Genomic DNA, 72,089 nt, shown 5'->3' with positions numbered 1-72,089 from the left:
CTTGTACCTGAGAGGGTGGCAGATGGCCAAGTACCTGTCCACGGACATGACGGAGAAAAGCCATGACTCAATGACCCCAAAGAGGAGGAAGATGTACATCTGGGCCACACATCTAGCAAAAGAGATGGCCCTCTTCTTGCTGAGAATGTGCACCAGCATCTGGGGCACGGTGGTGGTGGTATAGCACACATCCAGCAGGGAGAGGACACTGATGAAAAAGTACATGGGTGTGTGCAGGTGTAAGTCCTGGTAAATGAGGGTGATGAGGAGGCTGTTGCTCATGAGAATCAGCAGGTAAAAGACGAAGAAGAACGTGAAGAGCAGAGGACTGGTCTTGGGATTGGAGGTGAAGCCCATTAGAATGAATTCCGTCACGGTGGACTGGTTGAGCTCCTGCATCGTGATCTGCCTGTTTAAAGAGTTTTTAGGGTATATCTTTGATTGAGTGTCTGTGCCAAGGGTGTGTAAGGAATTTTCACATTCATTGTTTCATTTACATTTCTTAACAGTATCAGGAAGCTTTGGATTGGCAGGTGGAGGTGCCAAGAGCTCTGTTCCAACTGGAGTTTGAGTGATGTTGGGATTTAGTTCAGGATTTGGTGGAGGGTCATACTGATTAAAGGGGTGAGAGCCAGGTCAGGGCAGCATAGAGGCAGAGTTCTATTATGGCCTGTAGGCATCTGTTTTTTCTTTCTTGACACAGCCTAGTTCTCTCTGTACTGTACTCACCCCATATTCTGTTTTTTTGGGACTTTAGAGGTTCCTAAGCCTTGTGTGAATTAAGATTAGAATAAGAGTTGGGGCTACTATATTCATCATTTGCTATCAGTGTTAGCATTAGGGCTAAGGATAATCTTGGGCATTACAGTCAATGCTATGCAGGCAAAAGATTAGAGTTGATATTTAAGATTTAGCTTTTTTGGTGAGTGAACTTAAATGTTGTTTGTTAATTATGCCATTCATTCAAGAATTTTAACTAAAATGATCATTATAACATTATCTCCTCAAATGAGAAGGTTGTTTTTCTAAAATATAGGGGGCAGGATATTTTGTAGTTAAAGAAAGATCTTGGATACATTGAGGATAGTCCTATAAACAATGTTCAGAATTACCAAAATAAAAATAATAATCCCAGTATACCCTACAAGGAGGACAAAATCTTAAATTAAGAATGCATAAATTGTGCAATTAATGTTCACTTGTCATGCATTCTTTTTTTTTTTTTTTTAAATTTATTTATTATTATTATACTTTAAGTTGTAGGGTACTAATTAGAAATACTTCAAAGACTCTCTCCTTCACACTGTTGATGTGGTGCCAATAAACTGGTTTTGCTTTGTTGGAGACAATGAATGTATTGAGAATTTAAAATTTTCCCCATGTCTGGGTTTACCTTTCAATATTCATTGTTTTTCTGGTTTTATGGCTCAGAAAAATTTATGTTTTGCTCCTAATATATTCAAAATTCTAGGCATGATGGGAAACTATGCAAAAGTAAATCCACAAAGTCTAGAGTTCTGTGAAAGGGCAATTGACTGGGAAGAGTTGGCAATGCATGACTAAGCACATGTACTCCACTGGGGTGGAATATCTTAGCTACCTCTTTACGCATTTCTGACATGCACGCTCTTTGGACTCTGGCTTCACAGTTTCCTCTCAACTTGTGAGAACTTGATAATGCAATTCGAAAGCTCATGAGAGAATAATGGGGTGACGATAGCCAAGGAAATGAATTAAAATTTAACTGGGCATCTACATTTTATCTGATAACTCTAAATGCAGACAGCCTTCCAAAGGTTTAAACATATAAATAAAACCACAAAATAAAAATGTAATATGAAGCAAGAACTAGACAGATAGATCAATGGGACAGAATAGAGAACTCAGAAGTAGACCTGACCCTAGGATGAAGATGCTATTGTAAGTCAGAGGGGCAAGGAAGAGTTATTCAACAAATGTTGCTCAGATAATTAATTAATGATTGGGGTTATTATTTCACATATTGTATCAAGACAAATTCTAAATATGTTAAAGATAAAAAAAAAAAACCTATCAAACAACAGAGGAGAAACTGTAGGTGAATGTTTATTTTATGGTGATTCACAGACCTCTCAAGCATAACCTAAGATTTCCAAGCCTTTTAGTCTCATGGTGGTAACTTATGTCTCTTTAATATGCAAATTTGAAGTAATATAGGCCCTCGACTGATCTGCTCTAAGAAGTTCAATGTTTTCCCCGATATTTCTAAGGGTTCCCTCTGGTCACTTTGCTCTAAAAATCCCTGCTGTGAGGAAATGCTCTAATAGATTATTAAGTTTAAAAAGCAGGATAGGAAATCATATATAACCCAATCCTAATACTATAAAGATTTACATGCATAGAAAAAAAATTGGAAAGGAATATATCAAAAATTAACAATGGTCATTTCTGGAGGATTAGGTTTATAGATGATATTTGTTTGTTAAAATTCACAAGACTTTCTAAATTTTTAACAATAAGCATGAGTTACTTGTAATAAAGAATAAAGAACAGCCAGGAGGCGTGCCTGGCTGAGGGGACCCTGTCCTCTAGACTTGCCACTCCCTGAGAACAGACTTGAAAATGCACAATGGAACGGGTGGGCATTGGGGAGCAGGACCTGGAGTCTTAACAATTTCAAAGTCACATATTTTCAACCTTTTTAAAGCCCTTGAACTTTTTTGTCAAAGACAAACTTCTGCGGAGCAGAAAAACCCACCTACTCACCCTCACCCAGAAAAACATGGTTCCCTGGAACTCCTCTTACGAGTTAAAGACTTAATTTGATAACCATTAATACAATCCTTTCTTTTTACCAGAGCCCAGAGAGGGGAAGCAATTGGCTTAAGGTTGCCCAGCCTGAGAGTGTCTGAGCAGGGAGAACATCCAAATGGACTGACCTCCAGCCCAGGGTCTGCAGTGCCAAGTGCTGCTCCCAGATGAGCCAAGAGCCTGGACATGGAGCTAGGGACAGAGGAGTCCGATGCTGCAAATCACATCAGCTCCTGAGTTGTGAGGTCCTTAAGCAAGGATAATGAGAGGCCACCCAGGTCTTACCTCCAGCTTGTGCCACAGATTGAGGGCAGAGGAAGCAGAGAAGATGTGGGTGACAGGTCCCTGGCCCCCAGGACTCCTTGCCCTTTGGTGGGTTTGCACCGTCCTCCAGAGCAAAGCCTAGAAACGGGTTTCTACTCTCACTTTCCTTGCTGTGTGTCATAGGGCCAGTTGCTTGGCCTCTCTGAGCTTCTGGTTCTGACTCTGTCACAGCTAGGTTTGATGATGACATGTTGGCGATGAGAAAACAGAAACAGATTGTGTGTACAAGGTCCTGGTAGTGGGTAAGCCTCTAGCTCCTGGTTGGCCAGGGCTGGCATGGGTTGGGGTTGCCAGCCTTGGTCCATTGCTAGGGTATAATGGAAATCAGAGAAAAATGGCTTTTTGTTTCTTACTTTGGATCCTTATATTTCTCTCCCCCTGTCATATCTCTTCTCCAGCAGCACTGACTAGGAGATAAAAGACTAAAGGCAGCTGGTTTTGAATTCTCATTTTTGCTATTTACTGGCCATGACTCTGAGCAAGTTAGTCATTCCTTATCTGCAAAAAGAGGAGACTGGTTGCAATAATATCTGATTCTGTCAGGTTCTGAAGATATATGTTTTCTCTTCCCTTCCCCGTTTGACAGCCCTTTTCCCCCACCCCCTCCACCCTCCACAACACACACACACACACACCATGCCCCAGTATCAGCACCGACCTGTGAGGTCAAGAGTGGACAGAGAAGAAACAAGTAAAACCAGAAAGAAAAAACAAAAGGCAGAAAATGGCTGATATGATTGATGGAAAAAAGATGGAGAGGTCTCTGCAGGAAGAGACACATGAGTCAGAGAGAGGCACAGAGAACCAGACCCCGAGGGCACAGACAGGAGAGAGAGAAGGAGATGCTGAAAACACAACTGAGGAACAGGAAGAGAAGTACCTGGGAGCCCAGGATGGGCAGACGGTGGGAGAATGTTCATTCTAAGAATCCTAGAAGAGGGGAAAAGACCAAGGAAGCAGGCATAGAGACACTGAGACCCCCTGGGAGGCTGTCGGGGGAACCAAACCAGACAAGGAAGCAAGAGGAGAGGAGGCCAGGAGCCAGGAGGCAGGGAAGCATGTCTGTGATGCTGAGATGCAGGTGTGAGGCCTATGAGAGGGACACAGGAGCAAGGCGGAGCTGCAAAAAGGGCAGGCAGGGCCGGGCATGGTGGTTCACACCTGTAATCCCAGCACTTTGGGAGGCCGAGGTGGGTGGATCACGAAGTCAAGAGATAGAGACTATCCTGGCCAACATGGTGAAACTCCATCTCTACTAAAATACAAAAAATTAGCTGGGCGTGGTGGTGTGTGCCTGTAGTCCCAGCTACTTGGGAGGCTAAGGCAGGAGAATCGCTTGAACCCAGGAGGTGGGGGTTGCAATGATCCAAGATCATGCCACTTCACTGCAGCCTGGTGACAGAATGAGACTCTGTCTCAAAAAAAAAAAAAGGCAGGTGGACCAGCAAAGAGCCCAGTGGAGAGAGGCCGGAGTGATCAGACGTGGGGCAGTGGGGAGAGGCAGGGCCAGTCCAGTCTCCCAAGGAGAGAGAGCTGGAAGAGGAGCCCAAGAGCAGGCAGAGCAGGCAGATGGCAGGCTGGACTGGTGGGAGCTGGGCAGAGAGGGGGAAACCAAGACATGACAGTGGGGGAGGCTCCAGCAGGAGACCCAGAGCAACGCTGCAAGGGGAAAAGCCTTGTGGACAAGAAAGGATAAGGGGAAGAGGAGAGATCAGGGATGGCTAGAGAGAGACAGAGCTGATGGCAAATCCAGAGATTGAGAGACAGCAAAATACAGAGAGGTCGAGGAAGAAAGAAAGGCAAAAGGAATGAGCTGAAGACCTAGCGGAAGAACCTCAGAGCCGGAGACACAGGAAGAGGAGGGAGAGATGGGACAAGACTTTGGAGACAGAGACACACAGAGACAGCTGATAGAAACAGAGGCAGAAAGAGACAGATGGAGAGATGGAAAGCAAAGGAAAGAGAGACAGACAAATAATAATAGGCCCAGAGAAAGATAAAGAAATAGGAGGACACAGAGAAAGGAAGAGAAGTAGACACAGGCAGCCAGGTACACACTCACATGGATGTGGGAAAGAGATGGAGGCAGAGAGGCAGGCGGCTGCTGGTGAGTGGGAACAGCAGACCAGGCTGGGCTGCTTCTCAGAGCTCCCACTGGCAATGTTGGGGGCGTGGGGGCACCAATAGGCTTACTTACTTCCCAGAATGCCAGGGGACACTGCTGTCCTGAGCTTATAACCTTGCAGGGAAGGGGGTGGGTCTGAGTCCCCTCAGACTCAGAGGGCACTCCCAAGTGGCAGTTGGCCCCAGGGCCCTTGCCAGGACTGTTCCTGCAGCAGCCTCGGCTCACTCCCCAGGGACACTCAGGCCATGCCCTCCCCCAGAGCCCAGGTCAGGTTGGGGAGCGTGAGGCTCAGCTGGGGCAGAGGCTCAGAGAGGGCCCCAGGGCAGATCTTTCCTCAGCCGCTCCTCCTTTCCCAGGGGAAAAAAATGAGACTTCCTGGCAGGTCTTGAGTGATGAACCTCAAGAAATTGTCCTCTACCCCCGCCGGGTGGCATCCCTGGGGCTGTTCGATCCATTAGGCACTGAAGACAAAGTGTCCAGAGTCCTTGAGCTTCCATAGTCTACAGACATGTTGGAGACCTGAAAAAGATGATAGGCTCAAAAATAGGACCTCTGCAAAATAAAAATTAGTAAATGTTTAAATGACTATTAACTATAATATTTTATCAGTCAACTACAGCTCAAACTCTCCCGGTTAAGTAGTTTGTGATATGTTAATTATATTCGATGTGGATGAGCTTGAGGCCTGGTTGGGGGGTTGAAGACTGATGCAAGTGACCTACAGGCCTGGGGAAATGCACACCCACGCCCTCCCTGAGCTGACTTGTGCCCCGCTCCCCAGCCTCCCTTCCTACAGTTCTTTGACTCCACGCAGCCAGAACCACTTTTAGATGCTCTGCCTCATGCTGCTTCCTCAGCCCAGGACGCCCTGCACAGCATGCAGCCTGGAAAACATTTATGTATGCCTCAAAACCCTCACCTAATCCTGATCGCAGCACCTCCATGCTCCCTAATCTGTGAAGCCTTCCCTCGATAACCTGGTTATGCCGTCCTCTGCAGTCAGCTGCTCTCATGCCCTGCACAACTCCTCCCTGGCACTCCATGCTGACCTACCAGCTTTTCCTTCATGACAACCCCCTACAATTGCTCGTCCCGTTCCCCTCTGTTTGTGCCATGGTTTCACCAACCGATAGATTGCTCTGTAAACACTCATAGCTGCCAATGGTGTATCAGACATTTCTGGTCACTGGAGACAAAAGTTGAATAAGACTTGGTCCCTGGATCTGCCCATGATGAGCTTGCGGACTGACTAGGGGAATGAAGACGGGTGCAAGTGTCCTACAGGACTGGATAAGGGCACACACAAGATTCTGCAGTGACACAGAGAACAGTCCCACTGATGCTTCTTCGCTGAGAGTTCTGGGAAGAGGGATTATTTGAGCTGGGTTTTGAAAGATGAATAGAAGTTTGATAGATGAAGGCAGAGAAAGGCAATCCTTGTACAGGGAACAGAGTATGCAAAGAAGCAGAGGAAGGAAAGAAGATGGCCCTGAATTTCCCCCTTCATGCTGTATGAGGACAGTGATAGTGTCATTTATGTCATGTTTATAGTGTGCAGCACAGGGAAAGCATCAATCAATATTGAGGGAATAAATGAACAAATGGTGCATTTGAAGGATGTGAGGCAAGTCCAATGCGAACAGAGCTTGAGAGAAGTTATACCTGGGGCATAGCATCCCAGAGAGGATAGGATTCAAGAACAGGTAGGGAATTCTAGGCTTGGCTAGGTCAGGGACTCTCAGCTGAAATCTCCAGTCCCTGAAAGCTCCCTCCAGCTGTGCAGTGGCCCCATGGTAGACTGGCTACTGGCTCATGTCCACAGCCCATTCCCAGCCTTGCAATTTGCTCCCTAAGGATCACACTCTTCCAAATCCCATAAAGGTGGCAAACATAACTCCCTAGCTATAGACCACATAAATGATTTGATGAAGGACTTTTTTCTGATCAGCAAATTCATTCATATGGAGAAACAGCTGCTTCGACTCATTTCTGGAAGAAGGCAGAGCATGAAAGAACAAATAAAAATATGAGTTTACGAAAGCATAAAAATTAAATTCATTCTAATGTACATGTAACAAAATACCTTACTTTTATGTAAAAGAATACAATTACCCAAATCAGTGCTGCCCTAGAAAATCCAGGAAAGGTGGTTTTTTTGTTGTTGTTTGTTTTAATTTTTTTTGCATTAACAATTAACATTATTTAATTAATGGTGAGATTGATATGTAAAATAGAGTTTTAAGGCAATTTCAATATTAAATTGAGCCTTGAAGATAAACATCCACATTTCTCCTTCATGTACCTTTTTTTTTTTTGAGTTGGAGTCTTGCTCTGTTGGCCAGGCTGGAGTGCAATGACGTGATCTTGGCTCACTGCAACGTCCCCCTCCTGGGTACGTGAAATTCTCTTGCCTCAGCCTCCCAAGTAGCTGGGATTACAGCTGTGCGCCAGCACACCCAGCTAATTTTTGTTTTTTGTGGGTTTTTTTTGCTTTTATTATGATTTTTAAAAAATTATATGTTAAGTTCTGGGATACATGTGCAGAACGTGCAGGTTTTTTACATAGGTATACATGCACCATGGAGGTTTGCTGCACCCATCAACCCGTCATCTACATTAGGTGTTTCTCCTAATACTATCCCTCCCTTAGCCCCCACCTCCTGACAGGCCCTGGTGTGTGATGTTCCCCTCCCTGTGTCCATGTGTTCTCATCGTTCAACTTCTACTTATGAGTGAGAACATGCGGTATTTGGTTTTCTGTTCCTGTGTTAGTTTGCTGAGAATTATGGTTTCCAGCTTCATCTATGTCCCTGCAAAGGACATGAACTCATCCTTTTTTATGGCTGCATAGTACTCCATGGTATATATGTGCCACATTTTCAGGCATCTGTTGTTTCCTGACTTTTTAATGATTGCCATTCTAACAAGGGTAGTAAAGGTTACAGTTACTTTCCATCTAAGCTGCCCAGAGAGCAGTGCTTCTGTATCTTACCAGAATAATTTTCTGTGTGGTATGTTGTCTTGCTCATGTCTTTGAACATTAAAAACAAACCAACATGGAACAAAGGTTCACTGTTAAAGAGCTAAGGTAATTTATAATCATGTTGCTTTCTTCTATGCTCATTTTGAAACATTTTATTGACACTTTGATTAGAATAGGTCACCAAGTACTAATTCTCAGGTACCTTTGAGCCTATCATATGCACATGATAAAATGTTGATTTTTACCTTCCCAAGATCAGATCTTAAACTTAGAAAAATGAAATAATCTCAGGGTATCCTTTTACCAAAAACTACCAGAGTGTCCCTGGAAAATCATAAAGATTTATTCTTTCACATTATAAAAATAGGGATGGCAGAAATAATTAGGTCTGATTGATGTGTTCCATATTTCTTATTTAGTTCAACACTATTATAAGAACTATAATGATCGTCCAATCAGAAGAAACTTCCAGCTTTCTCTACAGTAAGTTTGTACAAATAAAGCGTAATTAATGTAAATATTCCAGAAATTGTATGCTGCATGAGAGGCCCCTGGGATTTGTCTGCACCCTCACTGCCCATAATACTGTTTTTAGCCATGAAGGAAACATTGATCAAACCTTTATGAAATAATTATGCACTGTACCTCAAAAGAGAACTTCACTCCCCTCCATTCTGATATAATTGGCTGCTGTAATAAATGAACGACATCCATTCAGTTTTTGTCATTTACAGATACCATCTGTTCTCTCTGATGCTGACCTAGAGGCTTGGGTATAAGCCAGAATTTGTGTCTTCAACAAAGAACGATAGTCTCAGAGCCTCATAGAAAGGACTTACAAGGTACTCTGAACATTGGCTCTTTCAAAAATAGATGCTTGAGTACAGGCTTCCAAGCTGGTATCTCTTAGGCAAATTTCCAGATGTGCCAAGTGGGCTGAGTCAGGATTCCCGTGACTCTTTTTTGGCCTAATATCATGCAGATTCCATGATACTGACTGCTGACCCAGACGTAGCAGAACCAGAGTAAATGATGTGGAGTTGAACAAAACAATGAAGTTATTTGTTTAGATCGTCGTTGCTATTATTTTTAATGTTCTGGTTTTTGTGGATATACGAAAAACCTTCAAGCTAGCTCTAACACTAATTAAGTAGATCCTATTTTTGTAAACTAAAATGAAACATTTTAAACTTATATCTGATTCTTATGAGCCCATCAGCATTCAGAAGCTTGTTAGTCTCCATACTTTTTATAGCAACATAGTTATTAGCACATGTTCAATAGAAACTTTCTTTTTACCCCAGATATATTGGTCAAATGAATTATATGGCCAAGAATTTTTTGAGAATTATTTGAGAATTAACATATTTTAATCAGGGTTAAGTGTACTTGTAGGCCAATCTCTACAAAGCCTTCCCAGGAAAACTGGCCTTTTATTTGGCTTGCAAGAGCCTGACCTTAGAGATGGAAAGAAAACCACTTCCTTCCTTTGAGCTAGAGCTTCAAGGTTAAAAAAAAAAAAAAAAAAGAAAAAGAAAAGAAAAGAAAGAAAGAAAGGAAAAGAAAAGGAAAAAGAGAATCATTTCTCGGCCAGTGAGAACTTTAGTGGATTTGGGGATATAGCAAATAACAGTGGATTTTCAGAGTCCAATTTGAGATTCTTCATGAAAACTTTCAGACCAGAGGTTAATTCTTTGGCTTTAGAAGTTGCTCAGTACTGCATATCTCTAGATTTGCAAAGCAAACTCATAAAAGCCTATATGGTTGACATTCTTGTTACACCTATATAAACAATAAGGCCAAACATAATGAGACCAGTCTTTCTGTGATCAAAAATAATCTTTGAAGATTAAGATCACAAGAGGGAATATTGTCAGAAAAAGAGCATCTAAGACTTGCAAAAGAACAAAAGAGATTAATTACTTAGTGCCCTCTCAGTGTAGGGCTGGGTGTTGTCTAGCAGATTCTCTGAGGATTATCTGATAGGCAGCCAAAGTGCACGCCTTTGATTGACTGCCTAAGGATTAAGGCATTTTACAACTCTGCAGGTATAGCTGTTAAGTTATAGAATAGCTATGGAGCTCTATAATAGCATATGCAATGCAATGGAATATGCCAATAGCAATGCAAATTATTCCTACTGATCACAATGCAAATGAAGTTTGTTCAGCAGAGAATATAAATCTCTATACTTCAGATTCTTGCTTGAAACCAGTCCTAACACCTCGTTGGCTCCTTCCTGAGTTAATGAGCTCAGTAAAATCTTTGGCATTTGTTCACTTAATAATGATAAAGGAAAAGATTCATAAGTTCATCTGGGTTAAATTAAGAATTCTACTCATCAAAAATCATTATTCTATTCTATTCTATTCTATTCTATTCTATTCTATTCTATTCTTGTCTAGTCTATCCTATTATATTCTGTTCACCATAAGTAAGTGTAAAGAATACCCTTCAGCAGTGAAAATAAATAAACATAAATAAATGTTTTAAAATAACATTGTTGGGCGACTATGGCAAGTTACAAAAGAATACATATGTATAATTCAGTTCAAAATTCATGAAAACAAATACATTGTTTAAGAACGTTATGTACATTTCTTCAAAAACATCAATAAAAGCAATTTAAAAACTTAAACCCTAGAACAGACACTGGAGTATGTGGGATTTTTTTTGTTTTTTGAGACAGGGTTTCACTCTGTCCCTGAGGCTGGAATGCAGTGGTGTGATCACAGCTCACTGTAGCCTCAACCTCCCCAGGTTCAGATGATCCTCCCACCTCAGCCCTCCTAGTAATTGGGAGCATGTCACTATATCCAGCTAATTTTTCGTTTTTTGTAGAGATGGGGTTTCATCATGTGGCCCAGGCTGGTTTCAAACTCCTGGGCTCAAGCAACCTGCCAGCTTCAGTCTCCCAAAGTGTTGGGATTACAGGTGTGAGCCACTGCATGTTAGTGGCTCACACCTGTAATCCGCATGTTAACACTGAATGTTAGTAGCTATCACCAGGTCTAAGATAATGGATGATTTTTATTTTCTTCTTTTTGTTCATTTCTGTTTTACAAAATTTTAAAACATAAACGTGTTTTAAAACATGTATTACTTTTGCATAAAGAAAAGCGGTAATAAACTTATAGAAGGTATTTTCAATGAATGTAATAGACAAAAAATTAATGTCCAAAATGTATAACAAACTACAAATTAAGAAAAGACAATATCTCATTCATTGAGCACTTAGTATTTGTTATTCAATACAGAAAGCGCTTTACATGTATTATATCATTTACTCCTTCTAACAACCATCTCATGTATATGCTATTTTCTTTCCATTTACAGATGAGGAAGCTGAGACTCAGAGAAGTTAGGCTACTTGCCCATCGTCACTGAGTTGATAAAGAATATTACTGTAATTGAAACCCTGCAGTCTGACTCCAGAGCCTGCTGCACTATACAATACTAACAACAAATTCATGAAAAGATGTTAAACTCTCTAGCAACCATGGAATTGCAAATGAAACAATAAATAATGGTGCCAAGTTTCATCTATGAGATGGGTAGACACATTAGAATGTTTGAGATAGATAAACAATGTCGAGTATTGGTGAGGATGAGAGTTGTCGTTGGTATAACTACATGGAAACATCATTTGGGAGTATCTAATAAACTGGAAATTTCTTTGATTCTGCAATCTGCAAAGTCTACTTCTATGATTTAAAAAAATATATACATATGGAGAAATGCCCAAAGACATTTGTTGTAGAATTATTTAAATAGTGAAAAATTGGAAATAAACAAATATTCAACAATGGTAAATTGGATAAATGAAATAAGCTCAAATGCTTATTAAAGAGAATGAGCTACCCCTATAATTATCAAACGAGTAGATGTCAGAGCGAGTTAAAATTTTTTTCTGAGGCAGGGCGCGTGGCTTACGCCTATAATCCCAGCACTTTGGGAGGCCGAGATGGGCGGATCACGACGTCAGGAGATCCAGACCAACACAGTGAAACCCCGTCTCTACCAAAAATACAAAAAATTAGCTGGGCATGGTGGCTGGTGCCTGTAGTCCCAGCTACTCGGGAGGCTGAGGAAGGAGAATGGCGTGAACCCAGGAGGCGGAGCTTGCAGTGAGTTGAGATCTCACCACTGCACTCCAGCGTGGGAGACAGAGCAAGCCTCTGTCTCAAAAAAAAAAAAAAAAAAAGGAAAGAAAGAAAAAAAAATTCTGAAATATACTGACATCATGCTATCACTTAAAAAATGTAAACACACACGGGAGCAAGTCTATGCATTGCTCATGGATGCAATTGTGGTTGATTGGGGGAGTTCTAGATGTTCAAAGGGCACTTCAACTTTATCTGTTATTATTTAATTCTTTTTTAAAAATAAAGAAAAAAAGACAGACTAAACATGGCAAAATATTAACAAATATTTCTTTTAGGTAGGGGAAATGAAATCTTTGTCATATAATTTTCTGTAATCTCTATTTCTGTATCTGTTATTTATCTCTGTATCTATCTAGTGATATATGCATATAGAGGTGCATAATGCACACATATATTTTTCTTTTATGAAATGTATATACAGGTTGAGTATCCCTAATTCAAGCATCCAAAGTCTGAAATCCTCCAAAATCTGAAATCTTTGGAGTGCTGACTTGATGCTCTAAGGAATGCTCATTGGAATATTCAGATTTCGGATTTTCGGATTAGGGATGCTGAACCAGTAAGTGTAATACAAATATTCCAAAATCTAAGAAAAGTCCAAATCTGAAATGCTTCTGGTTCCAAGTATATCTGATAAAGGATAATCAACCTGTATCTGTTTTCTCAAATAAAAATGACATTTATTTACTTACTTTTTAGATTTTTTAATTTTTAGTTTTTATGGGTACATAGTAGGGGGATATATTGATGGGGTACATGAGAGATTTTGGTACAGGCAAGCAATCCATAATAATCACATCATGGAAAATGGGGTATCTAGCCTCTCAAGCATTTATCCTTTGTTTTACAAACAATCCAATTCCACTCTTTTAGTTATATTTAAATGTATAATTACATTATTACTAATAATAGTCTCCCTTTTGTGCTATCAAACACTGTCTTATTTATTCTTTCTATTTTTTTGTAACCACTAACCATCCCCACCTCCTCTGCTAGACCTATCCTTCTATTCTCTACTTCCATGAGTTCAATTGTTTAGATATTTTTAGATCCCATAAATAAGTGAGAACATGTAAAGTTTGTCTTTCTGTGCCTGCCTTATTTCCCTTAACATAATAAGCTCCAGTTCCATCCACATTGTTGCAAGTGTCAGAACCTCATTATTTTTTACGGCTGAATATTACTTCATTGTGTGTACGTACCACATTTTCTTTATCCAGTCATCTGCTGGTGGACATTTAGGTTGCTTTCAAATCTTGGCCATTGTGAACAGTGCTGCAACAAACATGGGAGTGCAGATATCTCTTCAATATACTGATTTCCTGTCTTTGGGGTGTAGACCCAGCAGTGGGGTTGCTTGCTGCACCATATGGTAGCTCTATTTTTAATTTTTTGAGAAACCTCCAAACTGTTCTCCATAGTGGTTGTAGTAATTTACATTCCCACCAACAGTGTTTGAGGGTTTCCTTTTCTCCAAATCCTCACCAGCATTTGTTAGTCCCTGACTTTTGGATAAAGCCATTTTAACTGGGGTGAGATGATATCTCACTATAGTTTTGACTTGCATTTCTCTGATGATCAGTGATGTTGAGCACCTTTTCATATGCCTGTTTGTCATCTGTATGCCTCCTTTTGAGAAATGTCTATTCAAAGGTTTTGCCCCCAAAAATGAGATTTAAAGTGCAAATTTTAAACTGATCATGTAAAAGTCAGTACTACAAACTGAGCCCAGAGCAGACTAGACTAGTTATTAGCCATATTGTTATACATATATGTCTAAAACAACTCTAGCTCTTATTTTATAGGCACCTAGTGCAAAAAGCAATGCTAAATATTACTTGTGTTTGTCGGACAGTAATGCAAGACTATGTCCCTGCATAATCTGCCTGCTTTTTATGTCATTTTCACCCCAAATGACTCTTTATGTGGTTTTCACACTGGGAAAGAGCACGTGTGCATGTTAAACATGTGAGTGCCATTATGCTGAACTGACATAAACTTCCAGAGGTAAGGAGAGAACCCAGGAAAAGCAATGGCCATGAACCGCAAGGACATAGTCTCTGTAAAGAAATCCTTTGCCTTCAATACTCAACTGAGTCTTTGGGTGGCAGGAGCTGAAAGTTTTTCAGCCAATGATAGAGGACTTCCCAGTTAGGGTGGCCACACCATCTTCTGGCTGCTTACAGCCGCAGGAAGACTCAGGTTGGTCAGAACTGAGGTACCTGTATGATATCCAATGAGCCCATCCAGTCTGCCCATGACTATGGACAACTCTGAAACATCCTGAGTCATTAAGCTGTCCTTCTGACTCTAAGTATTTTCAGAAAGGCCTCCTTTACATCCTTGTTCCTGAGGCTGTAGATGATGGGATTGAGGAAGGCAGAGACAACATTGTAGAACAGCGCTAGTTTCTTGTCCCGCTTCGGGTCATACCAGGAACTCGGCCTCATGTACATGACGATGGCTGGCCCATAGAACATGATGACCATGGTGACATGGGAAGCACATGTGGAGAAGGACTTGAGCCTCCCCTGTGCTGAGCGGATTCTGAAGATGGAGGTAAAGATGCGGACATAAGAGGCCAGGATGAGGGAGAGTGGGACCAAAAGCAGGATGAAACCCAAGATGAAGTCCAGCCTGTCATTAAAAGATGTGTCTGCACAGGCCAACTTCAGGACAGCAGGGACCTCACAGAAGAAGTGGTTTATCTTGTAGGGGCCACAATAAGGCAGATGCATGGTGAAGACAGTGTAGATCAGCGCCCCAGTGATGCCAATGGACCAACAGACAATGACCATCTTGATACAAATGGAATGGCTCATGAGTAGGGTATAGTGAAGGGGGAAGCAAATGGCAACATACCTGTCATAGGCCATAATGGCATAGAGGACGCACTCAGCAATGCCCAGGACCAAGAAGATGAACATCTGGGCTACACAAGCTCCCCAGGAGATGGTCCTCCTTGGACACACCATATTAACCAAAATCTGGGGCACAGTGGTAGTGACATAGCTCATGTCCACCAAAGAAAGGACACTGAGAAAAAAGTACATGGGCATATGGAGGTGTGAGTCCAGGTAGATCAGCATGACGATGAGTCCGTTGCCCAGAAGGGTGATGAGGTAGAGGAGGAGGAAGAAGGCAAACAGGGCCATTCTGGCCTGTGCCTCACTGGGGAAGCCAAGGAGGATGAACTCAGACACAGAGCTGTGGTTTTTCTTGCCAAGGCTCTGCATGGTGATCTGCCTATTAAGGAGAGACAAGGACTTCCCTGTTCTGTCCCTTCCTTGGGAAAGGAAGGCTGGGATTGACAGAAACTGAGCTACACACAGCACGGTGCACAGTAACTCACACAGATTAAATCAAACCTTTGTTGAGTTGGATGAAAAGGACAAGGAAGCCAGGAGTGAGTAGATGCCTCTGCTGAAAATCTAATTATGACCTGTGGGGGCTTAGGGTACTGTCAACCAGAGGTAATGTGGTGGCAACCCAAGGTCACAGGGCGACTCAGGTGATGGAGGAGAAGAAAATGAAGGTCTTCCAGAGATGATACAAGACATGCTGAGCAGCAGAGGGGAGAGATCTCACCACCCTGAGCACCTGAGACACAGGCCTGCCCTGATTCCTGGCTTGCTATTCCCACTTTCCCTGGGGCCTGTCTGGGCTTCATTTCTTGTACTTGGATCTAAGTGAAATTTTATGTTGAATCCTTACAACTGCCACTTCGTGACCACATTTTTAACTCAACTGTTCCTGGGTGTCCATGGTTGTCACTCACCCAGTTGCTTGACCTTTGGCAAGTCCCTTCACCTCCATTGGCCTCAGTCTCCCCATCTGTTAAATAGAGATGGAACATCTAGGCACAGGATTATGGCAAGGAACCTATGAGATACTGTATGTCAAGACATTTTGCAAAATACAAATCACTTGGCAAATAAAAGGGCTTAGTATAAGTGGGATGAGTCTGGAAATCAGAAGAACTCAGGACTAATCTTGCCTCTGCCTCTGATTTTCTGTGGGATCTTGGGTAACTCCATATCTTTCTCTGAGCTTCAGAGTCCCATTTAAAAAAAAATGAAGCTGTTGGATTCCAGAGGGTCCTTCCAGCTCTGATGTTCTTTGATACCAGGAACACCAGGCTAGAGACCCATGATCGCATCAGTGCCTGAGCACCAAGAGGTGGGCTGAGCTCAACAGGGTTGTGTTGGCAGGAGACTTCCCATGGGAGCTAGAGGTATGTCCAGAGCGTTGGAGAATACCTAGAGCATAGTCTCAGGCATCAGCACTCTGGAGTCTAGTGGTCTCTTCTCCTGTTCCCAAGTCACACAGCCTCTCACTTAAGCCTCTTCACCTACTCCCAAGTCATTTAGCCTCCCAGGTCTTTCATGTGTAAAATAGGAGTAGTATCTCCTTCATAGTGAAGATTCCATGAAATATACCTGGTTTATAGAAATTGCTTAATAAGTGGAAGCAATTTAGATCCTAGGAAGCTTGGGTAGAAGGAGGAGTGGAGAGAGGAAAGAGTAGGTACAGGTGTATGCTCAAGTGTCTGAGCTTCCAAACAACAGGGCTGAAAACATTATCATTAGGGCTGACAGCCATGACTGACAGTGAAGGTGAGGAAGCTGGAAAAATTGACTGAGGCTGAATGAACAAAAGAAGATAGTGTCAGATGCGTGTTCTGTGCTTTAAGGACCACCAATAATTGGATGAAAGATAAAAATGTCCCAGATAAGGAATGTTTGTGAAGGTTAGAGGAGACCTAGGGCAGCTCAGGGTCTTGGACATTGGGAGGGAAAACTTTTCAAGAGATAAGGACTGGTCAGCAGTGAGGATAGCAAACCCTGGCACCAGGATGATGAGGGCTGAGAACTAGGAGGCGCCCACATCGTCCTTTCCCCCAATCCACACCCCAGACCTGGACTCATGCAGAGGCCTTCTGTGGGCCTCCCTTCATCACCTCCACCAGCAGATACTGTCTCAGCTATCATTCCTTGTCTCACATCTCCTTACACTGGAAGTCCAGGCCTTTCCCAATCTGGTTCTAACCACTTTTCAAGTCGGTGCAACTCTCCATTTATCTCTGTAAGACTTCTGAGCCATGATGCTAACACATGACCACCAAAGGGATCCCGGTCTGGGCAGCTGGGATCCCCCATCTCTAATCCACAAATCCTCCATGCTAGCTGGGGAGCTGAGATCCCCCATCTTGAAGCCACAGATCCTCCATGCTAGCTGGCTTCCTCAGTGCTTGCCATGCATGCCACCACCTTCTGCTCTAGCTGTTCTGCTGTTGGGAATGTCTTCTCTAATCCTTTCTGCTGCCTCAGCTCCCACCCTTCCAGGTCCAGCTTGGCCTCTTCCTTACCTGACCAGTCCAGCCTTGTTTATTTTATGTGCATATTGTCTTCCCCGCCTGGCTGAAGGCAGAGGCTGTGTCTCTTTCATACCTCTCCCTAGTATTAGTTTGCAGCAGCTGGCAGATCCAGGGGTCCTATTTGTATCAGAACGGGGTTGAAGAGTAGATTTCTAGCCCCTGAAAAGCCCTGGGGATTCCCTGTCCGTGTGGTAAATGCAGCACAGAACACCTTAGCTGGATGCAATAAACAGCCAGAAAGTTTAATGCTCCCAGGACATTTCAGGCTTGGAGCTGGTGAGCTGGGTATCTTTCTGAAGTTCCCACGGGGGACTGAAATTTTTTCCCACTGAGACTTAGAGGAGGGACAGGTCCTGTGGTTGAGTGGCCACATCCCTGTGTGACACGGTGATAACACTATCATAATAAAACATGCTTTGTTTCCTCCCAAACAGTTTTTTGCGCCTTTTACATCCTCAGGCATCTTACCCAAGTCCACATACCCAATAGAGAGAAAACAAAGGCTTGGATACAGATACAGTAGAGCCCCCTTATCCATGGGGGATCCATTCTGAGACCCCCAGTGGATGCCTGAAACCACAGACAGTAAAAAACTCTATATACACCACGATTTTCCTATACACATATACCTATGATGAAGTTTAATTTCTAAATTAGGCACAGTAAGAGATTAACAGCAACTAATGATAATAAAATAGAATAATTATAACAATATACTGTAGAGAACATGATCTCCCCCTAAATATCTTACTACACTGTACTCATCTTCTTGTGACCTTGTGAGATGACAAAATGCCTACATGATGAGAGGAAATGAGGTGGGTGATGTAGACATTATAGCATAGCTTTAGGCTGCTACTGACCTTGAATATGAGCACAGCAATACCACCACAGTTGATCTGTAGCCAAGATGCCTACTGAGTGACTAACAGCCAGGTAGTGTAGACAGTGCAGACACGTTGGGCAAAGGATGATTTGTGTCCTGGGTGGGATGGAACAGGACAGCATGAGATTTCTTGCTGAAATGAAATCTCAGAATGGCATGCAATTTAAAACTTATGAATTGTTTATTTCTGGAATTTTCCATTTAATATTTTTGGGCCATGGTTGACTGCAGGTTACTAAAACCACAGGTAAGGGGGAGCTATTGTTATAGAAATGCTACTCATGTTTACTAGTGTTCTGTAACTACTGTTTATTGAAGACTATTTTCCTTAGATGTCTACTCAAGTCCACACACCTCACTGTGGTATAAATGCTACCAAATCTATTACTATAACAATGGCTACCGATTATTGAACAGCCTCTCTTATCAGATGACCCACTGAGTACTACATGCGATGTTATTAATTCTCACAACACAATCAATATGTCATTTGATAGAACAGAAGACTCAGAGAGGTTAAGAGAATTAAGTGGTTCATACTTAATTGATGTTGCTCACACCATGCAGCAGATAAATTGTATATCCAAAATTTGAACGTAGATCTGTTAGATTCCATGTCATTCTACTGCAGCATTTCTTTCTTTCTTTCTTTCTTTCTTTCTTTCTTTCTTTCTTTCTTTCTTTCTTTCTTTCTTTCTTTCTTTCTTTCTTTCTTTTTCTTCCTTTCTTTCTTTCTTTCTTTCTTTCTTTCTTTCTTTCTTTTCTTTCTTTCTTTTAGACAGTCCTGCTCTGTCTGGGCTGTCGTGCAGGGTAACGATCTTGGCTCATTGCAACCTCTACCTCCCAGGTTCAAGCGATTCTTTTGCTGCAGCCTCCCGAGTAGCTGGGACTACAGGCATGTGCCACCACGCCCAGCTAATTTTTGTATTTTTAGTAGAGATGGGGTTTCACCATGTTGGCCAGGATTGTCTCGATCTCTTGACCTTGTGATCTGCCCACGTTGGCCTCCCAAAGCACTGAGATTACAGGCGTGAGCCACCCCGCCCAGCCTTTACTGCAGCATTTCTATGACTGAGGTGCAATGCTGGTTCAGAGGGTGCATATAGTCAGGCTGTAGAATTATATGACTGAGTGTAGGAGTCAGATGGTCAAAAGGCCAGGGCAGCTGGGCAGCCTTCCTTGATCCACTTGGAGGACACTCTCCCCAACTGAGTGCTCTCTTGAGTCTTTCTAGAATTCCAGGAGAGAAAGGCAAGAGACTGGCTTGGTCTCATTAACTGCTGCAAGGCAGGGCTTACTGGAAAAGAACCTGCCTCATGGATGGGAGGCATTGATCAACTGCGACAGGCGGCCTCCTGCAGCAAGGTAAAATTCAAATTATTTTTAAAATTTATTTTAAAAAATTAATTAATTTTTAATTCACAAATAAAAATTATTTGTTTTACAGTGTACAACATGATGTTTTGAAGTATGTATACATTGTTGAATGGTTAAATTGAGCTGATTAACATATGTATTAACTCACTTTTTTTGTGGTGAGAACACTAAAAAGTACTGTTAGCAATTTTCAAATATACAATACATTGTCATTAACATATCCTCACCAAGGCATGCAATTGATCTCGTAAACTTATTTTTCCTGTCTAACTAAAACTTTGTATCCTTTGACCAACATCTTCCCCATTCTGCCCTCCTCATCCCTTACCCAACCAGCCCTGGCAATCACCATTCTGCTCTCTACTTCTATGAGTTCAACCTTTTTGGATTTCACATATAAGTGAGATCATGTGGAATTTGTCTTTCTGTGTATGGCTTACTTAACATAACATCCTCCAGGTTCATCTGTGTTGTTGCAAATAACAGGATCTACTTCCTTTTTAAGGCTAACTAGTACTCCATGGTGTGTATATACAAATTCCACACTTTCTTTATCCGTTCATCCAGTGAAGGTCGCTAAGGTTGATTCCATGTCTTAACTAATGTGAATAATGCTGCAATGAAGATAGGAATGCAGATATCTCTTCAACAGACTGATGTTATTTTCTCTGGATGTATTCCCAGTACTGGGATGGCTGGATTATACTGTAGCTCTATTTTTAGTTTCTGAGGAACTTTCATGCAGTTTTCCATAATGGCTGTACTAATTTACATTCTCAGCAACCATGCACCAGGGTTCCCTTCTCCACATCCTTGCCAATACCTCTTATCTTTCTTCTTTTTGATAATAACCATAGGATTTAAATTCTGAAGAATGTGGTGATGAAAGTGAAGTTCAGGGCAAGGTGAAATCCAATTTGGGTACTGGGGCCTTAAAGCCAATGAGAAGTACTTTTATCTGGTCTAGTGGTGAGGAATCTGTGTCTGCAGGAGTGGGACCTGGGCCACTGGAGGGAAACTGAGGGGCAGAATTGGATGGGTCCTGGTAACTGGTACGGGTCCTGGCAAGAGCAAATCATCTTGAAGGACGTCCGCAAGGCAAAGGCCAAGGCAGACCTGTGAATATAATACGAGCACAAAGTTGGACAGGCCCATAGCCTAGCGGGACTGGATGCTATCTCAGCGACGGCTTAGTGCTTAGGTCCCCAGAGATGTAACACTTATATCCAGGCAACACAGATTTTTGTGCCTGGTCCCAGCTGTGGAAAGACAGCAGGTCCTGTGTCTCTAGAATATGAAGTCAAGAATGGGATTTGGGTAGGGTCATCTCTTATTTTAGTTTTTATGATCCAGTCCTGCTATAGGTCAATTAACACCTGTGATTATTTTAAACATTCCCCTTCACTCTCAAAATGTGTCTGAATTTGGACATTATATGGTCTCCTACATGCTCTTTATTATACGGTCTCCATGAGCTGGCAGCTACCTGACATGGATGGGCCTATCCATGGGCACACACAGTAGACATTGCACAATGTAGTTTGTGCTTTAATGTTTTCTCTCTTACCTATTTATCTGCTCCATACATCATGCCCTTCCCTAGACTTAGCTTCTTAAACTCCAGAAGACACAAAGCCATTCTTTATTATGAGACACAGAGAAAAAAAGTCAGACAGATTGGGAGTTGAATGCTGACTTCACCACTTCCCAGTCATATGATGTTGGACAAATCACCTTCTCTCCTCGAGCCTCACTCACCGTATTTGGAACCAAAAACAATGCTGTGAGGGTTAAGAAGACGTGTGTATAGTTCTTAGCACAGGTTCTGGTAAACAAAATGACTCAGTCAATGACAGGTTCTATCCAAACAGTCACATGTGAGCAGGTATTGAAGGTCAGCCTATTTCTTCCCCAGTGGGAAGCTGGGATACCTGGAGTAGGGGCCAGAGTCTGATACCTGGATCCCCAGCAGAGGTTCCCTGTCCAGGACACTCATATCTCAGGCAAGGGGGAGGAGACAGCGGTGCATGTGTGGTGGTAATTGCCTTCCTTTCTAAAAGATGAGCTTCTTGAATCTGGCATGCTTGTGATCTGAAACAGATTTAATGTCCAAACAGAGATTTAATGTTTACTTACGGGGCTGCATATCCATAAATAAGTAAGCAGGTAAAGAGTTTATTTTTTTGTAAGCAGGTAAAGAGTTTAAAAAGATGGTACATGTCTAATATGCCAGGCAGACCTATGCCAGCCATTTAGTAGTTGTTAGCTCTTTGTGTCCTGATCTGGTTCAATTTTCATGAGAGGTCTACTAGTTACTCAGGTGAGTTACTTAATCTTCCTGAGTCTCAGTTTCTTAAACTGTGAAATTAGAACAATAATGTAAACTTTACATGATCTGAGTGTTAAGTGAGATGCATTAAAAACTATGTATTTTAAGCACCGAACACTATGAACATAGTATGTGCTCAAGAAATGAGAGAAATAGTAATCATCATCATCATCATCATCATCATCCTGATTCCCTGAGGTTAGATTTCTAGGGAATGGTCCAGATGAGGCTGACGCCTAGATCTGGTATTCCAGCATACTTCTCTGCCTCTCAACTTAGTTTCTCTTCATCTAACTCTTGGCCAGGGTGTAGTGGGACTCGATTTGTTAAAATTACGTAAAGAATGTGGGCATCTGTGTTCATGAGGGATATGGACCAATAGTTTTCTTTTCTTGTAATATCTTATGGGTTTTTTTGTTTTTTGTTTTTTGTTTTGTATCAGAGTGGTGGTGCTCACAAAATGAGTTAGGAACTATTCCTTCCACTTACATTTTCTAGAAGACTTCATGCAGGCTTTGAGTATGTCTTCCTTAAATGATTGGTAGAATTCACAAGTTAATCCATCTGCACTAGAGTTTCCCTTGTGGAAAGGTTTTTTATATTTTATATTTTATTTTATTTTATTATACATTAAGTTCTGGGGTACATGTGCAGACGTGCAGGTTTGTTCCATAGGTATACATGTACCATGGTGGTTTGCTGAGCCCATCAACACATCGTCTACATTAGGCATTTCTCCTAATGCTATCCCTCCCCTTGCCCCCCAACCCCCGACAGGCCCCAGTGTGTGAGGTTCGCCTCCCTGTGCCTGTATGTTCTCATTGTTCAGCTTCCACTTATGAGTGAGAACATGTGGTGTTTGGTTTTCTGTTCCTATTAGTTTGCTGAGAATGATGGCTTCCAGCTTCATCTATGCCCCTGTGAAGGACATGAACTCATCTTTTTATGGCTGCATAGTATTCCATGGTGCATATATGCCACATTTTCTCTATTCAGTCTGTCACTGATGGGCATTTGGGTTGGTTCCAAGTCTTTGCTATTGTGAATAGTGCGGCAATAAACATATGTGTGCATGTGTCTTTATGTAGAATGATTTATAATACTTTGGATATATACCCGATAAAGGGATTGCAGTGTCAAATGGTATTTCTGGTTCTAGATCCTTGAGGAATCACCACACTGTCTTCTACAATGGTTGAACTAATTTACACTCCCACCAATAGTATAAAAATGTTTCTATTTCTCCGTATCTTTGCCGGCATCTGTTGTTTCCTGACTTTTTAGCGATCGCCATTCTAACGGACGTGAGATGGTATCTCATTGTGGTTTTTATTTGCATTTCTCTAATGACCAGTGATGATGAGCTTTTTTTCATATTTTTGTTGGCCACATAAATGTCTTCTTTTGAAAAGTATCTGTTCATATCCTTTGCTGCTTTTTGATGGAGTTTTTTTTTCTTGTAAATTTGTTTGAGTTCCTTGTAGATTCTGGATATTAGCCCTTTGTCAGATGGATAGACTGCAAAAATTTTCTCCCATTCTATAGGTTACCTGCTCATTCTGATGATAATTTCTTTTGCTGTGCAGAAGATGTTTAGTTTAATTGGATGCCATTTGTCAAGTTTGGCTTTTGTTGCCATTGCTTTTGGTGTTTTAGTCATGAAGTCTTTGCCCATGCCTATGTCCTGAATGGCATTGCCTAGGTTTTCTTCTAGGGCTTTTATGGTGTTAGGTCTTATGTTTAAATCTTTAATTCATCTTGAGTTAATTTTTGTAAAAGGTGTAAGGAAGGGGTCCAGTTTCAGGTTTCCGTATAAGGCTAGCCAATTTTCCAAACACCATTTGTTAAATAGGGAATCATTTCTCCATTGCTTATTTTTGTTAGGTTTGTCAAAGATCTGATGGTTGTAGATGTGTGGTGTTATTTCTGAGGGCTCTATTCTCTTCCATTGGTCTATATATGTGTTTTGGTACGAGCACCATACTGTTTTGTTACTGGACTCTTGTGGTATAGTTTGAAGTCAGGTAGCATGATGCCTCCAGCTTTGTTCTTTTTGCTTAGGATTGTCTTGACTATGTGAGCTCTTTTTTGGTCCCACGTGAAATTTAGAGTAGTTTTTTATAATTCTGTGAAGAAAGTCAATGATAGCTTGCTGGGAATAGTATTGAATCTATAAATAACTTTGGGCAGCATGGCCATTTTCACAATATTGATTCTTCCTATCCGTGCGCATGGAATGTTTTTCCATTTGTTTGTATCCTTTCTTATTTCCTTGAGCAGTGGTTTGTAGTTCTCCCTGAAGAGGTCCTTCATATTGCTTGTAAGTTGTATTCCTAAGTATTTTATTCTGTTTGTAGCAATTTTGAATGGGAGTTCACTCATGATTTGGCTCTCTGTCTATTATTGCTGTATAGGAATGTCCGTGATTTTTGCGTATTGATTTTGTATCCTGAGATTTTGCTGAAGTTGCTTACCAACTTAAGGAGTTTTTGGGCTGAGAAGATGGGGTTTTCTAAATATACAATCATGTCACCTGCAAACAGAGATAATTTGACTTCCTCTCTTCCTATTTGAATACACTTTATTTCTTTCTCTTGCCTGATTGCCCTGGCCAGAACTTCCAATACTGTGTTGAGTAGGAATAGTGACAGAGGGCATCCTTGTCTTGTGCTGGTTTTCAAAGGGAATGCTTCTGGCTTTTTCCTATTCAGTATGATATTGGCTGTGGATTTGTCATAAATATCTATTTTTATTTTGAGATACATTCCATCAATACCTAGTTTATAGAGTGTTTTTTAGCAGGAAGGGATGTTGAATTTTATAAAAGGCCTTTTCTGCATCTGTTCATATAATCTTATTGTTTTTGTCATTGGTTCTGCTTATGTGATAGATTACATTTATTGATTTGCATATGTTGAATCATCCTTGCATCCCAGGGATGAAGCCAACTTGATCGTGATAGATACACTTTTTGATGTGCTGGTGGATTTACTTTGCCAGTATTTGATTGAGGATTTTTGCATCAATGTTCATCAGGGATATTTGTCTGAATTTTTCTTTTTTTGTTGTGTCTCTGCCAGGTTTTGGTATCAGGATGATGCTGGTCTCATAAAATGAGTTAGGGAGGAGTACCTCTTTTTCTATTGTTTGGAATAGATTAACATCTATTGTTAATATCGGAATAGTAACATCTCCTCTTTGTACCTCTGGTAGAATTCGGCTGTGAATACCTCTGGTCCTGGGCATTTTTTTTTTTTTTTTGGTTGATAGGCTATTAATTACTGCCTCCATTTCAGAACTTGTTATTGGTCTATTCAGGGCTTGAATTCTTCCTAGTTTAGTCTTGGGAGAGTCTATATGTTCAATAATTTATCCATTTCTTCTAGATTTTCTAGTTTATTTTCATAGAGGTATGTATCGTATTCTCTGATGTAGTTTGGATTTTTGTGGGATCAGTGGTGATCTCCTCTTTATCATTTTTTATTGTGTCTATTTGATTCTTCTCTCTTTTCTTCTTTATTAGTCTGGCTAGTGGTCTATCTATTTGTTAATCTTTTCAAAAAACCAGCTCCTGCATTCATTGATTTTTTAAGGGATTTTTGTGTGTCTATGTCCTTCAGTTCTGCTCTGATCTTAGTTATTTCTTATCTTCTGCTAGCTTTTGAATTTATTTGCTCTTGCTTCTCTAGTTCTTTTCATTGTGACGTTAGAGTGTCAATTTTAGATATTTCCTACTTTCTTCTGTGGGCATTTTATGCTGTTAATTTCCCACCAAACACTGCTTTAGCTGTGTCCCAGAGATTCTGGTATGTTGTGTCTTTGTTCTCATTGGTTTCAAAGAGCTCATTTATTTCTGCCTTAATTTCATTACATACCCAGTAGTCATTCAGGAGCAGGTTGTTCATTTTCCATGTAGTTGTGTGGTTTTGAGTGAGTTTCTTAATCCTGAGTTCTAATTTGATTGCACTGTGGTCTGAGAGACTGTTACGATTTCTGTTTTTGTTCTGTTTTGTTTTTTGTTTTTGCATTTGCTGAGGAGTGTTTTACTTCCAATTATATGGTCAATTTCAGAAGAAGTGCTATGTAGTGCTGAGATGAATGTATATTCTGTTGATTTGGAGCGGAGAGTTCTGTAGACGTCTGTTAGGTCCACTTGGACCAGAGCTAAGTTCAAGTTCCGAATATCCTTGTTAATTTCCTGTCCCATTGACCTGTCTAATATTGACAGTAGGGTGTTAAAGTCTCCCACTATTATTGTGTGTGAGTCTAAGTCTCTTTGTAGGTCTCTAAGAACTTGCTTTATGAATCTGGGTGCGCTGGTATTGGGTGGATATATATTTAGGATAGTTAGCTCTTCTTGTTGCATTGAGACCATTACCATTATGTATTACCCTTCTTTGTCTTTTTTGATCTTTATTGGTTTAAAGTCTGTTTTATCAGAGACTAAGATAGCAACCCCTGCTTTTTTTTTTTTTTTTTTCTTTCTATTTGCTTGGCAAATATTCCTCCATCCCTTTATTTGGAGCGTATATGTGCCTTTGTGAGTGAGATGTGTCTCCTGAATACAGCACACCAATGGGTCTTGACTCTTTATCAAATATGCCAGTCTGTATCTTTTAATTGGGGCATTGACCCATTTACATTTAAGGTTAATATTGTTATTGTGAATTTGATCCCATCATTATGATGCTAGCTGGATATTTTGCCCATTAGTTGATGCAGTTTCTTCATAGTGTCGATGGTCTTCACATTCTGGTATGTGTTTACAGTGGCTGGTACTGGTTTTTCATTTCCATATTTAGTGCTTCCTTCAGGAGCTCTTGTAAGGCAGCCCTGGTGATGAAAAAAAATCCCTCAGCATTTGTTTGTCTGTAAAGAATTTTATTTCTCCTTCCCTTATGAAGCTTAGTTTATGAAATTCTGGGTTGAAAATTCTTTTCTTTAAGAATATCCACTGGCCCCCACTCTCTTCTAGCTTGTAGGGTTTCTGCAGAGAGATCCACTATTAGTCTGATGGGCTTCCTTTTGTGGGTAACCCGACCTTTCTCTCTGGCTGCCCTTAACATTTTTTCCTACCTTTCAACCTTGCAGACTCTGACGATTATATGTCTTGGGGTTGCTCTTCTCGACGAGTATCTTTGTGATGTTCTCTGTATTTCCTGAATTTGAATGTTGGCCTGTCTTGCTAGGTTGGGGAAGTTCTCCTGGATAATACCCTGAAGTGTGTTTTCCAACTTGGTTCCATTCTCCTGTTACTCTCAGGTACACTAATAAGACGTAGGTTTGGTCTTTTCATACAGTCCCATATTTCTCAGAGGCTTTGTTCTTTCCTTTTTATTCTTTTTTCTCTAATCTTGTCTTCACATTTTACTTCAGTAAGTTGATCTTCAATCTCTGATATCCTTTCTTCTGCTTGATCAATTTGGCTATTGATACTTGTGTATGCTTCATGAAGTTCTCATGCTGTGTTTTTCAGCTCCATCAGTTCATTTATATTCTTCTCTAAACTGGCTATTCTAGCTAGCAATTCCTGTAACCTTTTATCAAGGTTCTTAGCTTCCTTGCATTGGGTTAGAACATGCTTCTTTAGCTTGGAGGAGTTTGTTATTACCCATCTTCTGAAGCCTGCCTCTGTCAACTCGTCAAACTGATTTTCCATCCAGTTTTGTGCCCTTGCCGGCGAGGAGTTGTGATCCTTTGGAGGTGAAGAGGCATTCTGGTTTTTGGAATTTTCAGCCTTTTTCACTGGTTTTTCCTCATCTTCGTGGATTTACCTACTGTTGGTTTTTGATGTTGGTGACCTTCAGATGGGGTTTTTGTGTGGTCATCCTTTTTGTTGATGTTGATACCTTGCTTTCTGTTTGTTAGTTTTCCTTCTAACAGTCAGGCCCCTCTTCTGCAGGTCTGCTGGAGTTTGCTGGAGGTCCATTCCAGACCCTGCTTGCCTGGGTATCACCAGCGGAGGCTGCAGAACAGCAAAGATTGCTGCCTGCTCCTCTTGTGAAAGAGTTTTAACCACACATTTAATCTTTAAAATAGATATGTGTCTGTTCAGGTTATCTATTTCTTTTCAAATGAGCTTTGTTAATTAATGTATTTCAATGAATTTGTCCATTTTATCTGTTTCTAATTTATTGAAATAAAGTTGTTCACAACATTCCCTTATTCTTTTAATATCTATAGAATTTATACTGATATTACCCTTCTTATTGGAAATTCGTGTCTTCTATCTTTTTTCCTGATCAGTTGGGCTATAGCATTGTCAATATTATTTACCATCTAAAAAAATTCCAAAAATATTAGCCTTTGGTTTCTTTGGTTTTCTATATTGGTTTTCTATGTTCCACTTCATTGATTTTGTAATATCTGCTATTTCTTTTTTCTTCTTACTTTGAGTTTAATTGGGCCTTCTTTATCTAGTCTTAAGGTGGAAGCAGAGGTAATTGCTATGAGATCTTTTTTCTTTTTTTTTTTTGGCAGAGTCTCACACTTTTGCCCAGGCTGGAGTACAGTGGTGTGATCTCGGCTCACCACAAGCTCCACCTCCTGGGTTCACGCCATTCTCCTGCCTCAGCCTCCCGAGTAGCTGGTACTACAGGCACCCGCCACCACACCCGGCTAATTTTTTGTATTTTTAGTAGAGACGGGGTTTCACCATATTAGCCAGGATAGTCTTGATCTCCTGACCTCGTGATCCACCTGCCTCAGCCTCCCAAAGTGCTTCTTTTTTTAGTATAAACATTTAGTGCTATGAATTTCTAAGTACTGCTTTAACTATATCTCATGAATTTTGATATATTGTGTTTTCATTTTCATTGGCTCCAAATACTTTCTAATTTTTTGTTTTCCTTTGCCTCACAAGTTTTTAGACATGTGCTTTAGTTTCCAATATTTGGAGATTTGCTAGATATATTTCTGTCATTGTTTTTCAGCTTTCAATGTCTGAAAAATTCTTTCTTTCACCTTGATATTTGAAAGATATTTTTTCTGGGTAAAATCTTCTTGTTTGACAGTTTTGTTTTCTTTCTTTCAGAACCTTAAAGACATTGTTCCAGGGTTATTTTGCTTCCCTCACCATTGACGAGAAGTTGGCTGTTATTCTGATCTTTGATTCTCTATATGTAATATCTTTTTCTGGCTTCTTTTAAGACTAGCACTTAAAAGCAATTTTCTTATGACAGGTCTTGTCAGAATTTTCTTCATGTTTAGTTTTCATTGAGATTTTCTTGGATGTATGGACTTATAGTTTTAACTATATTTGGACAATTTTTAGCCATTATTTTTTCAAATATCTTTCTGGTTTTTTATTTTGATAACATTTATTAAACATTTTAGGCCATTTGAAGTTGTCTCACATCTCACTGATGTTCTATTCACTTTTCAAAAGCCTTTTTTCTGTGTGTTCTGCTTTGGTTGGTTTTGTTATGTTTGTTAATATTTTCCTCAGCAATGTCTAATCTACTGTTAATCTTACCCGGTGCATTTTTCATCTAACACATAGTTTTCATCTCTATATAGTTTTATTTTTATTATATTTCAGTCTTAGACTTATATTTTTCATGTTTCTTGTTATTGTGCTTGATCTTTCCTGTAGCTTCTTAAACATGTGGAATATAGATATAATAACTGTTTAATGTCCTTATCTACTTATTCTTATTGATCTGTGTATTTCTGAGTCAGTTTTAACCAAATTATTTTTCTCCTCATTATAGGTTGTATCATTTTGTTTTATGGCATTCCTGGTCATTTTTGTTGGGTGTCAGACATTTGAATCTTACTTTGTTGATCCAACTGTGTTGGATATTTTATTTTTGATTCCTAATAAATACTCTTGAGCATTTTTCTGGAATGCAATTAAGTTACTTGTAAACATTTTGATCCTTTTGAGTTTTGCTTTTAAGTTTTATTATGTGAGACCAGAGCAGCATTTAGTCTGGCTAGTGGGAACAGGAAGAATCTACGGCCCTATGTGAGCTCTGAGGTTTGTTCCCTCTAATCCTTTCACTTTTCCCCCTGTACTCATTTGCTTCCTTCCTTCCCCATCCTCTGGCCATTTCCTCACACAAATGCACTGATCAATACTTAGCTGAAGACTTGGGTGGGACCCCGTGCAAATCTCTGGAGCTCTTTCTTTGTACAGCTCTCATTTCCCCAGTGCCCTGCTCTTTGAACTCTTCAGAGAGCCACCTTGGTCTCCCTGAACTCTCAACTCTATCTCCTCAACCCATGGAGACCACTGGCCTCCTTCGTGTCCTCAGTACCCATGGCATAGCCTGGTCACTCTTTCTAAGCAGTAACTTGGGGAAATGGTAGTGTTGAACTCACTGGTTTCTCAAGTCTCATAGATCACTGTCTCTTGCTGCTTGATGTCCAGTGTCTCAAATAATATTGTTTCACATAGTTTTAAAGATTTGTAGTTATTACAGATGTGTATGTGGGGGGATGGTTAATTCTGATGCCTGTTACTTCATCCTGGTTGGTAACAAAGTCTGAAACTGCTACTTCTATATTTTATAATTCTAACTCAACTCAATATTTTTTATACCAGGAAAACTTGCTACATTGTAGTGCTATTCAATTAGGTACCATATTTAATAGAAAAAAAAATGGGATCAAAACTACGTGTCCAACAATAGGCTAACAATTCCTTGAAAATAATGGTTATAAAGGATATGTCAGTGGATGGTAAATTGCTTACTATGTAATATTAAGTCTTTAAAAAGGCAGAATAATTAATCCTTTAGAATTGGCCTGCAAAGAAGAACACAAAACCCAACTAATACTGGTTCATATATACAGGAATTTTTTTTTTTTCACGTAACAAGAAGTCTTGAGATAAATGACTAGTTGCATTTGTTCACAGTTGAATAATGTTAGTGGGAGACCACTGTGAGTCTCAGCCTTTTTCTCATGATGTCAAGAGAGTTGCCTAACTCCAGACATTACATCTGTATTCACAGTGGGAGAAAGATGGTCTGAGGAATGGGACTGTATCACAGTCACTCTATCTCTTATGTCAGGAAAACAAATTATATTCACAAAAACTCCTTAGAGGAGCTCTTAGGTCTCACTGGATGGGATCAGGTTCAATATCGCCCTTCAGCTTAGATTTTTTATGGTGGATTGACTGTCCCAAACAAACGTCAGCAAGAATACGGTTCTATTTGCAAAGAAGGGGACCAATCAACTAGAATCTGTCACAGTAAAGTTGAATCTAAAGTGTGATATCAACCAGGCAAGAGAAAAACAAACACTATCATTTTGGCATAGAAAAAAATTAGAGAGAAACATCAAGAAGTCAAAATGAAAATGTTCTTTACCGTATGGAACTAAAGCATGATTTTTTTTCTTCTTTCTACTTTTCAGTGTTTGCTAATTTTCTTGATGAATATGGATTACTTTTGTAACTCAGTAGCAGACAAGAATCTAGTACGGGTGTAAATGAATGTACAGTGGACATCCCCTGGACTGAGAATTGAGATTTTCTCTTTCCTTCTCAGTCTCCATCACCTTGAAGCTCAGGTAGGGACCTCAGGAACAACTCAGGGTTCCTGGAGAGGCTGGGGTTCAACTTTGGGGAGTCATTCTGCAGGTGACCCAGTCATCAGAAGAGCTGAGGGCAGGCCCTGTCTCTAGGCTAGAGACTCAGGTGGTCCCAGTTTGTTATTCTCCCCACCTCGCAAGCAGAGTGCAGTCAAGGTACTTTACAAAATCGGTCAGACCTAGACGAGATCTCAGCAACCTTGAACAGCTGGAGTAACAGCTTTGACTTGGAGTAAGCCATTTCACCTCTCTGATCTTCAATGTCCTCACTTATTAAGTGGAAATAATGTGTTTCTCTCACAGAGCACAGAGTTGTTGGAGAACTGAATAAAATGGTGCTTGTGAAGTGCCTGGCACACTAAAAGTGTTCAATAAATATTGGTCCCATTTATCTTTTCCTTCCAGATTCCCAGGAGGATATGTATTTAGCAAAAGCCCTAGAAGAAACTCCTGCCCTCACAGATTTCTGCTCTTAGGTCTAGAGTTTGTTTAGGCAACCACCTCCTACTCCTGACATTTCCACATGTGACTCTGTCCTTCCCATCCAGGAGCCCTGGTGGCTCCTGTCTCTGGCCTGGCTTGTAGTGGATCATGACACTGGATTAAGTATTGATTAGGGGCACAGCCTGTGTGGTCAGACAAAACTGTGTGCATAATCCCAGCTCCACACAGGCTACTTGATGCTCCCAGTTTCCAGCTCTGTATCTGTAAAATTAAAACAGTGCCACAAGGATGTAGTACATATTCAATGTCTGGTCTGTAATGACAACTTTAAAAACAAAAACAAAAATGAATCGCAGGTATGATTGTGACATAGCGAACATGGGTCCATTTTATAGAGGAAACAGGGGCTCTGGGAAGCTACGTGACTTGTCCAGGTCACAGTGGCCAAGTCTGACTACAAATCCCCTGGTCTTATGCCACACCAATCACTTCCCCAGAGGTTGATTTTCAGAGCCCTTAGCTGCTGAGCAGAGGGTGTGAGGATCCCTGTGGCTGTCAGTGGAAAGTGTCTGCTGGGGCTGCTGCCTGACACTAGAGACATTATGTGGAGGCAAGGATCCAGCTTGGGAATTATGGGTGGGATCAGAACAAGAAGGGCTTATTAAGAGGACAGAGGTGACCCAGGAACCCCACAGCCCTCCTAAGGAAAGGCAGGAGTATGTAGACGTCACTGCATTGTAACACAGACGGGGCATTCTGGGGTAGAAGGAGAGTGTTGTTAGAGGTGAGAGGGTGGAGCAGAGTATGGGGGCGTGGGGTGCCTTAGAGAACTTATCATTGAAGTCAGAAGGGACCAGTACTTACTTTTAGTTCAGTACAATAAAGGATTTTATGAAAGGCAGAGTCACGGCCACCTAAGCGGCCTTGAGCCTTGAGAGAGGGAACCTCCTGTCCCTGGAAGGATGTGAACAGCAGCTGCAGCATGCTTGCCAGGGAGGCTGCAGAGAAGTTAGGGGCTTGAGTATGGGCTGGATTTTTCAAGACTGCCTCCAGCCCCAAGGTTTGCTGAATTCCTGAGGTTATCCAGAGCAGATTTGTGGGTGTTGCTGAGGTATCAGCGAGGGACTTGCAACCCAGAGCAGATGTCAGCAAGATTCAGAACCTGCTGGCTCAGGACCCCTGCCAGGTCTGGTCACCCTGAATGAAGAGACTTCCCAAACACCGAGGCTCTATGGAGGACTGTGGCTGCCCTCCTCATCTGGGAGGGGAAGACCAGGGCTGGGGGTCCATGGGCTGGGACAGCATCTTACTCTGAAGGCAGCGTTCGCTTGTGGCTTGTGATGTTCAGGGAGGCTGCAGGTTTCAGGCAGCTTTGCAAGGTATGCTCCTGCAGGAGGGGCATGAGAATGTGGCAGCTGCTCCAGCCCAGTCGACAGGGGACCCTGGGGCCAACACTTGCTCCCTGGGGCCAGGCTCCAGGCTCCTCTCTGACCTTCTGATTCTCTCTGTTTTCAACTCTTTCCAGTCTACTGAGTCTCTTTCCTGCCTCTGTGTCTCCTGTCTGCCCATAGTGTACGTTGATTCTTTCCAACTCTGCCTCCATGTCTCCATTCTGCCCAGCCTGTGCCTCTGGCTTGTACCCTGGTCCATTCTTGCTGCCCTTGGGTGGGGAGCTGCCACCTTAGCCCTCTCCACATTGCTCTATCTTTGGTCTCCTAGGATAGTGCTGGGCTGCTATAACTCACCCCTATCACCTGGTACAGCAGACCCCAGTCCCTTGGAGAAGGGTACTCCCCATTTACCCTTATGACCCTGAACCAGCCCTCTATCCTCTTCCCAGACAGCTCTGAGGATTCCTGGGGCTGCCTGGACATGGCAGGAGGAGGACATGTGGGAAGGGCTAGCTCTAGCATTGCCCTCCTGGCCTCCGACCTTTCGTCAGGATGCCCATTGCTACCACATGCAGCCCATTATGAAGCAGATCATGGTATGAAGGGCTGGGGGCCAGAGGTGGACACACAGATTCGGATAGAACCAGCATATGGCCATTCCCCTGTGTGCAGAAGCAGCACCAGCAACAAGCCTGATATTGTCTCCTCCCTGCATCTACTTGGCTTGATCGACTGTCTGCCCTGGCTTCACTCATCCTGCTTTTGGGTTATGCTTTCTGTTCCTTCTGGTTCCTTGCATTCAGCTCCTACCTGGGAGGAGGCAGGGAATGAGCAGGCAAGTGAACGAGTAAGTGCTGTGGGGCGATGAGGACCTGTTTTCTAGCACGTCAGCCCAGCCATTCTTACTACAGATGCTCAGGGAGGTGATGCTGCCTGTGATCATGAGTACAGGCCCTGCACAGCTGCAACCCTTGGCAAGGGGTGTCACCTCTTTCCTTATCTGTAAAATGGGTATAGTAATGCTACTCACTGTACAGGGTGGCATGCATGGGTGTCCTGTTCAGCTCACAGGCAGGCTGCTACAGCTTTCCCTGCTTTCTGTAGCTGGTGTCTGCTCTGATTGGATGGTGCATGTATTCATTAGTAAATCTTTCAGCTATCACCCAGTTATGGGGATAAAATAAAATAATGAATGTAAAGCACATGTTACTGTGCCTGGCACATAATAAACTGCTATCACTAGAGTTATTAATGTTAGCTGGGACAGGGACAGAGTAGAAAAATTCACAGCACTCAGCACCAGTTCTCCCAATGCCCCATCCACCATTGACTTGGGCCCTGGTTTCTCCTGAGGGGCTTCTCAGACACAGGTGATTCTTTCCTGACCTCCAGGGAAAGGAGAGAAAAGTGTAGGGAGAGAGAGAAGGTAATAATTTCTTTCTCCTTTGTTCTGGCTTCCCAGGGTCTCCCAGTATGCAGATCACTCAGCAAACATTTATTGGGTCTTATGATGCACCAGGCTTTGTACTAAGTAAGAAGGTTACAGAGGGCAGCAATAAAGCCATGCATAAAGTGGAGCTGTGCTGCTTGGTGAGGATGTGTCTGACCTGCAGACTTTTCTTTCTCCCTTTCTTTTCTTTCTCTTTTCTTTCTTCCTTTATTTCTCTCTCTCTCTTCCTTCCTTCCTTCCTTTCTTCTTTCTTTCTTTCTTTCTTTCTTTCTTTCTTTCTTTCTTTCTTTCTTTCTTTCTTTCTTTCATGCTTTCTTTCTCTCTCTCCTTCCTTCCTACCTTCCTTCCTTCCTTCTTTCTTTCTTCCTTTTCTTTCCCTCTTTCTTTCTTGCTTTCTTTCCTCCCCCTCCCTCCCCCTCCCTCCCTCCCCTCCCCCTCCCCTCTTCCCTCCTCTCCTCTTCTCTTTCTTTCAACTGGGTTTCACTTTGTTGCCCAGGCTGGAGTGCAGTGACACAATGATACCTCATTCTGCAGCCTGACCTCCGGAATCGATGATCCTCTTGCCTTGCCCTCCCAAGTAGCTAGGACTACAGGGCATGCGCCACCTTGCCCGGCTATTATGTTTTTATTTTCTAAGGAGATGAGGTTTTACTATATTGCCCAGGCTGGTCTTGACATCCTGGGCTCAAGTGATCCTCCCACCTTGGCCTCCCAAAGTGTTGGGATTACAGGGGTGAGCCACCATGCCCAGCTATGACCTGCAAAATTTCCCAGTTAGCTTAGGCTTGCCTTGAGCTAAGACTGAGCCTGAGGAGCTGACCTGCTGGGAGTCAGGAGTTCTGGATCCAAGTCTCAACTCTGACACAAATTCCCATCGCGACCTAGAAGACAGCTCCTTCCTACAGTAAATCCATCTCCACACCTCCTATCTGGAGATGACCTCCAGGGCTGCTGGGATGCTTTCTATGTCAGCTCTAGAGCAGCAGATGATCTCTGTAAAGTGTCAAGCCCCTCAACCTTCCTTGGAGTCTGAGGACCAAAACTAAGTCTGGCTTTAAGGAGTGAAGCCGGGGAATTGGCCTAAATTTGTTAGACTTTTCCCTGCAGACAAGGGAGCCAGGAAGAAGTGGCCCAATCGGATTTTTGTTTTAGGAAGAACACTCTGAAGCACAGGACAGAGAATGGGTTGAGAAAGGGTCCAGTGGGAGGACTGAGATGAGACCAGGTGAGAGACAGATGCTGAGTGTCTGAGCTGATCATTGCAGCGGGATTGGAGAGAGACAAGATGGGTGGGAGAGGCATTTTGAAGGTGGCAGCAATGGAACCAGGGGACAGATAGGATGTAGAGACATGAGCTGAAGGATTTGCCAAGTTTCTGACCTGTCTGACTGGACTGATCTGACAAATGACATTGATTACTGTGTGTGCATGTGTGTGTGCATGTGTGGGTGTGCATATGCACACGGTGTGTGCGTGCATGGTTATATACACGTGTGTGTATGTATATATATACACGTGTGTGTGTGTATATATATACACACATATATAAATATAATCAAACCAAAGCCAACACAAGACTCTTTTCCCCTAAGATTTGGCTTTTTTATCCTAAGAATCAAGGACAAAAAAGTTTCAGTAAGTTGATGACTCAGATTAGTTGAGCTCTGGCTAGCTCTGGTTTTGCTGCACATGGGAAACCCTACAGCTGCTGAAGAATGAATGAGATTCAGTTTCTTCAATATATTCCCTCTCTGAGCCTCAGTTTCTCCACCTGTGAGATGATGATAATAATCCCTCCCCTATACTTCTCACAGAGTCATCAGGAGGCTCAAAGTGAGAATGAATGTCAAAGCATTTTGCAAAGCACAGCTCAAAAGCTGAATTCTATATTTTTGGCCCAAATGGAGGCACAGAGGCTGGGCTCATCATGGTGGATGATGTCGCTCCTGGGTCTCCCTCACATGTGCTTTCTGCTTACAGTGTCTGAGAGTCAGGCAGTTTTTTCCCAAATGCTTTGTAGAGACTATTGTACACCCTCAGGAGAGTTAGGGAGAAGTGATGGGAGCTCTGGGGTTCAGGAAACCAAGGTCCTGGTTGTAGAACGGCATCTGCAGGCATACTTCACTGGTTTATAGACAGCTTGTCCCAACTGAACACAGCCTGCCTTCACAGTTTGACCAGGTTAAATACTCTTTAACACCAGAGCCTAAAAAAAAAGTCCCATTCATTGGCTTCATGTAAATAATAAATAGTGACAAATGGCAGCACATTTCCCCACACAACGCCCAAGGTGGAATAGTCCAACCTCTTTGGGCTGCTTCTCCACAAGAAGAATGTGGCTTTCAAAGTAGGTATTTTGAATGCTATTTTATAGCTGAGGAAATAGAGGCCTAGAAAAGTGAACTAAGAGCCCAGGTCACACAGCAAGTCAAGTCAGAGCCAGAATCCAAGCAGAACCAGCTGTCTCTAAACCCCATGCCCATTCCACCCTGTCATGTGGTTTTTCTCCCTTCAGGACCGTCTGGCCCCAGCACCATTATCTTTTGTTCAGAGGAAGAAACTGAAGCCAACCTAGGGAGACAACGTGACCTGCAAAAGCTCTTTGGTGAAAGGTAGATTTTAATAAAAATAGTTGTCTGCCAGCTACGTGACGTCTATCAGATTAACATCAATGAAGGTCCTGGAAAGATGCCTAGCACAGAGGAGAGTCAAACTGTGCAGTCCTTTTGACCAAAATTAATAAACCATCTAATGGGTTGAGTGTAGGCACAGGTTCCTGTGAAGACTCGTTCATGGTGCTCCGAAGGAGAGCAAGCAAACTGGGGAACACGTAGGTTGAGATCAGACAAATCAGTGCCAGGAGAAGGAGAAACACTGAGGACATCAAGATAGCTCCATTTCCTAAGGGCTGATGATGCATATGACATCTCTTCAGAGAGGGTGCCCTTTCCCTGTTCCCATGGAGAAACTGAGGCTCAGAGAGACAGAGCTAGGGGTCAGCAAGAAGACAAAAGTGTTAACAGAATGTTGACTTTTGTGGGGAGAAGGAACGGCCGGTAGACACCTGGGGCAGTGAAAATTTATGCTGGGCATCAAGGATGATGGAGTGACTTTTCAAGACATCTGCTTGCACAGCTTGGACCTGAATACCAGTCTTGTATATACCAGTCTGTAGAGCCATGCAGAAATGCAGTTAAGATTTATTGAACACATATCACGTGTTAGGCCTTCTTGTGTGATAATTTCCATGCCAAAATATTATTCAATCTTCACAGCAAACCTGGAATAGAGAGACAATTATTCTCATTTTGCACTTCTGGAAGCAACCTCAAAGAGGTTGGGGGAAGGGTAAATGGCTTGTTCAAGGTCATTCTCTCAGCAAATTATACCGGCCGGATTTAGAAGTCAGTGTTCTTTCTACTACACTGTGGTCTGAGATCAGGTGGGTGGGTAGTCAGAGAGCTGTCTTGGCTTGTAGACAGACTGAGGGTAAAATTAAAGTGATAAAAAAATAGATATCTTCAAAGGATAATGTGGGTATTCTCATTGTTACAGGCCTCTGAAATTTTCCAACTTGCATAGAGTCAATACACCAATATTTATCTCAAAACGCCTGGTGGCATGAAGAAAATCCAAGTGCCTCACTAAGGAGAGGAGGATGCTAAGGGGAATTAGAGACCAGCTAGTTCAATGCTTTCATTTCACAGCTGGAGAAACTGAGGCTGAGACGGGTAAGTGTTGGTGATTTGGAGGTACAGCCAGTGCTAGATGTGACTCCTCTTCATAAATCTCCTGGGAGTGGTGGCAGTGGACAAGAGCAGGTAAAATTGGTGGTATTGTTGGGGATTATCATGTTTCAGCTGAACTGGGCATTGACCATTACCCAATCCCACCAGTGACCCCAGCTTGAGTGCAAACCTTAGCTAGTTCCCTGTCTGAATTGGTGCCTTTCTTTTTCACTGAGAGGCGGAACATAATGCAGGAGCCCAACCAGTCCTTTGTGACTGAATTCATCCTTCTGGGCTTCTCCCTCAGCCCCAGGACCACTCCTCTGCTCTTCTTGGCCTTTCTGATGATCTACCTGTTGATTATTCTGGGCAATGGCTTGATTGCCATCCTCATTTGCCTGGATTCATGCCTTCATACTCCCATGTACTTCTTTATTGGCATCCTGTCCATGTTGGACCTGGGCTACACTACTACAACTGTGCCCCAGATGTTGGCACATCTGGCCAGTGAGAAGAAGACAATCCCTTTCACGAGCTGTGTGGCCCAAATGTACATTTTCCTGGTGCTAGGCATCACTGAGTCCTGGCTTTTTGCCATCATGTCTATAGACAGGTATGTGGCCATTTGCCACCCACTCAGGTACAAAGTCATCATGAGCCCTTGGCTCTGTGGGCTAATGGTCATTTTTTGTGGACTCTGGGGTGTCACCTCTGCCCTTGTCTACACAGTCTTTGCCATGCACCTGCCATACTGTGGCCCCAACAGAATCAACCATTTCTTCTGTGAAGTCCCTGCAGTCTTAAAGCTAGCTTGTGCAGATACCTCAGTCAATGACCGAGTAGATTTCATTCTTGGTTTCAGTGTCATCCTGATCCCACTTTCCCTCATTCTTGTAATTTATTTCAACATTTTCATTGCCATCTTAAAGATACGTTCAGCACAGGGGCAGCTAAAGGCTTTCTCCACCTGTGCCTCCCATATCACTGTGGTCACCATGTTCTCTGTGCCAGCCATGGTCATGTACATGAAGCCTGGCTCTAAGTCCTCCCCGGAAGAGGACAAGAAGCTGGCTGTGTTCTACAATGTCATCTCTGCCTTCCTCAACCCCATCATCTACAGCCTCCGGAACAAGGACGTGAAGAGGGCTGTCCTCAGGGTGACAGGCTGGGGCACGGCCTTATAATGAGTCCCTGGAGTGATAGCTGGGGGGTCAGAGAAATAAGACTCATGGTGCACAATCACTGCCCGACACACTCATCACATGACCAGCAGCACCAGTGGACACTCCCACTCAGCTCCCAATCTCAACTCCACACAGGTCTGTGGGAGACAGTTCACTGTTTGGCAGACCAGACCCTGCAATGTCTTCCAGGAACACCAGGCACAGTGTTCAGCCACTTCACGTGTACTATTTCAATTAACCATCAGGACAATGCTTTGAAATAAATACTATTATTATCACTGGTTTCTAGAAGAGGATGTAGGCACACAAAGCCTAGATAACGTGCTCTTTGGGTACATAATAGGTGTATATTTAAAAAAAAAAAAAAAAGATAACTTGCCCAATGTCACTCTGCGAATTAGCAGTAGATTTGGGACTGGAGCCCAAGACTGATTCTAGTGACCATGCTCTTAACCCTTATCCTGTCTTTGATGTAAAGTAATGGATCCATGGTTAGTGCTCAATGAAAATGCATTCTATTCCTGCCCCGTTTCCCCACTGTAATGCCATTTCAAGTGACACAGACTAAGACTGGAAGAGAAGCACATGTGAGGAAGATAATTTAAGAAATGTTCATGTGTTCTTTATTTAATTTTTCCTCCTTTCCATTTAACTTTGTGCATTTCAGTTAACATATTGCCAAAGAGAGGATTGTGGTTGTTGTGGAGTGGACAACCTGGGTAGAAGCCCTCAAGGAGTAAGACCTTAAGAGTAGTTCTGAGAGAGAAAGTGATAGAGAAGCCATTGGACTGAAAATTCATCTTTGCAATAAACTCACTTTCATATGATTAGTATAACTTCATAAAGTCATTAATCCAGTATTTATTAACTCCTACCCATGCCCTGTGCTAAGAATTGAAGAAAGGTAGGACATTGTTCTCCTCTTTAAGGAATTCCACAAACGAGAGTATGCACCGTATAGGTATGAGAAGTAATAGAAGCACCTTCAAGGAAGACTTTTATGATTAGAATTTTATCAAGAGGAGAAAACAGGGTAGAGAATTACAACCAGAGGAGTAATTTAATAATAGTAGTAAAAGCAAATGATGTTTGTTGCTCTAGTGCTACATACATCTAAAGTCTCATTTAATCTTCACAAAAAACTTCAAGGTATGTGTTATTCTCCCAGTTTTACAGATGATAAATTGGAGGCTTGTTAAGATAAACACCTAGTTTGTGCTGTTGGTTAGTGGCAGGACTGAACTTGAATTTTCTTTGACCCCAGAGCCTCTGCTGCCTCCTTGATACAGTCTGCCTCATAGACCACACCTTTGTGAAAGTATCTGGAGTATTTGGAGTATTTGAATGAGTTGGTTTGTCTTGAGCTGCAGTCAGCAAACCTTTCCTGTAAGGGGCCAAATAGTAAATATTTTTTGTCTTTGTGGGATACATGTAGAGTCTCTATCACAACTTCTCAACTCTTGTTGGAGGGCAAAAGCAGACAAAGACATAATGAGTAATATTTGCAACCATATCAAAATTCAAAAACCATTCCAAGCTAGAAATCCATATAAAAACATGAGCATTGAGCAGGTCTTGCTAGGAAGGCAGAAAAGTAACCCTTTCTAGGTACCAATTCTAGCCCCCAAGGGAGCTCCATATTTGCAAAAATACAATAAGACAGTAGAAACTTTAAATTTTCATTACAGTTGACCGATACGTTATTTCAGGCTTACTTGGTTCCCATTATTACCATATTACTTTGTTTTGTCTCTAGATTCTGCTATGAGGTTGGGAACCTACTGAGAAGTCACCTCTAAAATTATAAATTCTCTGAATCTTCATGTCATTGAGCTTTAGAAATTCAGGATGTTTGTGGTAAATGGGACTTTTAAAGTCATCCAGCCTAACTTTACATCCAAAATAATGACACTACTTTTGAATAATATGGCCCTGTAGCTTATTATTGGATGCCTCTAAAAATGGAGAGTTCACTATTTCACTCTTTTCCAAACAGCAAAATATTCTATTATTTGACAGTGTGAATCACCAGGGGTATTTCTTTTTTTTTTTTTTTTTTTGTAAGTTGAGCTTAAGGTTTGCCTCCCTGTAACTTTTACAAATAATTTGTAATTTTTCCCTCTGGAAACATACAATATACATGTCTCCCTTTTTTGCATGACAAACTTTGAAATATTTGATGAGATCTCTCAAGTTCTTCATAAGTCTCCATGCTCAAATTTCTCAGTCTCTTTTCTCTTCTTCAAATAACATGGAACCTTTATTGATAAACTCTCTTCTCTGGATAGACAAACTCTCGTTTGTCATTTTTACTTTTAAATTGTAGGTGCAAGAATCAAAAACAGTACGCTGGGCATCATTGGGCTCTTTGCCTAACATTAATTAAATTTCACTTTCATCAGTTGTAAGATGCAGTCAGGAGTGGGTATTGACTTTTTTGACTTTATGGGATGACTATGGAAAATGTATGCAAATGGCATGAGCTAGACCCTGTTTAGAAATCTGGTAAGAGCTGTATAAATCCGAGGAAAAGCCCAAAAATGAGGTCCGCACAATGGGAAGGAAGCTGCATAAGAGATGGGTGCTGACGAGTTGATGGGTGCAGCACACCAACATGGCACAAGTATACATATGTAACAAACCTGCACGTTATGCACATGTACCCTAGAACTTAAAGTATAATAATAATAAATAAATTAAAAAAAAAAAAAAAAAAGAAGTAAGGTTCAGCACCAAGGATAGCTCCACCACAAGAAACGCCCGTGCTTGTGCCTCGGTGCACAGCTCAGTTCCGTTGGCTCGTTTATCCAGCGTGTCTTTTTCCAGTGTGCGCTGTCCTAGCATCTGGCAACACACGATGAATCAAGAAGACAGGATCTTTCTATTTTTGTGAGGGAAACTGATAATTTAGAACCTACATAGTACATTGGAAGATGCTAAATGCTACCTTTACGAAAGATTAAACAGGAGATAGGTATAGGGAGTGTGATATGTTTCCATACGCAGAATGGTCAGGAGAGACTCAAGTATTCTCTAAGAAGATGACATTTGAACAAACACTTGAAGGAGGTGAGAGTATGAACCATAAAGGTATCTTGGGAAAGAGAATTTCCAGCAGTGGGAACAGTAATTGCAAAAGCTCTGAAATAGGAGTGTCTCTTGTGTGAGGAGCAACCAAAGACTGCATGGGGAACAGGCAGTGAGGCAGGAGAACCGGGTCTGGAGGCAGAGAACCTAAAGCCGATTCTTGCTGGCTTCCTAGAACTAAATCAAAAGGAAAAACCCCACCTATTCATGCAGAAGTAACAAAAGGATCAGAGGTACTCCTTTTGCAACCTCCTTCCCCTTTCCACTTCCTGACACAGGAAACATGAAAAGTGCCTCTGATTAGTCCCCTCCCACAATCAATCAGATAGGTCGCAGTCCTAGCCTTCATTTGTATAGGAATGTAACTTTGTAACTTCACTTCAGCCTCTGATTGTTCACCTCCCACAACCAATCAGACTAGTTGGGGGCCACTACTTCATTTACATAGGGTATAACCAAGTAACCAACGAGAAACCTCTAGAGGATATTTAAACCCCAGAAAGTTTTGTAACCAGGACTCTTGAGCTATATCCTCAAGCCCACTCCCACTCTGTGAAGTGTATTAATACTTTCAGTTCAATAAACCTGTGCTTTTGTTGCTTCAATCTTTGTTGCTTTGTTTGTGAGTTTTGCCCAATGCTTTGTTCAAAATGCCAAGAACCTGGACGACTGATAGTCAAGACCCTCCGCCAGTAACAATAGGGTGAGAAGTGAGAGGTAGGAGGTGAGGACAGGGAGGTGACTCATCAGGACTTTGGCTTTTCCTGAGAGATACAGAAATCCACTGGAGGGTTTTGATAAGAGAATTTACATTTTCTGGCCTATATTTAACAGGATCACTCTAGTGACTGTTCTAAGAATAGACTCTGAGGAAAGAGAGTTGACACTATGGGACTATTTGGAAGATATTGCAATATTTCTGATAAGATGGTAATTTGGACTGGTGGCAATGGTGGAGATGGAGAGGTGATTTTTCCTGGGATGTATCTTTGAAAAGGAACCAATAATATTTGCTGATGTATTGCATGGAAATGGTGGGTATGGGAGCAAGAGAAAAGTTCAAAAGACTCTGAGGTGCTTTTTTTTTTCATTTTAGCCACTGAAGGTATAAAATTGCCATTAACTGAACTGAAGAAGACTGTAAGAGGAGCAGGTTTATGGGGGAAGACTGGAAATTTGATTTTAGAAAATGTTGTTTAACTCACCTGTTAGATATTCCAATGGAGATAGATATCAAATAGGCAGTTGAATAGATGAGTTCAAAGAAAAGATCTAGGATGGAGGTATACTTCAGATTTTTCAGCACATAGTTAGCTTTCAGTGCCTAGGTTGTATCCATAATTAGAGTGAGAATTCAAACTCAGATCCTGCTAATTCCAATGCTATGGCATACTGCCTCTAACATGAGAATTAAATATTTTCCTCATCCATCTGAGCTGGGGTCCTGTCCCTAACTTTATGAGGTATTATTTTAATTCAAATTGATAGCTATCAGCCTTTCACTTTCTGTATAATATTTCAGATATTGAAATTCTGATCCAAAGTTTGGGGGTTTTCTATGGAAAAACTTGACACTCTGCAATGTTGTGCAACATGTACTTTCTGTCCCCTAAAATTATGACTACACAAGTCACTTTTCTCAAACAATGTCACCTAAAGGGGCTTATTTCATGTTTTGTCCTGCTAAACCCTACATGACATTTGATGGTGTGAGAGACACACTTGATCTTAATGTGGTGGTGAGAACATGGGACTTGGAGTTTAAGTCTGAGATCTATCACTCACTATAATATCTATCTGACCTTGGATGGCTGATTTTGAAATTTTCATTTATGAAAATGAAAATGGTGGTGCTGACCTCCACAGGTTGTGGTAATAATCTAACAGGATCACATTTACTAAAACATTTTATACAGCACCATTTTATAAATGACAATTTCTTCTTTGGAATCTGGAAAATGTGACATATCCAGATGATAGAACTCTGTTACAACCATTTAAGGACCAGGAGAAGCATAAGGAAAAAAGGACTGGTCAGTAACATGCCCTCTTGTCCGGGCTGCCAACCTAGGATCAAGGACTGAGTCCAGATCAGACTGAAGATACATTCTCATCCACCACTCAGTTCTATCCTGTGAACAACATGGCTGTGGAAGATTCCTTACTAGGTTTTACGAAAAGCTTTCAGACATGCAGTGATATGGTTTGGCTGTGTCCCCACCCAAATCTCATCTTGAATTCCTACATGTTGTGGGAGGGACCCAGTGGGAGGTAACTGAATCATGGGGGCAAGTCTTTCCCATGCTGTTCTTGTGATAGTGAATGACTCTCATGAGATCTGATGGTTTTAAAAAGAGGCGTTCCCCTGCACAAGCTCTCTCTTTGCCTGCTGACATCCATGTAAGACATGACTTGCTCTTCCTTGCTTTCAACCATGATCGTGAGGCTTCCCCAGCCACACGGAACTGTAAGTCCAATTAAACCTCTTTCTTTTGTAAATTGCCCAGTCTTGGGTATGTCTTTAGTAGCAGCGTGAAAACAGACTAATAAACACAGGTATCTCATTTCCAGGAAAATGTGTTTCACCTTTTTGAGCAATACCAAGGGCACAGAAATTTTCTCTGTGTCTAAATTCTTGAGTCTCTGAGGCCAACTTTACATGTCAATTTGTTCTTTACAGTTGTGATCACTGCAGGTATGACTGGGAAGGTGTGGATGAGGGGATAAATGTTCTAGGAAAAAGATCCCTTTCTCTTCCCAAAAACATTTATTTAAAGTTTCCCTTTTTTCTGAAAATTTATAGTGTGTGAGAAAGGTACAGTGTCAGAGAGAAAGAAAACAAAGAGAAGAAACCGGATTTTCTATTTGCTTGTTTTTTTATTTACTGTCATTTGCAGCACCTATAGTCTTGATACTTGAAAGAACGACTTTTAAAACTACAGACAGGTCTAGAACTTTCTGGCTTGCTATAAAACATTTGCTATGAAACTGATTTATGCTGTGTGTGTGTGTGTGTTTGTGTGTGTGTGTGTGTGTGTGTGATCTTCAAAGTAAGACTCCTCTGTACAACTCTCACAACAGAGCCATTGGAATTTTATTGGGGTTAGTCAATTAGACAAACCAGCAAGTATTAATAGAATTCCTACTAAGTGCCTAGAGCTATGGTAGGCCAATTTGGATAGAACATTCTCCAACTGTGGAGGTAGGTATTTTGGCTTCAGTCCCTGCTTCTATGATCTTACACAGTGTTCTCCCATTGCAACTGCAAGGGCATCAAGAATATGTCCTCTTCTTTCCTCAGAAGGAAGGCCACGCATAGTGAAGTCTGGAAAAATCACAGCTCTGTAACTGAATTGATCCTCCTGGGCTTCTCCAGAAATCCCAGGACCAACTGGACTCTTTTTCTTTCTCTTCCTCTACTTATTTACAGTCCTGGGCAATGGGCTCATTGTTACCATGATCAGAGTAGATGCATGCCTCCACACCCCCATCCATGTATTTCTTCTGGATCTCAGCTATGCCGCCACCACAGTGCCACAGATGTTGGTCCATTTTGTAAGCTATAATCAAGCCATCTCCTATGTTGAGTATGTGGTCCAGTTGTACATTTTCCTGACTGTGGGCATCATTGAGACCTAGATTTTTGCAACTGTGGCCTACGACAGGTACATTGCCATATACTATCCACCCAATTTGGGGGTCCAGATGAGCCAGACCCTGTGTGTATTCCAGGCAGTCAGTTTACCTTTCGTGGTCTCTTCTTCTGTGCCCTTGTATACACAGTCTTTGCAGTGAATCTGCCCCAATGAGACCAACCACTTAAAAAACAATTCCCGCTATCTTGAAGTTGGCCTGTGCAGACACATCCCTCAATGACCAAATAGACTTTATCTTGGCTTTCATATTGCTCCTGATCCCATTATCCCTCATCCTGGCCTCACATGTTTGTATCTTCATGCTGTTCTAAGGATTCACTCCACCAAGGTCAGATTATGATCCCCACATATCACTGTGGTCACCATGTTCTGTATTTCGTGCATGCTCATGTACATGAAGCCTGGCTCTGAAGTCTCTCAGAGGATGACAAGAAGCTGACTGACTCCATTCTACAATGTCGTCTCTGCTTTCATCAACCCCATTACCTACAGCCTCTGGAAGAAGAATGCGGAGAGGGCTTTCCTCAAGTTAATTCAAATGAGTGAGGACATTCAATAGATCATGGATAAGACTGTTTGCAGTGCTTCTGATTTCTTGTCTACACCCCTCACACTTTCATCAAAGTCATTAGAGTGAATAAGGACTCTCTGGATCAGCAAGATACTTAAGAAAAAAACACTTTCATATTAATTTGCCAATGAAAACATAAAGGAAGGACTCAGAGAACTTTGTTCAAGGTCATTGATCTTCTGTGGCTTTGGAAAATTTATCTAACTTCTCCGGGATTGAGTTTCCATATCTGTAAAATGTGCCTAAAAATGAAATTCATTGTGCCTAAATAATAATAGCTAACTTTATTGAGCTTTTCTATATGACAGTCACTGTCTAAGCGCTTTATATGTACTTATTTTCATTCTTACAATAACTCTAGGCAGGGTGCAGTGGCTTATGTCTGTAACCCCAGCACTTTGGGCGTTAAAGAAATAACGTGTACAGTGTTCCATTTCCAAGACAAAGTGCCGTGAATTGGCTTAGGCCAGAAAATTACAGAAGAAACAGGATATACTAGGCCCCTACTTGGAAAGTCGATGCCTGCTTGTCAGGGCCCCCTCCTTAGTTGCTATCACTCGAACCAAAGAAGTTTAGTCTAAGATGAAAGTTTACTAGCCTGCAAAATAGCTCACTTTGTCTGTTCTTATCAGCCTGCCCAGCCACTTAGGTCATAAGTCAAATACTTGAAGAGCCCCTGAGCTAGCTAGGATTGCAATGTATTGTGGGCTGCAACAAAAGGCAGCAGGACAACCCTAAAGAAAAATGCCTAAAGCCCCAACAACCAATAGGTGATGTCTGGGAAGATTATGACCCCATTATATGCAGCCTATGAGGAAGCAGGGGAGGGACCTGCACACTAGGGAACAAATTGCTTGCTGAAACCATGCTGGGTGTGCCTGCCCATCAGACACCTGATCTTGCATGATCGGGTCTTATCAAAAGTTTCACTTTTGCTGCTCTCCAGGTCTCTGCATCCATTCTTTGGGTGTGGATGGGTGAGTTTGTTTCTCACAACTTGGTGGCCCACACAGGGATCTCTGTGCCTGCGTGGAGTAAGACACTGGCTGAGAGGGGAGGTGTCCCACCCGATTTAGGTGGCCCGCTCTGCCCAGGTGTCCCAGCACCCCACAGAAGCCATAGACAAACCCAAGAATGTTATTCAGGAGACAACGGAGGTGACAAAGGGAGAAAAGCAGGCACCCCGGCAACCAGGTAGCCTCGTGCATCAGCCAAGGTAGGAAAATTAGACGATAAGTACTGCCTTGGTGGTTGGGCATTTTCAGAGGTCGAGTGTGTGTGGCTGAGACATATCTTAGATACAGAGCTAGTGTGAAGTCCCAATCCATGGTTCTCCTGTGAGGGAAATGGCTGGAGATGGATGAAGCTATTCTCAGGGTGTGCAAGAAATCTCCAGTAGGGGTGGGCTGAGTACACAGGGAAAAGCTCCGACACAGAGACTAACTGAAAATGGGAAATAAGAACTCTAGGCCTCGGGAACAAAGGAAAGAGAGAACTAAAGAGACCGCCTCTGAAGTTCCCCTAGATAGTCCACTGAGGAGAATGCTGCAGGTTTGGAGGGATAATGCTCGAACCAGGGACAAGTAAAAGCAAAAGGTGATTAAGTATTGCTGTTTTATCTGGCCCAAAGTGCCCCTTCATCAGCCTTCAGTCTTTTGGCCTAAGTTTGGCTCAGATGAGGATTGGGTGTGCCAATCTTTAATTCTCATTGTGAATGATAAAATCCCATCCTCACAAGAGGAGATGGGTTACACTCTTTGTTGGATTAGTGAATTACCTCCTATGTTCCCCCTTTAGGAGGAAGAAAAAGAGCATAGTAAAGAGACTTCACCCAGTGAAAAGCCCTGGGATACCCTAACATGCTTACCCCACCATACATCTCATAATGTAGAGGACAGGGAGATAGGGGGGCAACCAGAATCTGGGGGTCATGAAAGAGTTAAACCCAGTGCTCCCTTAAATCCTTATCCAAACTTGAGGAAAGAATTAGAACAATGTAAGAAGGACATTGAGAATTTCCCTATTCCTTCTAAACAGCAGATGTCTAACAGGTACCCGCTTAGAGAAGTCCCTATGGGACAGGGAGAAGTTGGATTTGTGAGTGCACCTCTAACAAGTACTGAGATTAGGAATTTTAAAAAGGAAATGAGGCCATTCTTGGAAGATACCTTCGGTTTAGCAAAGCAGCTAGATGAAAACTGCAGCTAAATCTTTTGTTGTTTCGGCAGAGCTGTCATCTTTGCACATGGAGCGGGGGAGCCAGGGCACAGGACAGCTCAACTCTTGCCAAGAGAGAGAAAGAGGAATAAACTGAATGTGAGGGAGAAAGGAACGGGATGACGGAGAGATAGAAGAAGAAAATGAGTGAGAGAGAGAGAGAGACTGGAAAAACAGAGATAAAAGAGGGATACAGAAGGTGAGACTGGGGAGAGAGAGAACGTAAAAGGAAGAAAGAGTATGTGAGAGAGAGAGAGAGAGAGAGAGAGGCTGTAAAAAATGGGAGACAAAGAGACAAAAGTGTAAGTAAGCAGTAGCTGTCACAGCCCTGCTGGTAGAGGAGAGTTGGAAGCTGACCTTTGGTAGGGCCCTGGTAGTGAGCACCCCACAGCAGGTTAGGAATATATTAAATCAAAGAGCTGGCAGATGGTTGACTGATTCCCCAATTTTAAAATATGAAGCCATATTACTAAAAAAATTTAATAATTTGGTCTTAACAACAGATACTTGCTTGATTCCAGCCAGTTTCTTGTGGAAAAAAAGAAGAGAATAAGAAGCCATCAGAGCATAACTGTTTAGATATCATAGAATATCAAGCTAAAATTAGACCAGACCTTAGAGAAATTCCACTACATGATGTGATAAGGCAGTTCGTGGATGGGTCATCCCGAGTAATAGATGGTAAAAGACACAATGGCCATGCTGTCATTAATGGAAACAAACAATCCTTATGCAGAAAAGGTAAATTACCCAATAACTTGTCAGCCCAAACCTGTGAATTACATGCTCTTAACCTGGCCCTAAAGCTCCTAGAAGGCTAAGAAGGCACTATATATACTCATTCCAAATATGCCTATGGATTAGTACACACCTCTGGAAAGATCTGGACAGAGCTGGGCTCAATAAATAGCAGGGGGAAAGAATTGGTACACAGGGAACTTGTTAAACAAGTTTTAGAAAGCCTCCTGCTTCCAGCAGAGGTAGCTATAGTTCATGTAAGTGGCCATCAGAAAAGAGACACTATAGAAGCTGTAGGGAACAGGTTTGCAAATAAAGCTGCTAAGCAAGCCTCTCCCTGAAGGAAGAAGTTAGATTGTTTAGCCTATCCCCGGATATCCCTAAGGTAGTATTAGGACCCCAATTTTCTAAAGAGGAGGAGGAAGAGCTGGGCAAGATAGGGGCCACTGAAACTGAGGATGGGAGGTGGGTGCTCCCTGGGGGGGAAATGATAAACCCAAAATGAAAGAACTGATGTCCATACTGCATAAGGGACGTCACTGCGGTTCCCAGGCCATGTGTGATGCAATACTCAAAAATTATGGGTGTATAAAACTTTATACCCTTGCTAAACAAGTGTGTGGGGGTTGTGTGACCTGCCAGAGAATAAACAAAAAGGTAGTTAGAAAACAGACTACTGGAGGGAGACCTCCTGGGTTAAGGCCATTTCAAAGCATTCAAGTAGATTTTACAGAAATGCCCCAAATACGGAGACTAAAGTGTCTACTGGTAATGGTAGACCACCTCTCCGGCTGGGCGGAGGTCTTCCACCTCCCAACCGCCACCGCCAGGAATGTGGTCAAAGTAATGTTAGAACAAATTATACCAAAATTTGGCTTGGTAGAAAATATTAATTCAGACAATGGGAGCCACTTTACCTTGAGGGTGGTCATGGGAATTATGGAAGGTTTACACATTAGATGGAATTACCACACCTTGGCATCCCCCTTCCTCTGGGAAGGTAGAAAGAATGAATCAGACTCTCAAAAAGCATATTACTACACTAATCTTAGAAACTAAAATGCCTTGGACCAAACGTCTCCCAATAGCACTCCTTAGGATTAGGACAGCCCCAAGGAAAGACTTGGGATTGTCCCCTTATAAATTATTATGAGTCCAGTATTTAGGTAGGACTACTGACCCTCTTACTGTGGAAACCAAAGCCAATTTTTAGAAATTATATACTGGCCGTAACCTCTACCCTGTCATCCCTTAAGTTGAAAGGACTTCTGACTCAAACCCTGCCTCTTGAATTCACGGTTCACCACTTCCAGCCTGGTGGCTTGGTGCTAATTAAGACTTGGAAAAAAGACAAGCTCCACTCAAGCTGGGAAGGTCCCTGTCAAGTGCTCCTGATCACTGAGACAACCATCCAAACAGCTGAACAGGGATGAACACATTACACTACGGTCAAGAGACTGGTAAAAGAACCCCTGGAAGGAAGGGAAAAGAGTGAATGGGAAGTGTACAGATCACCTAAGCAACCCTTAAAGCTAACTCTAAGGAAAACCTGGAAGGAAGCTATGAGCAGGCTCCATCACTGGGGGTGTATGTGGTTATGATTAATCCCACTACCAGGGGTGAGGGTATACACAATTATTGGATGGAGCCCGGTAGAAGAAGAATATCCAATCAAACTAATAGTCAACAAAATTAGAACCTTCACCCCCAGACCACGAAGTTCGATGCCTGCCAAGTCTTACATTGTGGGAATTTAGGGAACCAAAGGCAGCTGTCACGAGCAGACAAATATCTATGTCCTGAAACAAGTTGCTATTAGGGAAAGCCCTGTGCTAGCTGAAATGAGGTCTGGTGGACCACACAATTTCAAGGGGTGTGAGCCATTCTTCCAAAACAAACCCTTAAAGAATAAAATACATTTATATAAGGGCTCCACACCACATAAATGTAGAAATTTATAATGCAATCCTATAATAATTTCCATAAATAACCCAGCTGCTCTAGACCAGGAACCTTGGAGGTATGGATTAGGAATAGGTATCTCAGGAAGGGATCCCATGGGATGGTTAGCCCTTAGACTAGTCACCAACTCCACCCTGAGCCCATCCAGGATTACTATAACTCTCAGTTCCACTACTTCCTTTAACCCATCAGACAATGACCCTAGGATAGTAAAAATAATTAAGGTAACTGATTTGAAGCCAACTTTAGAAATTAAGACTGAATATGGGAATGCAAATGCCTGGGTTGAATGGGTCAAATTTTCAGTACTAGTCTTAATAAGGGAAACTGTTATGCATGCTCTGCAGGGCAGCCTCAGGCACAAGTGGTTCCATTTACCCTAGGATAGGATACCAATGCTGATGGAATGCGTTGCATGTTGGCTGTATACCAGGACAGGGACGCATGGGGAAATGAGACTTGCAAAAGTTTATCATTGCTCTTTCTCACCTCGCGGAGACCAGACCCTGGAGCAATCCCCTCATTCTCCATAGGAAATATGAACCACTCCTCTTGCCTCTCTAGGCAGGGGGTAGAGTTCAATAAGTCCATAGAACTCTCAACTTGTACCTACTTACTAAACGTTACTGGTGAGTCAAACAAAGGCAACTACTCTGTTATTCATATACCCTGGGCTGATTTCTGGTGGTATTGTCGAAAGAGGAATCTCCATGACCTATTACCATCCAATTAGAGCAGGACTTGTGCCTTAGTTCAATTGGTCATTCCATTCAACCTGGCATTCCATAAGATCCTCAAGAATCCACGTGGCCACCGAAGTCGGAGAGATCTAACAAATTTTTTTGAACCCAACATTTATATTGACTCAATAGGAGTCCCTAAAGGAGTACCTAATAAATATAAGGCCCAAAGCCAAATAACTGCTGGGTTTAAATCAGCACTCTTCTGGTGGTCAACTACTAATAAAAATATGAATTGGATTAATTACCTCTATTAGAATCAACAAAGATTCATCAACTATACTTGAGATGCTCTCAAAGGAGTGGCTAGCCAGTTAGATGTCACCAGCCAAGTGGCCTGGGAGAACAGACTTGCACTAGATATGATCTTAGCAGAAAAAGGGGATGTATGCATCATGCTGGGTGGAAAAGTGTTGCATTTTCATTCCTAACAATACTGCCCCAGATAAAACCATCAAAAAGGCATTACAAGGGTTAACAACTTTAGTCAATGAATTGGCAGAAAATGCCAGAATTAATGACCCATTTACTGATTGGCTAGAAAGTTGGTTCGGGAAATGGAAAGGAATGGTATCCTCCATTCTAACATTCTTTATAATAGTGGCTAGAGTCCTAACAGCTGTAGGGCATCCCCTGTGTTAGAGGGTTAACCCAAAAATTAATCGAAACAGTCATTAACAGACAAATGCCCATATCAACTATTATTAGAAACTAAACCAGATCTACTCTCTTCTAATGAAGAGAGTCAACAGCTCTTGAAATGATTTCAGGACCAAAGGACACAAAAATAAATGTGGAAATGGGACCAAAGGGAGTAAAAAGAAAAAGAGGAGGGAATTGAAGGAAATAATGTATACAGTGGTCCATTGTCAAGACAAAGTGCCTTTTTCACAGGAGGACAAGACAGGTAGATCACCTGAGCCCAGGAGTTCAAGACCAGCCTGAGCAACATAGTGAGACCCTGTCTGTACAAAAAATATTTTCAAAAATTAACTGGGCATGGTGGCACATGCCTGTAGTCCCAGCTACTCAGGAGGCTGAGGTGGGAGGATCTTTTGAGCCTGGGAGGCAGAGGTTGCAGTGAGCCGAGATCATGCCAGTGCACTCCAACCTGGGTGACAGAGTGAGAACTTGTCTCAAAAAAAAACAAAACAAAACAAAACAAAAAGAACCCCAAAAACCTAAACCTCTAGAGGTAGATACTATTATCTCCTTTATACAGATAAAGAAATAGAGGCACAAGAAGATTGAATAAATTTCCAAATGTGCACCAGCTAGAAAGTTACATGGCCGAGAGTTGAACCCAGGTAGCATAGTTCCAAGGTCCAGGCTCTTATCTATTATATTGTGCCACATCCCAAGTAGCCAACTGAGATTTCTGAAACTTAACTGACATAATGGATGGAATTTTGAAAATTGAGGAAAGTTGAAAAGATTTAGGACTATTATTCTAAGTCACAACTACTGGGCCAGAGCCTTGGCATCCAGATGTGTTTCTTGGGAACTTTTTAAGAAAGTTGCTCTGATGGGTGCTTTAGATCACCCTCACCAGCATTCTGTAGCCTAAACAAACAGTACTGTAGAATGGAATATTAACTTCACAATAAATGTTTGTTGAGTGATTTTTTTTCCCTAGCTCTACTCCCATTCTTGGTCTGCAATCTCCCAAACTCTTCTTGCAGATCTATTTCACTTTCATGAGTTCCTCTCCTATTTCCATTATATCTACCCCAACTGTGGTTTCCAGTAACTCAGACTTTTATTTACAAGGAGAGTGTCTTGGTTTCCACAAATGACTTAGCCTTAAACTTCCTCTGCTACCAGAAATCATGAGGACAGTGGAAAGTGCCCTGAACTTTAGCCTTGACTTAATTTGTGAAGATCTTAGAAAAAACACCTTATCTCTTTGGAGCTCAGTTCTCCCATATGTAAAATGGAGATAATGACCATATCTGACTTTGGAGGTGACAGAGCAGAAGCATCGCTATCTTGGACAAATCACTTATTCTAAAGTTCGCCTTAATAATAACCACCTAAATCCAAAGGGCATCAGCCTAATGGCTAAGGTCAGCATGACCATAAACCACAAATAACATCTCCAACCAGGAACATTCCAAACTGCTCCCCGACCAGAGACATGCTAGCCGAGATAACTCCTCTCTGAGCTGGAAAGATATCTGCCCCAAGATAACCTCCCCTCCTCCCAGGGAGATTCCAACCCCACCATAAAGTTCTCCACACACATAAACATTCCAAGTTTCTGATAAGCCCCCTCACCCTAAAACCAATGTATACTCTTAGTCTGTAAGAGAAAGTGCTCTTGACCGAAATCGGCCAGGAGCGCCTCTCAGGTTTTACCTAAAGAAAACCTGTCTTTAACTGACAGCCCTGTTTCGTGTTTCTTTTCCTTTCTTTAATTCTTACAGGAGATATAATAAAATTATTTTTAAGCTCAAAAGGTAACAGGACTTAAAAGTTAAATAATTGTATGTTATCATCAGAGACTCATTACCTTCAAACTATTATCTTAGAAAATGTTCGTTATTGATAGTAGCTTGTATTTGTCAACTTCACATGTTAAGATCAGGCTTATTGTGAGGTCAGTAAGTATGGGGTGGATACTCATGATGACAACTGACTGCATATCCAGAGAGTCATGTCTTCAACACACAACACACACACACACACACACACACACATTAGTGAGACACAATCACATCAGATGCCACATTAACCAGGAACTAAACTATTTCTACTGCTATTAAAGCAAATCAAATTTCTTTAGCTCCAGTTTCAGATAAATATTAAATTGTTTTGCAAAAGGTGACACAGGATGAACCTTTTAAATTAGTTAGTCTTTACGTGTTTTTCTGATAGGATTCTATTTTTTAAACATTCCAGTTGTTTTTAACTGCTTTGAAAGAAGTTTTATCTGAAAACCCAGAATTGTCTGAATTTGAAGAAAACCTAAAAGATGAATAAATCTTAAGAGTATACTTTGTTCATTAACAACTTTCTTCAGAAGATAAATTCAGGAAAATTGCCAGCCTAGAGAATTCTTAGCATTCCCCAAGCATTAGAGGAATACAAGTTATAAGAGTGATGTATAATTTTGAGAAGGGAAGAGTCTCCAGTGCCAGAGTTTCCCACCTGAACACCACAGCCTCTAAGGAGACAAGCCCTAGGGTATAAAGAGTCTTGATTTTCTGAAGACAGAATTGTCAGCAAGGCATGCTAATTGTGTTTCTTGAGGGCTTGTTAAGAAAATTGCCGTAGGGTCATTAGCGGGGGCATATGAGAATCATTTGCTAGAACTAATGGGGCTTCCTTCTTAGAGCTCTCAGAGCCGTAGAAATCCACAGCAGACCCACCTAATTTTCCCACCTCCCAACATGATCGTTCTACTCCAGCCAGTCCTGACTGTTTAGGTCTTTGCATAGGCTATTCCACATGGAATGCTCTCTCCTCCCACTTCCCAGCTGTCTCCTCACTCATTCATAAATGCTTCATATAGGTCTCTTCTTCAAAATGTTTTCTAACTATGTTTAGGTCAGATGAAAGCTTTTGCATCCCCATGAACTCTCGGCACCTAACTCTGGCCTCAGAAACAAACAGAATATCAGACTGGAAGAGATCTTCTATGGTCCAGTCCACATCTTGTCCTTGAGTCCCTTTGAAAAAAAGAGCTGCTAATTTGCCATTCAAATATATTTGCATAAGGCTATTTCAAATGCTTGTGGCTTGGACTGTCCATTCTCTCATTCATGATAAACACATACACAAAAACTCTGTAAACTGGGTATGGAAAGAAACTTCCTCACTCTGATAAAGACCATCTACAAAAATTTCCAGCAAACTCACACATTGTGATGAAAGACTAAATACTCTCCCCCTAAATCAGTACGAAGACAAAGATGTTTGCTCTCATTGACCTTTATTCAAAACAGTACTGAAAATTCTAGCTAGTGTAATAAGGCAAGAAAAGAGATTGAAAAGGAAGAAGTAAAACTGTTTCTGTTTGTTTGCAGCTAACCTAATCGTCAACATAAAAACAAAAACAAACACACAAAAAATCCACATAAACACTCCTGGAGTTAATGTAGCAATGTAACACACCAAAACTTATGGGATACCAGTGCTTAATGGGAAATTTGTATCTCTAAATGCCTATATTAAAACAGAAGAAAGATCTCAAGTTAATAACCTAATCTTTCACTTTTAGAAAGGTAGAAAAGCAAACTAAACTGAAAGCAAGCAGAAAGGAGAAATAAAGATTTAGTGGAAATAAATAAAATAGGAAATAGAAAAAATTGAGAAAATAAACAAAACCAAAAGTTGATTATTTTAAAAGATCAACAAAATTGACAAACCTTTAGCTAGACTGACCAGAAAAGGAAAAGGCTTAACATACTAAAATCCAAAGTGAAAGAGAGGGCATTGATATGGACCTTACAAAATAAAAAGGAATATAAGGAGATACTATAAACAACTGTATGCCAACAAATTAATCTAGAAGACATAGGCACATTTCTAGAAAGATGTAAATGATCAGAACTGACTTTAAAAATAGAAGATTCTCATAGACCTATGCAGGTAAAGAGATTTAATCAGTAATTTATAAATTTCCCAAAATAAAAGCCTGGGAACGGATGGCTTTACTGGTGAATTCTATCAAAAGTTTAAAGAATTAATGCCAATCCTTTCAAACTTTCTGAAAGAAGAAGAAGAAGAAGGAGGAGGAGGAGGAGGGGGAGAAGGAGGGGGAGGAGGAACAGGAGGAGGAGGGGGAGGAGGAACAGGAGGAGGAGGGGGAGGAGGGGGAGGGGGGGGGGAGGAGGAAGAAGAGGGGAGGAGGAGGAGCGTGAGGGGGAGGAGGAGAAGAAGGAGGAGGAGGAAAAAAGAAGATGAAAAGCAAGAAGAAAAAGATGAAGAGGAATAAGAAGGAGGAGGAGAAGGTAGTGCTTCCCAATTCATTCTATAAGGCCAATGTTACTCTCATACCAAAATCACACTAACACATCACGAGAAAACTATAGACTTGTATCTCTTATAAGCATAGACACAAAAATCCTTAACAAATTCTAGAACACTGAATCTAGCAACACGTAAAGTCATATGCCATGACTAACTGTGATTCATCCAAGGAATGGAAGGTTGATTCAACATCTAAAACATTCATCAATATAAATATCATGTTAATGGAATAAAAGGCAAAAAGCTTGATAATCCTGGCAGAGGATACAGAGAAACCATTTCACGTAATACAACACTCTTTCATTAAAAGCATTCAATAATTTAGGACTAAAAATGAACTTATTTAACCTAATAAAGGGCTTGTATAAAAAACTTGCAGCTAACATCATAGTTATTGGTGAAAGATTGAAAGCTTTCCTTCTAAGACCTGTAGTAAGATAAGAATGTCCACTCTCACTACTGCTATTAAACATTGTACTAGAGGTTCTAGTCAGGGCAATTATGTAAGAAAAAAATTTTTTAAAGCACCCAGATTCGAAATGGAAGATTTCTGTTTGCCATATATAGAAATTCTACAGAATTTGTACTCACAACAACTGTTAGAACTAATAAGTTCAGCAAGGTTTCAGAATATAAGATCAATATACAAATATCAGTTGTAGTTCTATATACTAGCAAAGAAAAATTCAAAATGATATTAGGAAAACAAGTCCATCTACTCTAATAGCATCAAAAATAATAAAATATCTAGGAAAAAATAACAAAAGCAGTGCAGGACTTGGACACTGAAAACTACTAAACATCATTGACAGACATTAAAGATAACCTAAAAGAACAGAAAGACAGCTCATGTCCATCAATCAGGAGACTTAATATTGTTAATATGGCAATATTCTCCCCAAAAAGCTACAGATTTAACACATCCCTGTGAAAACTCCAGTTACCTTTTTGAAAGAAATTGACAAGCTGTTTCTAAAATTTACATAATTCAAGAGATCCAGAATAGACAACACGATCTTGAAGAAGAGCAAAGTTAAGAGAGCTCACTCTTCCCAATTTCAAAACTTGCTACAAAGCTAGATGAATCAAGACTATGTGATACTGGTACAAGCATAGACATGTAGATAAACAAAATAGAATTGTGAGCCCAGAAAAAAAACACATATGTCTATGGCGGAGTTGCAAAAATAATTCAGGGAGATCAATAGAATATAATTGAAAGTCTATAAATAAACCCTTAGATACAACACTTAAACCAAAAACAACTAAAGAAAAAGATAAGTTGGACTCCATCAAAATTAGAATACTTTTGTGTTTTTAAGGACACCATTAAAAACGTGAAAAGATGACCCAAAGAATGAGAGAGAATGTTAGAAATCATATATCTGATAAGGGTCTAGTATCTATTAGTAATTGTGGGTTTTGCCATTAAAAGTAATGACAATTGCTTTTGCTTTTGCATCAACTAACAGAATACGTGAACAACTCATTACTCAATAATAAAAAGATAATTCAGTTTAAAAATGGGCAAAGGATTTGAATAGCCACTTCTCTAAGCCAAAGAAACAAATGGTCAGTAAGCATATGAAAAGTGTTCCATATTATTAGCCTGCAGAACAATGCAAATCAAAACTATAATGAGATGCCACATGATAACTACTAGAATGACTATCATCAAAAAGATGGACAACAAGAAGTTCTGGCAAGGGTTGTGAAGATTTAAAATGAAGCAACTCAATTTCTGTTGTTTTAAGCCCCTCTATTTGTGCTACTTTGATGACAGCCCTGGCAACTAATACAGCGAGGTGACCAAGGATCTGTGAAAGCCTGTATGAGGAAGGCACTGGAAAGAGAACCACATCCAAATCTTTGTTACTTTCTCAGGTTTTTCAGAGTTGCTAAACTTCAAAATACCAAAAGGTCTTTTTTAATGGAAGTCAAATTTTATCAAATGAAATGTGTCCTAAGATTTATCAAGTGCCTTTGCAATATCCATAAAATATCAATAAAGTGCCTTTGCAATATCCATAAAATATCAATGCTCTTTTGTTCATTTAAAATAGCAAAAGAGAATCCTCACTTGCCTCTCCTCACCTTCTTTCTATTATTATTATTATTATTTTTTGAGATGAAGTCTTGCTCTGTCACCCAGGCTGGAGTGCAGTGGCACGATCTCGGCTCACTGCAACCTCTGCCTCCTGGGTTCAAATGATTCTCCTGCCTCAGCCCCCTGAGTAGCTGGGACTACAGGCATGTAGTGCAGTGGTCTAAACTGGACCACTAGTAGCTCCATTTCTCTTTCTGCAGCTGAAGGAGAATGGAAGACTTCTGGGATAACCACAGCTTCGTGTCTGAGTTCATCCTTCTGGGTTTCTCCAGGGATTCCCGAATTAATGCAATCCTCTTCAACATCTTTCTCTTCCTCTACCTCTCTACACTTGTGGGCAATGGGCTCATTGTCATCTTGATCCACCTTGACTCCCACCTCCACACACCCATGTACTTCCTCCTTAGTGCCCTTTCCATGCTGGACATGAGCTACGTTACCACTACTGTGCCCCAGATGTTGGTGCATCTGGTCTGCCAGAAGAAAATTATCTCCTATGTTGGATGTGTGTCCCAGATGTACATCTTCTTGGTTTTGGGAATCACTGAAGGCTGGCTGTTCTCTGTCATGGCTTATGATAGATATGTGGCCATCTGCTACCCACTCAGATACAAGGTTATTATGAGTCCATGGCTATGTGGAGCAATGATAGTCTTTTGTGGACTGTGGGGTGTCAGCTGTTCCCTAGTCTATACTGTCTTCACCATGTGCCTGCCCTACTGTGGTCCCAATGAGATCAACCACTTTTTCTGTGAGGTCCCTGCTGTTCTGAAGCTAACCTGTGCAGACACATCCCTCAATGACCAAGTAGATTTCATCCTGGGCTTCATCCTTCTCCTGATACCTCTTTCCTTCATTCTGTCCTCTTATGTCTGCATCTTTGCCACTATCTTGAAAATCCACTCAGCCCAGGGTCGACTCAAGGCCTTCTTCACCTGTGCATCCCACATCACTGTGGTCACCATGTTCTGTGGACCAGCCATGTTTATGTACATGAACCCTGGGGCCAGTGCCTCCCCAGAGAGGGACAAGATACTGGCTCTGTTCTACAATGTCATCTCTGCCTTTCTCAACCCCATAATCTACAGCCTCAGAAACAAAGATGTGAAGAAGGCTTTCCTCAAAGTAACAGGCTGGGGCAGGGTCCCTGAGTGAGACTACTGGAGCATAGAAGGCCACAACCAGATCTGAAATCACAGGATCTGTGGCCATGTTACCCAGGCAGGAACCATTGACCGATGGTTAAGGCTGATGATATGTAAAGGTAAGTAGCTGGTGTAGACTTGCTGATGGCTCCAGCATCTGGGCTAGCCTCAACCATCAAAAGACCCAACTGTAGACAGAGTGCCAAGTAGGGCTCAGCAAAGGGTCCGGCACAAAGCATCATCAACGTTTGCTGATGGGGTGACTGAGTGTACAAGGATGTGACATATTAAATAAACTCAAGATGGCTGTGATAAGATGGCTCCCAGGACTCCAGATCAGTGACCTTATTTTTATCTCAAATAAAACCATAAACAGATCTAAAGAAACATAGGAGAAAGGAAAAGTGACCCCAAGAATAGGGTTCATGGATTGGCCATTGTCCATATAGCATTTTCCACGGGAATGTGAGTCCCAGGCTGCCTAATCCATCTGGTCGTTGGAGAGGTGAGCTCCTGCGGGGGTGAAGAGATATCTTGAGGGGTCTCTGGGTACACACATAAAACATTACCCAAATCATATCATAGTGATTAAGAGTTTATACTTGGTAGCCAAACCGTTTCCTTATCTGTAAAATTGGGTGATATTAGTAACAGCAAATCATCACCTCATAGGATTGTTGTGAGAAGGTAAAGTTCTTAAAACAGTGCTTGAATCCTTTGTATAGACACTGCTTCATATAGATGCTGCTATTCTTCTCATCTTCTACTTCTGTTCCTCAAATCTATAGTTACCAAGAAGATATCTGAGACCATTTCGCCTTAGAGAAAAGGACCATTCTGCTCTTTGAAAAGGGATAACTAGCATTACAAATGAAAACATTGGCATTTGTTTACATTTCAATCTGCTGTGGATTTAGTTAGCTTGGGACTGTCACCAAGAAGCTCATGAATTCAGAATCAGCAAAACTTTAAAAATTCACAGCAGTTCCTCCAAGTGCTGCCGGAAAAGGCCCTAATTTCAACCAGTCAGCACGCCCCCAAAGACATCTTCATTGCCTTTTCATAAACCTTTTCATAAACAGTTCCTTAAATCTGAATTGAGTAATAATGGTGCTAATAGAGTACTTGATCCAAGGAGTTGCTGATGGGATATGATCAGCATATTGGATCGTAGGATCCAATAACTCCAATAACTCCAAGGAGTTGCAGTTGGATATGATAGTCATAGTGGTGCTGGCTTCTATTTCCAGTGCCAAGACCTTTACCCATGGTTTTGGCCCCTGATGGTCCCTGGCACCTTGGAGGAGGCATAGACAAGTGGCTCCACAGAATCCTAGGAAATTGTACTAACCACACATTGTCTACAGTATCAAGAAAGTCAGGGACACCTCCAGCGAAGCCTGATTCAGAGAGGAAAGCTTTCACAAGGAACTTCTTCCACCTTTACAGAATCTCCTCCAAATACTACCCTCACCCTTTCCACCACCAAAGGAAAACGGGGCAGGAATTCCAGCATTTTCTTAATCCTTGTCATTATTCTTCTTTTTTTTTTACTTGAAATTTTCATATTTATTGGAGATCTCTTTTAGTTGTTTTTAAATACAGATTTTTATTTAACCCTCTTGCATGTACATATCAAATAACAAAAAAGTGAAATATTGAATGAATATACATATAAAATAACAAAAAAGTGAAATATTGAGATATCATCAAGAAATTTCTACAGCTTCACATTCAAACTCTGCAACACTTTCAGAGCTATTGATATGCATACATCCACCTAGTACCTTCTGTGCTTTCAGAGTTATTGGTAAGGCTGTATTTCCTGAGTGCTCTTACCACACTTATGTCTGGATTTTTTTTTACCTAACTGCAGACCCACACTCCTGCAAGTTTTGATACCCTTCTGTTTGACAAAACTCAGTTTCACTTTTGCTGCAGTTTAATCACAGGTCCTAAGATAGAAGATCGGACCTGTGATTGATTTCTCACAAATTGATGTCATATTAACATGTTAATATGAAAATTATTGTTTGGTAAACCAGAAGTGACCATCTGAAGCCCTCAAATATGTTATTTGTGTGTTTATTTTTTCTTTTTCAAGATTCTTTTTTTTATTATTATTATACTTTAAGTTCTAGGGTACATGTGCATAACGTTTGTTATGGTTTGTTACATATGTATACTTGTGCCATGTTGGTGTGCTGCACCCATCAACTCGTCAGCACCCATCAACTAGTCCTTTACATCAGGTATAACTCCCAATGCAATCCCTCTCCCCTCCGCCCTCCCCATAATAGGCCCTGGTGTGTGATGTTTCCCTTCTTGTGTCCAAGTGACCTCATTGTTCAGTTCCCACCTATGAGTGAGAACATGCGGTGTTTGGTTTTCTGTTCTTGCAATAGTTTGCTGAGAATGATGGTTTCCAGCTGCATCCATGTCCCTACAAAGGACACAAACTCATCCTTTTTTATGGCTGCATAGTATTCCATGGTGTATATGTGCCACATTTTCTAAATCCAGTCTGTCACTGATGGACATTTGGGTTGATTCCAAGTCTTTGCTATTGTGAATAGTGCTGCAATGAACATACGTGTGCATGTGTCTTTATAGCAGCATGATTTATAATCCTTTGGGTATATATCCAATAATGGGATGGCTGGGTCATATGGTACTTCTAGTTCTAGATCCTTGAGGAATCGCCATACTGTTTTCCATAATGGTTGAACTAGTTTACAATCCCACCAACAGTGTAAAAATGTTCCTATTTCTCCACATCCTCTCCAGCACCTGTTGTTTCCTGACTTTTTAATGATTGCCATTCTAACTAGTGTGACATGGTATCTCATTGTGGTTTTGATTCGGCTAGAGAACAGACATTGTGGAGGTAAGGATGGAGGCGAATGGGGGGAGTTGCTAGAACAGAGTGCAATTTGGGAAATTTAGATTTCAGAGTAGGAAATAGTCCAGTTGATTACTTAAAAGCCTATCCAAGAGTACTGCCCCTAAGAAAAATTCATATTTTGGTAAAGAGGTGAAGGGAATATTCAGTGAAGAAATTCTGGATGCATCTTAATTTTAGAAAGGGAAATTTCACAGAGAAGCTGCAAGAAGAGGAGATGAACCCAGTATAGGAAGAATATATGGGAAGGATGGATGCCGTGGGGTGAACATTTTGGGTGGTAATGGCCAGAGATGAAGCCGACAGAACAAAGTTGAAATCTCAGCTTCCCCATGTACTGGCTAAAGGACTTTGGAAATGACCCTACCCACTCTTCGCATTTATTTTCTGAGCTTCACTTTTTCTCTTCAGTAAAATAGAGATAATGATACTTACTTTGAAAAGTTAGAGAAACTGTAGCTCTCTGGGTCCAATCAGGAGATAGAAACTACCCAATACAAGAGAAGTTAAATATTAATGTGTATTAACTGAGTGGTGCTCTGGGGCTAAAGGATAGTGGCTTTAAAAAGACAAACTTGGAAGGGGTTCAGACCTCATGGAGAAGTTATGGTTCAGGTACAGAACTGCAGAAGAATTTGCTGGTTACCCAAGGCAGAGCTGCTCTGGAGCTGAGAGGCAAATTATAGGCCACATGCCAAAGTGCAGGTAAGAGAGCAAACAATCATCAACCAATGGTGTGGACGTGCAGTTGGCAGCTGAGTGCTGTTGGGAGGGAGCCTTCATGGTGTGTGGGGCTTACAAAAAGAACTACTTCTCTGTGACCCTGCAAGCTACAGGTGCCACATAGCAGCTTGCTGAATGAGTCCACCAGGGGCTACACTCAGGCCACTCCAGGGTTGCCAAGGGAGTCAGGCAAGTGACGAGATGTGTGGGGCTCTGGTTTCCATGTTCAGAGGGTGGCCTGGCCTGAGGTTGTAGTGCATTCTGATTCTGTGCCTGGGCAGGAAATTGCCAGAAATCTCATTCTCCTGCAGTGTCCCTCCAGTGTCCTCTATTGAGAAAACTTAACATCAGTCTCACTTTAAAGGAGAAATGCTCAAAGGAGTTCAGCTGTTTATTACAGAGCATATGTTAAAGGCTGCATTTCAAAGTGGGAAGGAATACATGGCTAACTGATACAGTCCACCCCTTTGACTACTCAGTTCTCATATACATCATATATATAACATATACATACCTCTTGTGAACATTTAAACTCCTCTACAACAAACAAAATAACTTTATATTTTTACATAACAAGTTACATCGGTCACACTTCCTGTGAGATGTGCAGTCCCAATACCTGTTGTATCCGTCACAGGCTATATTAATTACTCCTCAAATTCAGTCATAACTGCACTGATATTCTGTTACCTAAAGACAAATGTGTAAAGTTTACTTCCAATAACTTGTGTATAAAATAATTTTTAAATGAAAATTAGAAAGATGAAGAGCATGATTATTATATATAAATGAAAACGTGCATATCACAAACATAGAGAAAATATGAAAAGCAATTACAATTCTTGTTTCCACAATTGGTCATGACATTCTAGTTGCTATCTACAGCTTCCTTCTTCAACTACTCATTCCATATCTCCCTTTCCCTCAACCAGAAACCCAGCTGCTCTAGGTTATTTACCTGATGGAGTGACCCAAATTTTAATTCCTGAGAGGTCCAGGTCCCCAGTTATCTTGTGTTTTTTTAGTTGCTATAATTTTTCATTAACCTTTACTGTTAAGCATGGAAGTAATAAGAATTGCCCCCAGACAATCCTGTGGGTTCCAGACATTCTTCTCTTTGCCTCAATTGTATATCAACATCTCATTTTTCTCTTTGTAATCAGGACCAATCATCCAGCCAGCAGATTAGCTCCTTATTTTGCCTGTTAGTTCAGTGGTGCAAGGAGCCCAAAGTAGCCACATGGAAGTCCCATCTCGCAATTCAGTGGAAACCTTTGTTTTGCCCAAAGGTGAATTTCCTATTTGGGGATGAAGATCTCCAAGCTAGTGGAGCTCAAAGTTGCTGGGGGAGGAAGAAAATATTCAATGAGTTATTAGGTAAAATAGTGAGAGGACTCATTCACAGTTTTACCTCTTGATTCTTGGACCCATGCATTCTGGCTCTCTGGGAAACAACACCAAACAATGGGCTCTGATTCAAAGCATAAACTGCATCCTGTAAGATAAAGCCCTCAATTCCTTCTTCAATTCAACTCTTTCCTTTTGCATTTTACTAAAGCAGGGGGAACCGTGCCACTCCTTCAACATTTTGTTTAGAAATCTCGTCTGCTAAATGCCCACTTTTATTACTTGCAAATTCTTACTTCCAAACACACACACACACACGCACACACACAGTTCAGCCAAGTTCTTTGCCACTTTATAACAAGGATTATCTTTCCTTTGGTTTCCAATAACACATTCCTCATTTGTGTGTGCAATCTCAGCAGAATCTCCCTTAATGTCTATATTTCTAGTATGCAACTCAAAACTCTTCCAGCCTTCACTCATTAACCAGTTCTAAAGCTGCTTCAACATGTTTAGGTATTTGTTACTGTAGCACCCCACTCCCGGTACCCAAATCTATATTAGTCAGTTCAGGTTGCCATAACAGAAATACCATACTGGGTGATTTAAACAATAGACATGTATTTTCTCACAGTTCTGGAAACTGAAAGTCTGAAATCAGGGCACAACATGATCAAGTTCTGGTGAGAGCTCTTTTCCTGGCTCACAGATAGTTAGATGCCTTCTCACTGAGTCCTCACACAGCAGAGGGAGAAAAAGCTCCCTGGTGTTTCTTCTTATAAGGACATGGATTCTATCAAATTAGAGCCCACCCTCCTGATCCAATTAAATCTTAACTACTTCCTTAGTCCAGATACAGTCACATTGGGGGTTAGAGATTCAACATGAGAATTTTGGGGGGTACAGTTCAGGAGAGACACAGTCTGTAGCATTCTCCCCCATCCCTGACTTCAAGCTCTGGAAAGCTTACAAAGGACTGAGATATGCAATGTGGAGCGGGGCAAGGAGTAAGTTGGCCCTCCATGTCTGCCACCCCCTCAGAGAATCTCATTCCCATGAGATCACTGGTCTCCATGGGTCACTGCAGTATCTTCTTGACTTGTGGCATTATAATTTCATGACTGTCTTTCCTTATCTCTGTCTTCATTCTCAAAGGATCTGATACTAGCTGGACCACAGTGGATACTCAAGAAATAGTGGAAATGAACCAACCCCTCCCTAAGACATCTGGGCCACTGATGAGGCCTGAAAGAAAGATGGATGTCTCTGCTAACTCTGAGGCCTGTGCCAGAAATCTCTATTAGTCAGGGTTCTCTAGAGAGAACTAATAGGAGATATATATGTGTATATAAAGGGAAGTTTATTAAGTATTAATTCACATGATCACAAGGTCCCACAATAGGCCATCTGCAAGCTGAGTAGTAAGGAGAGCCAGTGTGAGTCCCAAAACTGAAGAACTTGGAATCCGATTTTAAGAGCAGGAAGGATTCAGCATGGGAGAAAAGTGTAAGCTGGGAGACTAGGCCACTCTAGTCTTCTCATGTTTTTCTGAAACATTTTTCTGCTTTATATTCTAGCGGTGATGGTAGCTGATTAGATGGTGCCCACCCAGATTAAGGGTGGGTCTTCCTTTCCCAGCCCATTGACTCAGATGTTAATCCTTTTTGGCAACATCCTCAGAGACACACCCAGGATCAGTACTTTGCATTCTTCGATCCAATCAAGTTGACACTTAGTATTAACCATCACAAGTCCACCCCTTGTCAACTTGAACCCATACACATCTCCTGAGATGAGATACATAATCTTGAAATAAAGACAATTAAAGTCATCATTATGCCTAACATAATACAACTATCCTTCGTATAACCAGAAATGCACCAATCCCCAACCCAAATACTATTACATAAAGTTAACAATACTTAAATGCTGATATGAAGTCAATAAATCTTATGTTACATGATAAAGGAAAAAGGAAATAGAGATATTTTCTTAGTACAAGTGTATACATGCATGCACAAACGTGTTTTTAACAAAAGGAGAAAATACTCATGACTATTGCAGTCCCTGTTTCTGCAGCTGGTCACGTACGTGGTCATAGCTGGTATTGATGACTACCTTCTTCTACTGCCCATTCTGTGCTCCCTTTGTCTTCAGAAAGCACCTCAGCAGGTTGTGTTTTTTTTCCTGGTGGCATGACCCAAACCTTCATTCCTGAAGGGTCTGGGCCATTTGTAGTCCTGCCTGGATTAGGCTGTTGTAGTTTCCCATTGACCTTAATCACAGGGCATGGTAATAGTAAGAGATGCCCTAATGGATCTCCTGTATTCCATGCATACTCTTCCTTACCTCCACTGTGGAGTAGTAGACTGATTTCACCTTGATAGTCCAGGCCAATCATCCCAGCCAACACTGTAAGTCCCTTCCTAGCCTGTTGACTCAAAGGTAGGAGGAGCCCAAAGTGTCCAGGTGGCAATCTAAACTTCCAGTTTAATGGAATCATTGTTGTGTCTCCTGGTGGAAACACTCCTCCCTCTGGAACTAAGACCTCTAGGTCAACAGAACATAATGTCTTGGGAGCAGGAAGCAACAATTTTGCTAGTGGATTACTAGAGGTGATGGTGAGTGGTGCCACTTCCATTTCCAACCCTTGATTCCTGGACCTGTGAATCCTGGCAATGGGAGAAACAGTACCATATATTGGATGCTGATTCAGAGCACACAGCCTTCTGGAGAACTTTGCCCCAGTTGTGCACAGTATTGTCACCAGTTCGTGTTGTAATTGTGACTTCAAAAGGCCATTCCACCATTCTATTAATCCAGCAGCTTCAGGATGATGGGTAACATGGTAAGACCAGTGAATTCCATGAGCATGAACCCACTGCTACACGTCTTTAGCCGTAAAGTGAGTGCCTTGGTCAGAGGCAATGCTGTATGGAATACCATGATGGTGGATAAGGCATTCTGTGAGTCCATGGATGGTAGTCCTGGCAGAAGCATTGCATGCAAAACAGGCAAACCCATATCCAGAGTAAGTGTCTAATCCAGTGAGGACAAACCTCTGCCCTTTCCATGATGGAAGATGTCCAATATAATGAACCTGCCACCAGGTAGCTAGCTGATCACTGCGAGGAATGGTGCCATATCGAGGGCTCAGTGTTGGTCTCTGCTGCTGGCAAACTGGGCACTCAGCAGTGGCCGTAGCCAGGTCAACCTTGGTGAATGGAAGTCCGTGTTGCTGAGCCCATGCATAATCTCCATCCCTGACACCATGACCACTTTGTTCATGGGCCCACTGGGCGATGACAGGGGTTGCTAGGGAAAGAGGTTGAGTAGTGTCCACAGAACAGTTCATCCTATCCACTCGATTATTAAACTCCTCCTTTGCTGAGGTCACCTATTCATGAGCACTCACATGGGATACAAATATCTTCACAGTTTTTGACCACTCAGAGAGGTCATCCACACACCTCTTCCCCAAATTTCTTTGTCACCAATTTTCCAATCATGCTTCTTCCAAGATCTTGACCATCCAGCCAAACCATTGGCTACAGCCCATGAATCAGTATATAATAGCACATCTGGACATTTCTCCTTCCATGCAAAGTGCACAACTAGATGCCCTGCTTGTTCTGCCCACTGGGAAGACTTCCCTTCACGGCTGTCCTTCAGGGATGTCCTAGAAAGGGGCTGTCATGCTGCAGCTCTCCGCTTTCGGGTGGCACCCGCATATCTTGCAGAATAATCTGTGAACCAGGTCCTAGTCTTCTCTTTCTCTATCACCTGATCATAGGGAACTCCCCATGAGGTCATCAGTACAGGCTGGGGGAGAGAAGGCCATGGGGCCATGGACATTTGAGCCACTTCCTCATGTAACTTACTTGTGTCTTCAGGACCTGCTCAAGCCTGATCATGTATATACCGCTTCCATTTGATGATGGAATACTGCTGTGCACGACCCACTTTACGGCTACATGGGTCAGAAAGCACCCAGTTCATGATTGGCAGTTCAGGTCGCATGGTGCCTTGATGACCCATAGTCAAATGTTTAGTTTCCATCATAGCCCATTAACAGGCCAAGAGCTGTCTCTCAAAAGAAGAGTAGTTATCTGCAGAAGATGGCATGGCCTTGCTCCAAAATCCTAGAGGCCTCCGCTGTGGCTCACCTATGAGGACCTGCCAAAGGCTCCAAAGAGCATCCCTATCTGCCACTGACACCTCAAGCACCATTGGATCTGCTGGGTCCTATGGCCCAAGTGCAGAGCAGCTTGCACAGCAGCCTGGACCTCCTGTTCTGGACCCCACAAAACTGGCAGCCTTTCAGGTCACTTGATAAATGGGCCACAGGAACACACCCACATGAGGAATGTGTTGCTTCCAAAATCCAAATAGGCCCACCAGATGTTGTGCTTCTTTCTTGGTTGTAGGAGGGGCCAAATGCAGCAACTTACGCTTCACCTTAGGAGTATCTCGACAGGTCCCATACCATGGGACCCCTAGAAATTTTACCAAGGTAGAAGGTCCCTGAATTTTGGTTGGATTTATTTCCCAAACTCTGGCACACAAATGTCTCACCAATAAGTCCCCTGTGTTTGCTACTTCTTGCTTACTGGACACAATCAGCATAATATCATCAATATAATGGACCAGTGTGATATCTTGCAGAAGTGAAAAGTGATCAAGGTCTCTCCAAACAAGATTGTGACATAAAGCTGGAGAGTTGATATACCCCTGAGGTAGAACAATAAAGGCATATTCCTGGCCTTGCCAGCTGAAGGCAAATTGATTCTGGTGGGCCTTATGGACAGGAATGGAGAAAAAGGCATTTGCCAAGTCAATGGCTGCATACCAGGTACCAAGAGATGTGTTAATTTGCTCAAGAAATGAAACCACATCTGGTACAGCAGCTGCAGTTAGAGTCACCACTTGATTAAGCTTATGATAATCCACTGTCATTCTTTAAGATCCATCTGTCTACTGCACAGGACAAATGGGAGAGTTGAATCAGGATGTGGTGGGAAATCACACCTCCACAATCCCTCCAGGGATGCAATATTGTTTTTTATTTTACTATTTTTCCTTTTTCTTTTTTTTTTCTTTTTGAGGCAGAGTCTCGCTCTGTTGCCCAGGCTGGAGTTCAGTGGCACGATCTTGGCTCACTGCAAGCTCCACCTCCAGGGTTCATGCCATTCTCCTGCCTCAGCCTCCCAAGTAGCTGGAACTACAGGTGCCTGCCACCACACCTGGTTATTTATTTATTTATTTATTTTGTATTTTTAGTAGAGATGGGGTTTCACCATGTTAGCCGGGATGGTCTCGATCTCCTAACCTTGTGATCCACCTGCCTCAGCCTCCCAAAATGCTGGGATTACAGACATGAGCCACCATGCCCGGCCTTTATTTACTATTTTTCTAGGTAAAGGCAGCTCTAATGACTTCCGTTTGGCCTTTCCCACCATAGTAGCCCTCACCCTACTGGTCAGGGAGCCAATGTGAGGTTTCTGCCAGCCGCTAAGTATGTCTATGCCAATTATGCATTCTGGCACTGGGGAAATGACCACAGGATGAGCCTGTGACCCACTGTAAGTCGTACCTGAGCTAAAACTCCTTTAATTACCTGACCTCCATAAGCCCTACTTTAACTGGAGGACCACAACGACGTTTTGGGCCCCTTGGAATCAACATCAGCTCAGAGCCAGCGTCCAATAGTCCCTGAAATATCTGATCACTTCCCTTTCCCCAGTGCACAGTTATCCTGCTAAAAGGCCAGAGGTCTCCTTGGGGAAGGATGGGAAAAAGATTAACAGCAAAAATTGTTGGTAG

General features: G+C 41.8%; 4 protein-coding genes across 4 annotated transcripts in view; 2 read left to right on the top strand and 2 right to left on the bottom strand.

The window, feature by feature from the left end:
- The window catches only part of LOC100997614 (olfactory receptor 2D2-like), a 2,863-nt gene extending 1,657 nt beyond the window's left edge, over window positions 1–1,206 (bottom strand). Inside the window, exon 1 of the mRNA XM_021940335.2 lies at window positions 1–1,206. This exon is cut by the window's left edge and continues 1,657 nt beyond it. Within this exon, the coding sequence (XP_021796027.2) occupies window positions 1–399 (399 nt within the window). The 5' untranslated portion in view covers window positions 400–1,206.
- Window positions 1,207–13,960: 12,754 nt separating this feature from the next.
- On the bottom strand, window positions 13,961–19,338 carry LOC101014451 (olfactory receptor 2G3-like). The gene has a single exon (XM_021940332.2). The coding sequence runs from the start codon at window positions 15,622–15,624 to the stop codon at window positions 14,680–14,682; it is 945 nt and encodes a 314-aa protein (XP_021796024.2). The 5' UTR covers window positions 15,625–19,338; the 3' UTR covers window positions 13,961–14,679.
- A 16,563-nt stretch (window positions 19,339–35,901) lies between these two features.
- Window positions 35,902–45,460, top strand: LOC101014097 (olfactory receptor 2D3-like). Its single transcript, XM_021940327.2, has one exon. It carries the CDS (start codon window positions 39,162–39,164, stop codon window positions 40,095–40,097), a length of 936 nt encoding a protein of 311 aa, XP_021796019.2. The 5' UTR covers window positions 35,902–39,161; the 3' UTR covers window positions 40,098–45,460.
- Window positions 45,461–59,794: 14,334 nt separating this feature from the next.
- LOC103884190 (olfactory receptor 2G3-like) lies at window positions 59,795–62,826 on the top strand. The gene has a single exon (XM_021940320.2). It carries the CDS (start codon window positions 60,360–60,362, stop codon window positions 61,302–61,304), a length of 945 nt encoding a protein of 314 aa, XP_021796012.2. The 5' UTR covers window positions 59,795–60,359; the 3' UTR covers window positions 61,305–62,826.
- The last annotated feature ends 9,263 nt before the right edge of the window (window positions 62,827–72,089 follow it).

This window comes from Papio anubis, chromosome 1, assembly GCF_008728515.1.
Source record: "Papio anubis isolate 15944 chromosome 1, Panubis1.0, whole genome shotgun sequence".
NCBI classification, from domain to species: domain Eukaryota; kingdom Metazoa; phylum Chordata; class Mammalia; order Primates; family Cercopithecidae; genus Papio; species Papio anubis.
This window is presented reverse-complemented; position numbering and strand designations above follow the sequence as displayed.

Coding starts and splice junctions, on each gene's coding strand:
- LOC101014451 (XM_021940332.2), bottom strand. CDS start 15,624: ATGCAGAGCCTTGGCAAGAAAAACCACAGCTCTGTGTCTGAGTTCATC.
- LOC101014097 (XM_021940327.2), top strand. CDS start 39,162: ATGCAGGAGCCCAACCAGTCCTTTGTGACTGAATTCATCCTTCTGGGC.
- LOC103884190 (XM_021940320.2), top strand. CDS start 60,360: ATGGAAGACTTCTGGGATAACCACAGCTTCGTGTCTGAGTTCATCCTT.